This window comes from Gobius niger (assembly GCF_951799975.1).
Source record: "Gobius niger genome assembly, chromosome: 22".
NCBI lineage: Eukaryota > Metazoa > Chordata > Actinopteri > Gobiiformes > Gobiidae > Gobius > Gobius niger.
The window spans coordinates 4214511-4286380 of NC_136873.1; the positions used below are offsets into that span (position 1 = coordinate 4214511).

Here is a 71870-nt window from a genome sequence, read left to right on the forward strand (position 1 = left end):
ACAAAAAGAAAATGTCAAAAATGTGACAAAAACGTGATAAAAATGTGACAAAAATGTGACCAAAAAATTATAAAAAATATGACAAAAATGTGATCAAAATTTTACAAAAAAATTACAAATTACAAAAATGTGACAAAATGTGACTAAAAAATTACAAAAATGTGATAAAAATTTGATGAAAAATGACAAAAATGTGACAAAAAAATGACCAAAATGTAACATAAAAATGGCAAAAATGTGACAAAAAATGACAAAAAAAATGACAAAAATGTGACAAAATGTGACAAACAAATGACAAAAATGTGATAAAAAATTGATGAAAAAATGGCAAAAATGTGACCAAAATGTGACAAAAAAATGACAAAAATGTGATGAAAAATGACAAAAAAAATGACAAAAATGTGACAAAATGTGACAAAAAAATGACAAAAATGTGATAAAAAATTGATGAAAAAATGGCAAAAATGTGACAAAAATGTGATACATTTTTTACAAAAAAATTACAAAAAAATTACAAAAAATGTGACCAAAATCTGACTAAAAAATCACAAAAGTGTGACAAAAACGTGATAAAAAATTTACAAAAAAATGACAAAAATGTGACCAAAAAAAGGGGCTCTCGACTTTCCCCTGATCAGATGAGCCAGGATTGACGACGGATGAACCAATCAGATGTGGAGGTTTACGTGAGTCCAAAAGAATAATAAAATTGGCACCCGGAATCGTTGACAGACGTTTTAAAGTTGATCTGCTAGAAAATAGTCCCTCAAAATTCGATCATTCATGTGATGCAGGTCAGTTATATTCCAAACATTATTCTATGGACACAGACATTTATATGGTGAGTCTGGTGTTTTAAGTGATTTGCCTCAGGTGCTCTGTGGAGCGGGTCACACTGTTTTTAATGCAGGCTAGCTGGTACCATAAATGTACAAAAAAATGACAAAAAACGAGAAAAATTTGACGAAAAATGTAGGAAAAAATGGAAGAAAAAGTGACAAAATATGGACAAAAAAGTGACAGAAAAATGGACCAAAAAAAATCGAAAAAGTGATGAAAAAAAATCGGATGATGTGAGGAAAAAGATCAATTCCGTTTTGTAGGTCTTAGCTTATTCATTCACAAATACTGACACGTTTGGTATCCACGTGTAGCAGGAAAGGCTGTAATCCAAATATGGTCACTTCCTTTTCTTTCTTATCCCCCCATTTCGGAAACCCAATGTTTATTCAAGTAGTAAAAGGTGCTCTGTAATAAATCTAAAGTACCGGTACACTCAGGTATGTACTTGAATAACTGAAGTACTACCCTCTGTCTCTGTACTTGTAATAAATACTCCAAGTGAAAGTCTCTGGCGACGTCCCTTGAAAAGTCTTATTTCAGATCGATGATTGCGGCTAATTCTCGGACAAAAGCCTCCTCCTTAAGCTCCTCAGACCCATGAGCGTCCTGCTGCTGCGCTAATGTAGATTTCCTGCCCGCAGAGGCGCATTAGCACATGAAGAGGGCGCATGGGGGGTCCGAGGGGGGTCCGAGGGGGGGATGGGGGGAACGAAACTCCAGCCGTGATCAGCCAGAAACTCTCCAAGCCTCCTCTCAGTCTTGTGAACCGGGATTTCAACCTTAGCTTCAGGACACACAGAGGTTCTATTATTATACAATCAAGTTATAAAATGTATGCTCAGGTTCTTTATACATCAGAATTTTCACTTTCCAAACCAGTTTAACCCACCTGAAGCGAGCACCCTTTTCTCCAGTTTGGCTTTACCCCAGTCCAAAAGCTTCTGGAAAAAAGCTGTGAAAATAGCAACAAAACTGAGACGAAAACAAGGATGGAAATGTGACAAAAAAGTGAGAAAACATTGGCAAAAAAGTGACGAAAAATTGATGAAAAAGAGGTAAAAATGTTGCAAGAAATTGACAAAGATTTACCAAAAAAAATGACAAAAATGTTACAAAATGTGACAAAAAAATTACAAAAAATATGACAAAAATGTGATTAAAAAGATTGGCAAAAAATGACAAAAATGTGACAAAGAAATAACAAAAAAATGATTAAAAATTGACGAAAAAATTACAAAAACATTACAAAAATGTGACAAAATGTAACAAAAAATGACCAAAATTTGATGAAAAATTGATGAAAAAATTACAAAAAATTGATGAAAATTTGACCAAAAATTTACAAAAAATGTACTAAAAAATTACAAAAAAATTACAAAAAATGGACTAAAATTGACCAAAATGTAACCAAAAAAATGACACAAATTTGATGAAAAATTGACGAAAAATGTGACAAAAAATGTCAAAAAAAAATGTCAAAAATGTGACAAAAAATAACAAAAATGTGACAAAAAATGACAAAAAAAATGTCAAAAATGTGACAAAAAATAACAAAAAATTTATAAAAAATTGACAAAAAATTACAATAAATTGACAAAAAATGAACAAAAAATGACTAAAAATGACTAAAAAATGACAAAAAAGTTACAAAAATGAGTTGAATACCCAACAAAAAAATGATGGAAAAAAAATCGGACGACGTGAGGAAAAAGATCCTCTCGGTTCAGACGGGAGTTAAGAGGTTAAAGGGTATTAATACTGAATTCGAAGTGGCCTTTGCTCAACTATTTCCCCCGTTCTTTGAAAATGAAAAAAATATGGCCCGTGTTTGATGGAGTGTTTGCAAACCTCAAAGGAACAGGCACAGATTTTTGCGTCGGCAACGAATTGAATGTTTTATGTAGTGAAGATAATTCGATGTGTAACCCCTTGACTCCCACCTGAACATGTTTTCTCCTGTTCTCCAAATTCTCCAAATCTAAAAGCTTCTTCAAAATAGCAACAAAAAACGAGAAGAAAATGAGGATGTAAATTGACAAAAATGACAAAAATCCAGCAAAAAAAAGACAAAAATTAAGCAAAAAAAAGACAAAAATCCAGCAAAAAAAAGACAAAAATCCAGCAAAAAAGTGACAAAAATCCAACTACAAAGTGACAAAAATTTAGCAAAAAAATGACAAAAATCCAGCAAAAAAAGACAAAAATACAGCAAAAAAAAGACAAAAATCCAGCAAAAAAGTCACAAAAATCCAGCAAAAAAGTCACAAAAATCCAACAAAAAAGTCACAAAAATCCAGCAAAAAAGTCACAAAAATCCAGCAAAAAAGTGACAAAAATCCAGCAAAAAATGACAAAAATCCAGCAAAAAAGTCACAAAAATCCAGCAAAAAAGTCACAAAAATCCAACAAAGAAGTGACAAAAATTCTGCCAAAAAAATGACAAAAATCCAGCAAAAAATGACAAAAATCCAGCAAAAAAAATGACATTTTCTTTTTTTTTTTACATTGAAGGAAATAATACAAAGAAAGAACCATGCACAGATTTGTTAAAAACTCTTAATATTCAAATTTTTCGAAAATTCCATGCTATAAACAAATAGGATATTTTACGCATAGATTTTACGTCGGATGCAGACACGTGACCGGGAGTAGGTGTGACTGTTGAGCTGGGGTTCTGAGGCTCCACCCCCTCCCCCTCCCTCCACTCCTCTATGCTCCTCACCTGAAACCAGCGGCGTCAGTGCGTCAGAGCCTCAGCGCAAGCGTTCACTCTCAGGACGTTCCCTCTCACAGCGCGCGCCTTCAGGGACCGTTCCGTGGACTTTTTTTTTGGAAACTTCCTCTTCGTGGATAAAGCTGGTGGTTCGAGATGCTCAGGTGAGTGTGTCGGCTCGTGGTGATGTGTGTCGGCTCGTGGTGATGTGTGTCGGCTCGTGGTGATGTGTGTCGGCTCGTGGTGATGTGCGTGACCCGGTTGAACGTGCCTCTGACCCGCTTCGGTCTCCACAGATGGTGCGTAACCCCCGTGCTGCTCCTGCTGCTGCTGGTCCTGCGGCCCCGCGCCTCCGCCGCCCCTCCGGCCCCAGGTGGGTGACTGACGATGCTTTCTCTTATTTTCTCAATATTATTTTATTTTTCTTCATTTCGTCCGTAAGTAGCGTCAAGTAGCCTGTTTATATCTAGACTTTTTTGCGATGCGTAATTGTAGCATTTAAAAGTCTCGCGTGATGTTCTGTGATAAAACAGTCTTAAAAGTAAAATCCCCTCTGAAAAAATGAGTGAAAGAGGCATTCTCAGCAGTGTGTGTTCTCCCTTATTTATTTTTTGTAGATAAGAACCTTTGTTTGTCCTGCGTGGGGAGCCTTACCTAAAGAGCGTGTGATAGCCCGATATGGGTTTAGGACAAAGATCGCATTTTAAAGGAAGAAAAGTGGGTGAAAAGGGAAAAAAAAACTGTAGGAAAGACGTTTATGAAGGGAAATTGCGTATACATTGAGGGACAAATTGTATTGTCTGTGTAAAATAACTATGAAATTATGTCTTGTTTTTGGGATTCTTTTGAAAAAATCCCTCAATTTACTACAGAGCCGTGGGCAGATGTTTTAGTTAGGGGGCGCTGAGGGACCAAATTTACCCCCAAAATACTTTTTCTGTGCGTAAATCCTATTTATCAACCTCTTAACTCCCGCCTGAACCGAGAGCATTTTCTCCAGTTCAGCTTTACCCAAATCCTGTAGGCCAGTGTAAGAAAGACCTACAAAACTAAATGGATCTTTTTCCTCACGTCAGATTTTTTTTCATCACTTTTTTTGTTGGGCAGTCGACTCAGTTTTGTCAAATTTTCGTGGCTTTTTTGTCACTTTTTCGTCAAATTATTTGCATTTTTTTTTGTCATTCTTATCACTTTTTCGTCCATTTTTTCTCACTTTTAGTGATTTTTTGTAAATTTTTTGTCACTTTTTCGTCAATGTTTTCTCACTTTTTTCACATTTTCATCCTTGTTTTCGTCTCAGTTTTGTTGCTATTTTCACTGCTTTTTTTTTTGTTAAATTCTAATCACTTTTTCGTCCATTTTTTCTCCCATTTTTGTCAAATTTTTGTCAGTTTTTTGTACATTTTTTGTCACTTTTTCGTCAAATTTTTGTCATTTTATGTAAAAGAAATTGTCACTTTTTCGTCAATGTTTTCTCACTTTTTTCACATTTTCATCATTGTTTTCGTCTCAGTTTTGTTGCTATTTTCACACCTTTTTTCCAGAAGCTTTTGGATTGGGGTAAAGCTGGAGAAAATGTGCTCGGTTCAGGCGGGAGTTAAGGGGTTAATATTGCCTGCAGTTCACAAACTATCCACCAGGAGGTGCTACAGCGCCCTCAGCACCCTGGGTTCCCACGGCCTTGATTTACTATTAAAAGACTAGTGTGTGAAAGAAGTCACTCGTTCATGTTACGTTACATCACATCGTTAAAAGCCGTTTTTCCCCCCACATTTATGTCAGTGATCGACAGCAACAGTTTCAAATTGATATCTGTAAATTTAAACTTTTTCCCTATTCACCTGCAGTGTCTCGCCTTAAATCTGACAGAATTTCGGCATTTTTTGCAATTTTTCTGCATAAAACATATATTTATTCCTCATTTTTATGCCGTTAAACTACAGGAAAAGCTTCAAATTTTTTTCTCTGCTTTTATTTTCCTCCCACATTTGAGTCTCTCTTAACGTGTGTGTGTTTCCAGATTGTAGCGGAGGCACATGTGCTCTCACAGCGGCTCCCGGGGGCCCCGCCTCCCTGCGCGGTCCGGCAGTGGGCCCGTCGGCGTCCCAGCAGCAGGTCCCGGGCGGAGAGCACAGACGCCGGGACGCCGGCGCCGCACTCCCGTTCATCGGACTCACCTCCAGTAAGTGTCTCACACAGGGGCGGACTGGCCATGTGTCCTTTCTGGAAGAGCACAGGAGGGCCAATGACTCCAGGGCCACCGGTCTGGCCCCTCACTTTACCTCACCCTTACCCCCGGGCGTGACCGAGCTTTACCCAAATCTAAAAGCTTAACCTCTTAACTCCCGCCTGAACCGAGAGGATCTTTTTCCTCACGTCATCAGATTTTTTTTCCATCATTTTGTTGTTGGGTATTCAACTCATTTTTGTAACTTTTTTAGTCATTTTTTAGTCATTTTTTGGTCAAATTTTTATCAAAGTTTTGAATTTTTTTGGTACCTTTTTTGTAATTTTTTTTGTCACATTTTTGTCATTTTTTGTAATTTGTTCGTCATTTTTTCATCACATTTTTGTCATTTTTTTGTTACATTTTGGTCACATTTTTTGTCATTTTTTTGTAATTTTTTGTCACATTTTCGTCATTTTTTGCCACATTTTTTTGTCCATTTTTCATCAAGTTTTTGTCATTTTTTGTCACATTTTGGTCACATCTTTTGTAATTTTTTTGTCAACTTTTTATCAAATTTTTATCACATTTTTGTCATTTTTTTCGTCATTTTTTGTCACATTTTTTCGTCAATTTTTCATCATTTTCTCATCAAGTTTTTGTCACATTTTGGTCACATTTTTTGTCAAATTTTTATCACATTTTTTCGGCATTTTATGTCACATTTTTGCCTCTTTTCCATCAATTTTTCGTCACTTTTTCGTCTATGTTTTCGTCACTTTTTTCTCACATTTCCATCATCGTTTTCGTCAGCTTTGTCACCATTTTCACACCTTTTTTCCAGAAGCTTTTGGACTGGGGTAAAGCCAAAGTGGAGGAAATGTGCTCGGTTCAGGTGGGAGTTAAGGGATTAAAAGAAAAGCATCCAAAAACAAAAATGCGCTGGAAAAGCAACAAAAAAGTGACAAAATGTGACGAAAATGTGACGGCAAAGCAATGAAAAAAGCGATGAAAAAACAACAATAACATGAAAATAAACCCGAAAAACAAGAGACGAAAACACAACGAAAAAGTGACAAATGCAGCGACAACGTGACAAAAAGTTCCCATCACTTTTCTAGATTTGAGCTTTCAAATGAGGCGTTACAGTGTTGCTCTCCAGTCAAGAAGCTTTTCGATTTGGGCAAAGCTGAACTGGAGAAAATGCTCGGAGCCTCACTGGGGGAATGAGCTCAGATATTGAACCACATGTACAATCTCGAGTGCTCTGAGGATAACTTTCTCCTGAGCCTGTTCTGAAGTGGCTCCGGGCGGGAGGAGGGGGCTCCAGGCCGACCCCCGGGTCAGAGCAGACCGTCGCTCCGCTGATAAAAGTGTCAGGGCACTGTGAAGATAAACAGACTCCGCTCTCGACAAACTGAGGGCCACGAGACTAAAACACCCCTCACCACCATATGTGATTAGGGCTGGATATTTTTTTTCTTTTTTCTCAATACCAGTGCTTTAACGATACTTTTTCCCAATACCTATACTAAAATTATTCTCCATCTAGAACCAGAAAACAGAAAAATAATGGAAGTGGAAGTGCAGATTTACAATATCGGGTTCTTGTTAGGGCTGGGCAGTACACTACAAAAAGTAAATATCAAGCATTGTCTTAAATGACTTGAATTGAGGAAATGTTTCTTGTTTTGAGCGGTTTTCACTCGTTTAGACACTTTTCCTGATGGGACCAAGTTTACTTTGCTTGTTTGAGGACATTTCAGACCAGTTCTAGGGTAAATCTCGCTTGAAATAAGAAAGTCAAATTGCCAATGAGACAAGAACAATTATCATTTTTTAAATCAATTTTTTGTCATTTTTTTGTCACATTTATTGTCACTTTTTGTCATTTTTTTGGTCATTTTTTGTAATTTTTTTTTAATCATTTTTTTGTCACATTTATTGTCACTTTTTGTCATTTTTTGTTCTTTTTTTGGTCATTTTTTGTTATTTTTTTAAATCAATTTTTTGTCATTTTTTTGTCACATTTATTGTCACTTTTTGTAATTTTTTGTTATATTTTTTGTCATTTTTGTTTTAATTTTTTAAATCAATTTTTTGTCATGTTTTTGTCACATTTATTGTCACTTTTTGTAATTTTTTGTTATATTTTTTGTCATTTTTGTTTTAATTTTTTAAATCAATTTTTTGTCATGTTTTTGTCACATTTATTGTCACTTTTTGTAATTTTTTGTTATTTTTTTGGTCATTTTTTTGTAATTTTTTTAAATCAATTTTTTGTCATGTTTTTGTCACATTTATTGTCACTTTTTGTCCTTTTTTGTTATTTTTTTGGTCATTTTTTAAATCAATTTTTTGTCATTTTTTGTCATTTTTTTGTCACATTTATTGTCACATTTATTGTCACTTTTTGTCATTTTTTGTTATTTTTTTGGTCATTTTTTTTTTAATTTTTTTAATCAATTTTTTGTCATTTTTTTGTCACCTTTATTGTCACTTTTTGTAATTTTTTGTTATTTTTTTGGTCATTTTTTTGTAATTTTTTTAAATCAATTTTTTGTCATGTTTTTGTCACATTTATTGTCACTTTTTGTAATTTTTTGTTATTTTTTTGTAATTTTTTAAAATCAATTTTTCGTCATTTTTTTGTCACATTTATTGTCACTTTTTGTCATTTTTTGTTCTTTTTTTGGTCATTTTTTGTAATTTTTTAAAATCAATTTTTTGTCACATTGCAAAGAAAATGACCTGAAATAAGGACGAAATGTATCGAAACGAGTCAGAAACATCTCAGAACAAGTGAAATAATCCAGGACAAATGCCCAACAACTTCTTAACTAGTCAAAACAACTCAAATTTGGATTATTATGCTCAAATTGAGATGTTTATCTGATCTAGTTATTTACTTTTTGCAGTGTATATCGATATTTTTTAGTGAAATGTGAAATTAGACCTTGATGCATATATCGATATAGTAAAATAGTAAAAATAGCCAATAAAATAAGTATCACAGCGCAAATTTTAAGATGTTTTTTTTTATTTAAAGGGACAATATGGAGTTTAGAAATGTTAAAATTCTGTATTTTCATCCTTCTACATCAGGGGAATCAAAAGTGCACGAGCTTAATATAGAAGCTGCAGTTACGCGTAAGACCTGAGGTGGCAGTAGTGAGTATAAAATGACCAACTTTGATCTAATCCCTTTAAATGTCCACATTACTGAGCTTTGTTATACAGTGCGTTTACATTATATAGTGAGTTTTCAACAAAACGACTCGTGTTTAGCTTTTAGTCCAGCCTTAGTTCATCTCCAATGTCCAGAAATGTGTGAAAAATGGGGAAATTGGGGCAAAAATAAGGAGAAATTGTGTATAAATAAATAAATAAACTAAAAAGTGGAGTAAATTGCGTAATGGGGGAGGAATTGTTTCTTTTTTGACCTGAAGCAACCAAGTCACTTCCTTTAATACTGCCCCAAGATCAGCAGCATCAAAGCTTGGGTCTAAAGATACACTTTTTTTTCGACTTTTAGTTAGTTCGATACCAGTAGTACTCACACTTTTTTTCTGAGACCATACTGGCATCGTTTAAAGGTACCCAGCCCTATATGTGATCATGTTTCTCATGCACAAAGCTCCTAACTGCTCCTCTATCCTGCCTTTCTCACGGGTTTTCCATCACAGAGCGGCAACAGGATTGGGTTTATTGAAAGTGACGTGTCTCCATAGTAACGCAGGACAGTCAGCGCCATAGCGGGGGATCGCAGGCGGCTTTCCATGGACTTAAAGTCAGCAGAAACTGAACTGAGAGTGTGGAAGTGCTTCTAGATCAAAAAGACAATGACTAGGGATGTCAAGATTCAAAATGGCCCCGGTATAGTCAACATAGGGAAGGGCGTGGCCTCTGTTTTCCTGTCAAAGATGGCGCCGGCGTCAGTGAACGTTTCCCTGTGTGCAGGTTCGGAGCAGAGCCGGAGCTGCTGCCTGAACGGAGGCACCTGTATCCTGGGCAGCTTCTGTGCATGTCCACAGTTCTTCACCGGGAGGAGCTGCGAGTACGACCAGCGTGTCCGGTAAGAGCCCACAACCTGTGTTTTATAACCCAGTTTTGGTTGAAATTGAACCATTCATTTTTTGCTCCAAAGTTTCCCGTTGCACTGAATATGTTTCTGAATATAAGCGTTCAGTTTGCGGTAGGGCTGCTCGATTATTGAAAATATAATGATCACGATTATTTTGGTCATAATTGAAATCACGATAATTCAAACGATTATTTGTTGCCTTTGAAAAAATCCAGCAAAAAAGAGACAAAAATCCAAAAAAAGACAAAACACATTTAAAAATTGACAAAAAACATCAAAAAAGTTACAAAAATCCAAAAAAAATGACAAAAAAACATCAAAAAAGTTACAAAAATCCCCAAAAGTGACAAAAATACATTTAAAAAAATGACAAAATAACATCAAAAAAATGTCAAGAATCCATCAAAAAAAGACAAAAAAACATCAAAAAAAGACTAAAATCCATCAAAAAAAGACAAAAATCCATCAAAAAAGTGACGAAAATCTATCAGAAAAATGACAAAAAACCATCAAAAAAAGACAGAAATCCAGCAAAAAAGTGACAAAAATCCAGCAAAAAAGTGACAAAAATTAAAAATTAGAAAAAAAACGTGAAAAAAAAATTGAAATTTTTAAACAGACAAAAAATAAAAATAAATAAAAATTATAATCGATTTTTTGCGATTATGCTAATTTTGTAATCGTTTATTGTTGTAATCGAAATCGTAATCGAATTTCGATTAAATGCACAGCCCTATTTTGCGGCCTGTGTAAATAACAGCAGTCAGATGCGATCGGTCCTAAACTGCCGCCAGGGAGGGTGTGTTTGTGGAGTGGAGTTTCCGTCAGGGGCAGCAGACCTCTCTGATACTCAGTCGGAGGTTTTCTGATGTAAAACAGAGCCGTCCTGCACATGAATGAGCCGCCGTTAGCATAGCACTCAGCCCCACCTGTCCTCTGCACAGAGAAAAGTGGACTTAAAGTCAAGCATGGGCGCTACTTAGGAGAGTCGTTACTTTAATGGGACGATGCTTTTTCAACCGTTGTTTTGAAGATATGCTCTTGATTTTCATCCTCTTCCAAGATATGTACTGGGAAAAAATGTGATTCAGTGTTTTATTTTATTTAGTAAAGCTAAAAAGAATTAGTACCATGTTTTTTTTCCCCCACACACTATCGTGAACCATATCAGCAGCTTTTCTATGGGGCATTAATAATTATGCCATAATTAAGGCCTTAAATGTCATTCATTTGGATTCAGACTGACATTAAATTCACATTTCTTGGACGATAATGACGTTGCTTAAAGGGATTATACAGAGTTTAAAAATGTTAAAGTTATGTATTTTTCTACTATTTTTCTAATGTGTAGAATGAGCTCAGACCTGTTCACCACAACTGCCTCTAAAATCCTGCACTGTCACTCAGAAAGGTGTCCATTCGGGTCCGAAGTGCCGTCATGCACGAGCTTAATATAGAAGCTGCAGTTACGAGTAAGACCTGAGGTGGCAGTAGTGAGCATAAAATGACGAACTTGCATCTAGCCCCTTTAAGAAGAACACAAAGGATGATCTAAATCACATTGACGTCTCTTTCATTCCTTTGTTTGATGGAATTTTTGCTAATGTTATTGAAAATGTTGTACCTTTTGTATTTAGCACTCACTGTCTTCTTTGGCAAAGGAACATTGCTCAACTTTCTTTTTTTTTTAATCCCACAACAACATTGTTAACCCCTTAACTCCCACCTGAACCGAGCACATTTTCTCCAGTTTGGTTTGACCCCAGTCCAAAAGCTTCTGGAAAAAAGCAACAAAACTGAGACGAAAACAATGATGGAAATGTGACAACAAAGTGAGAAAACATTGACAAAAAAGTGATGAAAAATTTATGAAAAAGTGGCAAAAATGTAACAAGAAATTGACAAAAATCGACAAAAATGTGATAAAAATTAGACTAAAAAATATCCAAAAATTGACAAAAAAGTCCAAAAAATTGACAAAAAAAATTCAAAAAATTGACAAAAAAGTTACAAGATGTGACAAAAAAAATTACAAAAATGTGATAAAAAATTGACAAAAATGTGATAAAAATTTGCCCAAAGAATGACAAAAATTTGACCAAAAAATTACAAAAAATGCGACAAAAATGTGATTTAAAAAAATTGACGAAAATTGGACAAAAAATGACAATAAAATGACAGTTTTTGGTGGTTGAATACCCACCAAAAAAATGATGGAAAAAAAATCTGATGCCGTGAGGAAAAAGCTCCTCTTGGTTCAGGCGGGAGTTAAGAGGTTAAAATACAAATATTTGGTCCAAAATTACAAAACACATTCATTTGCAGGTTTTGAAGAAAGTTTCTGTAAAATTTCACACACATTTTGTTCAAATGTTTTTACTGGGATGGGTGCTAATCTTCAGAGATGATCGCTACATAGATATTTCTCTGATTTGTTGCATTAAAACTCTAGCTTGTTTTAAAAGTCAGACCTGATTGTGTTTGTGTTTGTGTTTGTGTCCTGACATGTGACCTGTGCTCGTCCTCAGGAGCTGTGGGCCGGTGCCTCACGGGGAGTGGGTGCAGAAGGGCTGCTCGTACTGCCGCTGTGGCTACGGAGTGCTGCACTGCTTCCCTCACGTCTTCCATAACGACTGTGGTAAGCACTCACTCACACCTACATGACGCACAAAAGTTCTATCTTGCCTCGGGCGCAAATTGGCTACAGGTACATTTACGGTAAAGTTATAGAGTTTCCTAGTAGTAACGTTGCTTTGTTACTACTATTACTAGACTGGCCTCTTTTTGCATTTGCCTTTGAACTCTCTGTGGATTTTTAGCCTACAGCATAGGGCTGCTCGATTATAGAAAAAATAATAATCACGATTATTTTAGTCATAATTGAAATCACGATTATTCAAACGATTATTTGTTGCCTTTAAAAAAATCCATCAAAAAAATGACAAAAAAATATCAAAAAATGACAAAAATCCATCAAAAAAAATGACAAAAAAACATCAAAAAAGTGACAAAAATCCAGCAAAAAAAGACAAAAATCCATCAAAAAAATGACAAAAATCCAGCTAAAAAAATGACAAAAAAACATCAAAAAAGTGACAAAAATCCAGCAAAAAAAATGACAAAAAAACATCAAAAAAGTGACAAAAATCCAGCAAAAAAAGACAAAAATCCAGCAAAAAAATGACAAAAATCCAGCAATAAAAGTGACAAAAATCCATCAAAAAAAATGACAAAAATCCATCAAAAAAAGACAAAAATCCAGCAAAAAAGTGACGAAAATCTATAAAAAAAAAGACAAAAATCCAGCAAAAAATGACAAAAATCCATAAAAAAAAGTGACAAAATTCCATCAAAAAAATGACAAAAATCCATCAAAAAAATGACAAAAATCCATCACAAAAGTGACAAAAATCCATCAAAAAAGTGACAAAATTCCATCAAAAAAATGACAAAAATCCATCAAAAAAATGACAAAAATCCATCAAAAAAGTGAAAAAAATCCAGCAGAAAAAAAGACAAAAATCCATCAAAAAAGTGACAAAAATCCATCAAAAAAGTGACAAAAATCCATCAAAAAAGTGACAAAAATCCATCAAAAAAGTGACAAAAATCCATCAAAAAAGTGACAAAAATCCATCAAAAAAGTGACAAAAATCCAGCAGAAAAAAGACAAAAATCCAGCAGAAAAAGAGACAAAAATCCATCAAAAAAGTGACAAAATTCCATCAAAAAAGTGACAAAAATCCAGCAGAAAAAAATACAAAAAACCATCAAAAAAATGACAAAAATCCATCAAAAAAGTGAAAAAAATCCAGCAGAAAAAAAGACAAAAATCCATCAAAAAAGTGACAAAAATCCATCAAAAAAGTGACAAAAATCCATCAAAAAAGTGACAAAAATCCATCAAAAAAGTGACAAAATTCCATCAAAAAAATTACAAAAATCCATCCAAAAAGTGAAAAAAATCCAGCAGAAAAAAAGACAAAAATCCATCAAAAAAGTGACAAAACTCCATCAAAAAAGTGACAAAAATCCATCAAAAAAGTGACAAAAATCCATCAAAAAAGTGACAAAAATCCATCAAAAAAGTGACAAAAATCCAGCAGAAAAAAGACAAAAATCCAGCAGAAAAAGAGACAAAAATCCATCAAAAAAGTGACAAAATTCCATCAAAAAAGTGACAAAAATCCAGCAGAAAAAAAAATACAAAAAACCATCAAAAAAATGACAAAAATCCATCAAAAAAGTGACAAAATTCCATCAAAAAAATTACAAAAATCCATCCAAAAAGTGAAAAAAATCCAGCAGAAAAAAAGACAAAAATCCATCAAAAAAGTGACAAAAATCCATCAAAAAAGTGACAAAAATCCATCAAAAAAGTGACAAAAATCCAGCAGAAAAAAGACAAAAATCCAGCAGAAAAAGAGACAAAAATCCATCAAAAAAGTGACAAAATTCCATCAAAAAAGTGACAAAAATCCAGCAGAAAAAAATACAAAAAACCATCAAAAAAATGACAAAAATCCATCAAAAAAGTGACAAAATTCCATCAAAAAAATTACAAAAATCCATCCAAAAAGTGAAAAAAATCCAGCAGAAAAAAAGACAAAAATCCATCAAAAAAGTGACAAAAATCCATCAAAAAAGTGACAAAAATCCATCAAAAAAGTGACAAAAATCCATCAAAAAAGTGACAAAATTCCATCAAAAAAATTACAAAAATCCATCCAAAAAGTGAAAAAAATCCAGCAGAAAAAAAGACAAAAATCCATCAAAAAAGTGACAAAAATCCATCAAAAAAGTGACAAAAATCCATCAAAAAAGTGACAAAAATCCATCAAAAAAGTGACAAAAATCCATCAAAAAAGTGACAAAAATCCAGCAGAAAAAAGACAAAAATCCAGCAGAAAAAGAGACAAAAATCCATCAAAAAAGTGACAAAATTCCATCAAAAAAGTGACAAAAATCCAGCAGAAAAAAAAATACAAAAAACCATCAAAAAAAGGACAAAAATCCATCAAAAAAGTGACAAAATTCCATCAAAAAAATTACAAAAATCCATCCAAAAAGTGAAAAAAATCCAGCAGAAAAAAAGACAAAAATCCATCAAAAAAGTGACAAAAATCCATCAAAAAAGTGACAAAAATCCATCAAAAAAGTGACAAAAATCCATCAAAAAAGTGACAAAAATCCATCAAAAAAGTGACAAAATTCCATCAAAAAAATTACAAAAATCCATCCAAAAAGTGAAAAAAATCCAGCAGAAAAAAAGACAAAAATCCATCAAAAAAGTGACAAAAATCCATCAAAAAAGTGACAAAAATCCATCAAAAAAGTGACAAAAATCCATCAAAAAAGTGACAAAAATCCATCAAAAAAGTGACAAAAATCCAGCAGAAAAAAGACAAAAATCCAGCAGAAAAAGAGACAAAAATCCATCAAAAAAGTGACAAAATTCCATCAAAAAAGTGACAAAAATCCAGCAGAAAAAAATACAAAAAACCATCAAAAAAATGACAAAAATCCATCAAAAAAGTGACAAAATTCCATCAAAAAAATTACAAAAATCCATCCAAAAAGTGAAAAAAATCCAGCAGAAAAAAAGACAAAAATCCATCAAAAAAGTGACAAAAATCCATCAAAAAAGTGACAAAAATCCATCAAAAAAGTGACAAAAATCCATCAAAAAAGTGACAAAATTCCATCAAAAAAATTACAAAAATCCATCCAAAAAGTGAAAAAAATCCAGCAGAAAAAAAGACAAAAATCCAGCAAAAAAGTGACAAAAATCCAAAAATTAGAAGAAAAAAAATTAGAAAAAAAAAAAAAAAAAAAAAAAAATTGAATCGATTTTTTGCGATTATGCTAATTTTGTAATCGTTTACTGTTGTAATCGAAATCGTAATCGAATTTCGACTAATTGCACAGCCCTAATGATTGATGGCTAATGCTAACCGCTATAGGAAAACTGCATTGTGCATTAGATTGTTGTTGTTTGCACGTGTGTTTTCTAAGTCATCGCTCTGTGTGGCAGATGATTCAGACGAGGTGCGATGGTTCCGATCTTCATCCGGGACCGCGAGACTGCACTGGGTCGCATTCACGCTGCTTCCTCTGCTTTGGATTCTGTGACCCGCCCCCCTCCCCAGAGCAGCACCCATGGACTCCATACGGGACGGGAGCTGATATCCCCTCACCCCACAGCAGAACCACGGACTCCATTTGTGAGGAGGACACTTTGACTCTGCGAAAAGTCCCGGAACGTAGCGGGAACAGACGGATTAAGTCGAGACAACATGGTGTAGATCCTTCACGTTTGAGGTTTTTGTCTAGAACATCCCAAACTGTCCCTTCACGATGTTTATTTGATGGCGTTTTGTCAAAGTGGGATTCTGTCTTTAGTCTTTAGTACCTTCTACGGACTCCAAACTACACAGGCTTGGACTTAACTGCTTGATATCATGAGCTTTGAACCGCAAAAAACAAGCAAGAATTTGAAGATCCAAGATTTTTGTGACTAAAACACACAATGAAACCATGAATTTAAATCCACTCGATCCATTATTTAGAATTTGTTGCCAAACTATGCACAATTTTGGCCATTTTTTGCACATAAACTGCCCTGTCTAATGGAAACTTACTGATATAACTGAACTTCAAAAGAGATAATAAAATGCTGTGCAGTTCAGCCAATGCCCACACTGGTCATACCCACGAGGAGAGAAGAGCCCACTCCCTCGGCTGCTGCCAAAGAGCCTTATGGGTAATGTAGTGAAAGCTTCTGCTTGAAGAGTTGGAGAAACACGACTGTCTTTTTTTTTTTATTGTGTCTTTTGCTGTTTGCACTAACTGTAAATGAACTTTTATCGTGGGATTAAATGTTTTGGAGATGAAAGCCCTGAAAGTTTGGAAGATTATTAATGATGTGTCCTTTACCTGGTTGTATTGAAATGTTGTGATCTGTGGCTGAGGGTTAACACCTTATCAGTCAGTTTGGTCAAGAAAGGTTTGAGAATTTGGAATAATTTGGGGGGAAAAAATAGGAAAATTGTGAGAAATTAGCAAAAAATAAGAACAATTGTGTTAACCTTTTAACCCCCGCCTGAACCGAGCACATTTTCTCCAGTTTGACTTTAACCAAATCTTCAAAGACGAGTAAATGAGGACGAGAAATTAGAATCTCTTAGCTTTCAAATGAGGCGTTACGCTGGTCTATGAGCCGTGAGCTCCAGTCTGAGATTTGGGTAAAGCTGAACTGGCAACAATGTGCTCAGTTAAGGCTGGGCTTAAGGGGTTAACCTCTTAACTCCCGCCTGAACCGAAAGGATCTTTTTCTCACGTCGTCAGATTTTTTTTGTTGGGTGTTCAACTCATTTTTTGTCACATTTTTGTCATTTTTTCTTCAATTTTTTCATCAATTTTTTGTTGTTTTCTTGTCAAATTTTTATCAAATTTTTGTCATATTTTTGTCATTTTTTGTCACATTTTTGTCACATTTTTGTCATTTTTTTCTTCAACTTTTTTATCAATTTGTCATTTTTTTGTCCATTTTTTATCAATTTTTTGTCATTTTTTGTCATAATTTCTTCATTTTTAAAAAAAAAAAAAAAATGACAAAAAAATGACAAAAAAATTGGTCATTTTTTCGTCAATTTCTTGTGACATTTTTGGCACTTTTTTGTCAATGTTTTCTCACTTTTGTCACATTTTCCATCAATTTTTGTCATGTTTTTTGTCAAATTTTAATCAAATTTTTGTCATTTGTTTTGGTCATTTTTTGTCACATTTTTGTCATTTTTTTGGTCATTTTTTCATCAATTTTTTGTCATTTTTTTGTCATTTTTTGTCACATTTTTGCCACTTTTTTATCCATTTTTCGTCACTTTTTTGTCAATGTTTTCTAATTTTTTTGTGACATTTCCATCATTGTTTTCGTCTCAGTTTTGTTGCTATTTTCACAGCTTTTTCCAGAAGCTTTTGGACTGGGGTAAAGCCAAACTGGAGAAAATGTGCTCGGTTCAGGCCTGGGTTAAGGAGTTAAAAAATGTTGAAAAATGGGGGGAAATGGTGAAAATATTAGTAATAAACAATTGTAAAAAATAATAAAAAAAGTAATGAAAAAAATTGGAAAAAAATAAATGGTGCAAACATTCAGGGAAAAAAAAAAAAAAAAAATGAGCTGAAACAATAAAGTCACTTCCTTTAATGTTGTCCCTGGACCAACAGCAGCATTGTTTTCAGCATTTGCTTTCGATCATGGAGACCTGTAGGAAGATACTGAGGAACCACTGCAGATTCAGGGGCGGGTGGTGGACTCAGCTGTGGTTTGGCACGTGGAATGTGTCGGTGATCTGTGATTGGACGCAGGACAGGAAGCGCGCTATCAGCGGACCTTATCTGAGCCCGGTGTGACGTGGAGCAGCTGCCCCCCCCCCCCGCGCAGTGCAAATGTTTCAACTCCTCTCAAAGCCACACGGCCAAACGTTCCAGGTCATACTGTGTTGTTTCCACTTCACACGAGATCATTTACACAGCGGGTCTCAAAGAAAAACTGTCTTCCACCTCAGGACATGACACTGCCTGACCAGGAAATAAAAAGTCGGTCCATGTAAAGGTCACACGCTCTAATATATAGTAGATCTTTGACCTCTTAACTCCCACCTGAACATGTTTTCTCCTGTTCTTCAAAATAGCGACAAAAAACGAGAAGAAAATGAGGATGTAAATTGAGAAAAATCCAGCCAAAAAATGACAAAAATCCAGCAAAAAAGTGACAAAAATCCAGCAAAAAAGTGACAAAAATCCAGCAAAAAAGTGACAAAAATCCAGCAAAAAAGTGACAAAAATCCAGCAAAAAAGTGACAAAAATCCAGCCAAAAAAATGACAAAAATCCAGCAAAAAGGGACAAAAATCCAGCAAAAAAAGGGACAAAAATCCAGCAAAAAAATAGAAAAATCCAGCAAAAAAGTGACAAAAATCCAGCAAAAAAATAAAAAAATCCAGCAAAAAAGTGACAAAAATCCAGCAAAAAAGTGACGAAAATCCAACAAAAAAGTGACAAAAATCCAGCAAAAAATGACAAAAATTCAGCAAAAAGTGACAAAAATCCAGCAAAAAAAGTGACAAAAATCCAGCAAAAAGTGACAAAAATCCAGCAAAAAAATAGAAAAATCCAGCAAAAAAGTGACAAAAATCCAGCAAAAAAGTGACAAAAATCCAGCAAAAAAGTGACAAAAATCCATCAAAAAATGACATAAATCCAGCAAAAAAAAGACAAAAATCAAGCAAAAAAGTGACAAAAATCCAGCAAAAAAATGACAAAAATCCAGCAAAAAAATGACAAAAATCCAGCAAAAAAGTTACAAAAATCCAGCAAAAAAATGACAAAAATCCAGCAAAAAAGTGACAAAAATCCAGCAAAAAAATGACAAAAATCCAGCAAAAAAATGACAAAAATCCAGCAAAAAAATGACAAAAATCCAGCAAAAAAGTGACAAAAATCCAGCAAAAAATGACATAAATCCAGCAAAAAAAAGACAAAAATCAAGCAAAAAAATGACAAAAATCCAGCAAAAAAATGACAAAAATCCATCAAAAAATGACAAAAATCCAGCAAAAAAATGACAAAAATCCATCAAAAAATGACAAAAATCCAGCAAAAAAGTGACAAAAATCCATCAAAAAATGACATAAATCCAGCAAAAAAAAAGACAAAAATCAAGCAAAAAAGTGACAAAAATCCAGCAAAAAAGTGGCAAAAATCCAGCAAAAAAAAGACAAAAATCCAGCTAAAAAGTAACAAAAGTGCCATAAAGAAAGTGACAAAAACACATAAGGGAAATAAAAAGTGGCACAGGCCAATCACAAGATGTCCGCCACATTCTTTGTCGGCATCTTTGATAATGGCACCGTTGGCTTTGGCGTTGTTTCACTAAGCTTCAAAAGATCCAGTGTTGCATACATTAATTTCAGTTATTCCAAGATCTTGCAGGATTACTGAAACAAGCAAAAAAACGTTGGCTTTTTAAAGAGCAATAAGACTAGAACATGGCTCAAATAAAGTCAGTTTGCAAAGTGCTAATGGATGATAAAGACAGTTCGGAAATGTACACCTAACGCAATGTTTTTCAAAGTTCTAACTTAACTAGCTCCTTAATAAGGCTTTAGAAATGCAAATGGGGAATTCTGAAGCAGGAAGAGTATCTCTGAGTACCCTGTTAATCCCACAGTCGTTTCCGTGCTCCCCTGACAGAGACGCCCGTCAGAGGCTTTGACATGTAAACAACACACTTGTATGCAAAAGGACGGGCACATTGGGAACTGTGAGGCTCATCAGCACGACAGGGCGGACCGACCTGCAAGGTGCTCAGAGGAAATGGTGCTGAGGTAATGAGAGGTCACTATTAAGTCAACTTTAATGTTTGATTTCAATAGTTTTGCATTATCAAGCATCAAGGATCCAGATGTTTTCAGCTGTTGTCAACTCAATAACCACATTAGGTCTAAGCCTGGTTAGAAATCTTTGAATGTGCAGACCTTTTGAGATGATACTTTGCCTCTGAGCTTATGGCTAGCTTGCAGAGCTTCCCTACTTCCCTAAAAAGACCTTTCACCTTGACCTAAAGGATTTTTTTTTTTTTATCAAAGATGGCAGTTGTTTTATAAATCTGTCCTTAATCGTCCCTCTTTACCTGAATTCAGCCCACCTATATTTGGTAGAAAATATAACCATAATTCAGCATTTGCTAAAGTAGTGATGGGAGAGTAGGTGAGTCTGTACCTTTAACCTCTTAACTCCCGCCTGAACCGAGAGGATCTTTCTCCTCACGTCATCAGATTTTTTTTCCATGGGTATTCAACTCACTTTTGTAACGTTTTTGTTATTTTTTTGTCATTTTTTGTCACATTTTTGTAATTTTTTCGTCTATTTTTATCACATTTTTGTCATTTTTTTGTCAAGTTTTGTAATTTTTTTGGTCAAATTTTTATCACATTTTTGTAATTTTTTTGTAATTTTTTTTCACATTTTTGTCATTTTTTTGTCCATTTTTTGTCAATATTTTGTAATTTTTTTGGTCAAATTTTATCACGTTTTTGTCAATTTTTATCACATTTTTTGTCATTTTTTGTATTTTTTTTTGTCAAATTTTTATCAAATTTTTGTCATTATTTTGTCACATTTTGTCCCTTTTTTTGGTATTTTTTTGTCACATTTTTGTCGTTTTTTCGTCAATTTTTTTTTAATCATTTTTTGTCACATTTTTGTCATTTTTTTGTCCATTTTTTGTCCATTTTTGGTCATTTTTTTGGTCAATTTTTTATCAAATTTTTGTCATTTTTTGTCAATTTTTTGTCATTTTTTTGTAATTTTTTGATCAATTTTATGCACCACTACCTCCCCGCTGCTGTAGAGGCGCTGTGGAGCCGTATGTTCAGTCAACACAACAACACACGTGACGAGATCATATGACCGCTCACGTGACTGTCAGGAGCCGACGCGAGCGAGGACAACAGGAAACGAAAACTGTCTGTTTCGAGGCTGGATTGTGTGGATTTGAGACGCGCGCCTCGGTTTTCTGAAAGGTAGGCCCCTTTGCAAGACAGTTTGATGCACAATTTTACGTAAATCAACAAGAATCGACGCGTTAATCACACATTCTGCACCGCCTTCCCCCGTGGTTCTCAAACTTCTCAGCCAGTAAAGTACCACCTCATGAAGTATTTGACCTCCTAAGTAGCTAAATCAATCTGGAAGAAAGTGTCCATCTTACGTATATTCAGCAGTATTACATTAGTGTATTTTAAGAGTCTGTGTTTTCCATAATCTAGGTCTGTTCTGTTTAATGCAGCTTTGTGTCAGACTAATTAAATTCAGTTGTTGTGGCGACGTGTAAACAAGCAGCAACATCCCTCTGTCTTGGTACAGTGGCGTCTGTTCTGTTTAACCTCTTAACTCCCGCCTGAACCGAGAGGATCTTTTTCCTCATGTTATCAGATTTTTTTTCCATCATTTTTTTGTTGGATGTTCACTCATTTTTGTAACTTTATTTGTCTTTTTTTTTTTATCACATTTTGGTCACATTTTTTGTAATTTTTTTGTCACATTTTTGTCACATTTTTGTCCTTTTTTTTTCTTCAATTTTTATGACATTTTTGTCATATTTTTGTAATTTTTGTGTCGCATTTTGTAACCTTTTTGTCATTGTTTCGTCCATTTTTTATCACATTTTGGTCACATTTTTTGTCATTTTTTGTCACATTTTTGTCATTTTTTTGTAAATTTTTCATCAAATTTTTGTCATTTTTTTTGTTACATTTTTGTCATATTTTTGTAATTTTTGTGTCACATTTTGTCACATTTTTGTAATTTTTTTGTAATTTTTTATCACATTTTTGTCATTCTTTTGGTCATTTTTTTTCAGTTTCTTGTGACATTTTTGTGATATTTTTGCCTCTTTTTCATCAATTTTTCATCAATTTTTCGTCACTTTTTTGTCAATGTTTTCTCACTTTTTTGTCACATTTCCATCATTGTTTTCGTCTCAGTTCTGTCGCTATTTTCACAGCTTTTTTCCAGAAGCTTTTGGATTGGGGTAAAGCCAAACTGGAGAAAAAGGTGCTCGGTTCAGGTGGGAGGTCAGGGGTTAAAGCAGCTCTGTGTCAGACTAATTAAATTCCGTTGTTGTGGCGACGTGTAAACAAGCAGCAACATCCCTCTCTCTTGGTACAGTGGCGTTTTTTTGTCATTTTCTGCAATTGTTGTGTTCCACATTGTTTTACCTGATACTTTCGTACATCTGTGCTGTGTTTTAGTCGGGTTCCGTAGATTTTTTTCCGTACTAGCCATGAATGACCCATATTTTTTAAAGTAAACAAACAGCTAGCCTCTGAGCTAAAGACACATGAGACTTACAAATGTCTTCTTTTGAAACACTGAAGAGGCATCAAGAGCCCCACACACCTGCAGCACAGTGGAGGCGTCGCAAGAGGTGCCGCAGGAAACGGCGAAGGGACAAATGGTGAAAGATTGTGGTCAGCAGGAGGAGCTGACCAGTGCAGGGCACCACGCTCTGAAACAGGGACAAATTAGAGGAGCACAAAAGGCAGCCAGTAGCGTTGTGCCGATGGACGATATCATCATCCATCGTGATGGATGAGCAACATCGCGTTGGAGAGCCACCATCGTGATGCCACGCCCCCTCCTGTCAGAAACAGGAAACCAGTTTTATGATGTCTGAAGGGTCCAGGAATAGCTGATCTGGGCGAAATCAGGCCTCTCAGAGCTCTTGCGTGCTCCTTGCTTAAAATATACAATATCAAGTGTCCTCACTTTTTGGTTCAGATTTATTTAATGGTGCAGCTCAACCTCTTGACTCCCGCCTGAACCGAGAGGATCTTTCTCCTCATGTCATCAGATTTTTTTTCCATCGTTTTTTAGTTGGGTATTCAACTCATTTTTGTAACTTTTTTGTCATTTTTTTGTCACATTTTTGTCATTTTTTCTTAAATTTTTTATCACATTTTTGTCATTTTTTGTCAATTTTTTTGTCAATTTTTTTGTCATTTTTTTGTCAAATTTGTATCAAATTTTGATCATTTTTTGTCACATTTTTGTCCTTTTTTTGGTCAAATTTTTATCACATTTTGTCACTTTTTGTCATTTTTTCGTACATTTTTTATATCACATTTTTGTCATTTTTTGTCCATTTTCTGTAATTTTTTTGTCATTTCTTTGGTCAAATTTTTTATCACATTTTTGTACATTTTTATCACATTTTTTGTAAATTTTTGGCAATTTTTTGGTCAAATTTATATCACATTTTTGTCATTTTTCCCCCCACATTTTGTCACATTTTTGTCATTTTTTCGTAAATTTTTTATCACATTTTTGTCATTTTTTGTCCATTTTTTGTCATTTCTTTGTCATTTTTTTAGTCACATTTTTATCACATTTTTGTCATTTTTCTGTCATTTTTTGTCACATTTTGTCATTTTTTTGGTCAATTTTTTATCACATTTTTGTCATTTTTTGTCACATGAAAACAGACATGTATGTATTACCGCCGGTCATGCACCACTACCTCCCCGCTGCTGCAGAGGCGCTGTGGAGCCGTATGTTCAGCCTCAGCCCTGAATATGACATCAACACAAAGAAATAAAAAAGATATCAGATGTCCTCACTTTTTGGTTCAGCTTTATTTAATGGTGCAGCTCAACTCATCACATCTTTGCTTCTTTTCCAGGTGGTCCCCGCTGGTTTGGCGTGGAGGATGGCGTCCGCAGTGGAGCGCACCGACGAGCTGGTCCGAGAGTACCTCATCTACCGCGGCTTCAGCAACGCCCTGAAGCAGCTGGACGCCGACATCAAGGCCGACAAAGACAAAGGCTTCCGGGTGAGTTGGACCTCACCTCTCCGGGAGCGCTGAGGGTGACCTGACCTCCTGTGTCTCGCCCCTCGCTCAGGTGGACCGGATCCTGGAGCAGCTGCAGCAGCTGGTGCAGAACTTCGACCTGGCCGGGCTGCGGGAGTACTGGGCCTACCTGGAGAAGCGGCTCTTCAGTCGACTGGAGGACGTGTACCGCGCCACCGTGCACAAGCTGCGCACCAGCCTGTACCGCTACTACGTCGTCAGCACCATACTGGGTTCCTCCCACTCAATGGCACGTTAGCACAAATATTGCATTCAAATGAACCGCCTCTCTTTAAGACAAGACACTGCAGGTTAATGCTAGAGTAAAAAGAAGATCAAGCTTTATGTTAACTTAATAGCTTCTTAAAATATCTTAAAATATCTTAAATATCGATATATCACCCAGCCCTATTACAGTACAATTCATACACAGGATTATAGACATTTTTATAAATTTGTCCAATAATATCAGCGGTGCATATCGCCATCGGCCTTAGACAAACCCACATCGGTCGACCTTTATTAGATATATCTTTATATATTTCTACAATTGAAACTGTAGAGTAGAGCTGAGCCTACTGAAAATCCATGATCTTGTTGATCTAAATACATTAGTAATAGTGCACAAAGCATTTAACAATCTTCTCCCTCCTCCCATCCAGGAGCTTTTTGAACACAGGAAAAGTCAGTATAACCTCTGAGGAACTGCTATTTTCAAAAAAGCAAAAGCTAAAAAGAATAAAAACAGTGGATGTGTTTCTGTAAGAGGAGTTCATCTGTGGAACGACCTGGAAGATCAGTTAAAACTGTCCCAAACAGTCAAAGCTTTCAAAAAGTTGTTTAAAGCTACTAAAATTCAAGAATATATAAGCTTAGGATGAATAAAGAAAAATAAATAAAAAATAATAATGATGACATGATTTAGTTTCAACTAAATTAACTTAAAACAAATGTATGTATACATATTTGTTGGAATATTGAAATTGATGTTACTAACTTCAGATACATGCTTATTTCTCTTCTGTTTAACACTTATAATTGTTCATTATTAATGTTTGTGTTTTGTTTTTGTTTTTCTCTCGTGGAAGTCTGTAAACTGGGTTAGGCGTTATAAGTTTTCACTTCAGCCTAAACCCTTTCGGTCGTGTTGTTCACAAAGAATTGGAAAAAAATTTTTTTTACGTTTAAAGGAATGAATGAACTGATCGAATAAACTACTACTACTACTACTAAAAACATTTACTATGACAATACATGTTGAATTACCGTAAATTCTCTAATACTGGCCTGTATTCCATTAGAGGCCGGGTCTCTGACAGGGGCCGGGTCTCTGACAGAGGCCGGGTTCGCGGCTGGCGGAGGCAAATTAAAGCCGGTCTCTAAAACAGGCCGGGGCTTTTATTAGAAACTATAGCGGTAGAAATATTCCCCATGTTAGGAATTTGTCTCATACTCGTGTAAATGAAAACTCACGGGCAGGAAGTAACAAACGGGAACCCGGGCCGAGGGGGGGACGCTGTGGAGGAGCTGATCCGAGCGTAACTTTGACACAGATTTAGACACTTTTCAAACCTCCTGTGACTGTATTTGGAAACAGGGAAAGTAACAAATGTGTGACCCTCCAGGGTTTTAATAAAGTCTCCATCGCGTCTTCAAAGCACGTCCAGCTGCTCCGTGTGCAGGTCAGTCCCACGCCTCAAAATAACTCCTCCCATCAGCGCGAGCGTCTCGTCTTCTCTCGGGTCAGTCTCATGATCGATCACAAACACAAACGCTCCGTCTAAACTCGCCTTTTACACAAGATAACAACAAATAATCTGGTCCACGGTAAAAACGAAACAGAAACCTGCAGTGACACTGATGTCAAAGCTCCGCTAACAGCAACGAAACACTTCCTGTTGTCCCGACAAAATAAAAGGCGTCAATGTTCCAGCCCCTGGGAGAGGGTTTGAAATGTTAATATATATAGAAGGTGCAGCTACACGTATGACCTGAGGTGGCAGTAGTGTATATAAAGTAGTGAGTAGTGAGTATAAAATGGCGAACTTGCATCTAGCCTTTAGCAAGCTCAAACGGGAGATCGATCCAAATCCACATTTTTGTGTCTTTATTGGTTTATGCATGACTGTGTTTCAGAAGGGGAGCCTGGAGAAGACCCAGGAGTTCTTCTTGAAGCTGGGGCCGGAGCTGCAAGGTCAGCCCGAGTGGCGCGACTGGTTTGTGCTGCCGTTCCTGCAAGCCCCCGAGCAGAACCCGCTCTTCGCCACGTACTTCACGCGCCAATGGGCCGACACCTTCCTGGTTTCCCTGCACAACTTCCTGTCGGTGCTCTTCCAGTGCATGCATATCCTTCACCGCGGTCCATAAGTAGTTGCGATCATGGTAGTTCTGTGATATATTTGAGGAGCCCTGATTATCGCACGTAAGTTGCTATTTGCTAGTCCCAGGGGCGGACTGGCCATATGTCCGTTCTGGAAGAGCACAGAAGGGCCACTGGCTCGAGGGCCACCAGTCCCGCCTCACCCGAGCTTTACCCAAATCTAAAAGCTAAAAAGAAAAGCATCAAAATAGCAAGAAAAAGAGGATGAAAAGTCAACAAAAATGTGAGAAAAACACAACAAAAAATGATAGAAAAACTCATTAATAAAACAACAAAAATATGACAAAAATGTGGCGGAAAAAAAAAATTTCCGTCACTTTTGTAGGTCTTAGCTTTCAAATGAGGCGTTACATCAGGGGTAGGCAAGTTTGTGTCATGGAGGGCCGATCTTCATTTCCAAAACACCAAGGGCCCAAAGTAAAGCACTTTTTCTCTACAAATATAAGTTTTGCCACTGATATATGACCTAATGGGGTGTTTTGCTGGGAAATGTGAAAATATTGACAGTATTTTCCACATTTTAGAGTCCTTTTCATGTATTTGGTCTCTGATTTATGGATGAATGTTTCTTCAAAATTCTCTTGGGGGCCAAAGGTTTTTTTGCTGGAGGGCTGAATTTGGCCCCCGGGCCTGTCGTTGCCTACCCCTGCGTTACATTGTTGCTCTCCAATCGAGAAGCTTTTAGATTTGGGTAAAGCTCAGTATAAAAAAACATGAATCTAAAAGGAATTCCGTGGTGTATGGCGTACCACAAGGTTCAATTTTGGGACCAGTATTATTTATATGAATGATTTTGCTTCTGTTTCTACGACCACCTTTCCAGTTCTTTTTGCTGAAGATACCGATCAAAAAAATAATAATAAAAAGTCGAACTGGGGAAAATGCACTCGTTAATGTTAAGGCGGGGGGTAAGAGGTTAAAATATGTATTTGTGGAAGTGCACGATTACGCTAATTTGGGCCAGGCTGGTCAGAGTCCAGGGCTGTTTCAGGTTTTTCAGTCCCAGTCCGCCCCTGGCTAGTCCCGTGTTGTGTCTTTAACCCAGTCCCACCTCAGCCCGTTCTGCTGAGCTTCGACGCCGAGGTGCAGAGGATGACCATTGTCTCTGAGGAGAACGAGCAGCTGCGTCAGATGGTGAGTGACCACACAGACTGACCGTGAAGCTGAAATATTCTGCTAGTACTGTACTTCAGTAGTGAGTAGAGCTTGGTATCATTGATTTTTTTTTTTTTTCGATAGCAGTACTTTCGGTATGGATACCCGAACGATACTTTTTGAACCTGAACCGATACCTATACTAAAATATTTGTTATCTAGAGCCAGAACACAGAACAATAATGTGTGGAAGATCTGGAAATGGACAATATCAGGTTTGTCTCCAATGTCAGGAAATGTATGAAAACTGGGAAGTAATTTGGGGGGAAATTGCGGCAAAAATAAGGAAAAAAAAAACATTAAAAAAAAAAAAAAAGAATGGGGCAAAAATTTTTAGAAAATGGGAAATAAATTGTGGGAAAATGGGAAGAGTATTTAAAGAAAAAATGGGAAAAACAATTAATTATTTGAGCTGAAACAACCATGTCCTTTCCCTTAATGCTGCCCCTGGACCAACTGAAAAAAAACTTGGATCTTAAGATATAAGATTTTTTTTTGGTGCTTGTTTTCGATACTTTCATTTTTCCGATACCAGTTGTACCTACAATTTTTTCCGAGACCTTACGGCATCGTTTAATGGTACCCACCACTTATGATGTAATACGGCCCCAGAGGCCAACAAATACAATCACAATATGAATCCTTTAAAGCCACACCATGTACTATTTCACCCAATGAACAGAATCCAATGCAAGCGTTTATTCTATCACAAATATTTGTATTGTTGAAAAATACCTAAAACATGACCAAATAAACAAACTGTTAAGCTTTTAAATAGGGAAAAGTCCACAACGTCTTTCAACTTGACATTACAATAATATTACACATTATTATAAGGAGTTTAATAATCACAGTGGAAGAGTTCATGTTCTGCGCTGCCTTCGCTTAGTCTTTAGAGTGAACTTTGTAATTACCATGTGCTCTCGGGTTTAGCGTGACATCCTGACGACATCTGTATCCGACTGATATCAGAAAATGCTGGACCAGAGTTAGTCCTGACGGCCGGTGTTGTGTTGCAGCTGTTCGCTCTGCAGATGGACTGTCGGGATCAGCAGGAGCAGAGCCTGGTGCACCACAAACTGCCCGCGTACGTCCAGAACACTGACCGCCTGGGGGACACCGAGCTGTAAGACCTCCTACTGTCTTTGTGCAAATAGACATGGAATATATGTCCCCTGTCCTTAGACCAAGGGTGCCCAAAGTGGGGCTTTTGCGCTGCGTGTGGTTAAAACTAACTCTTCCATTCACTCTCAATGGTAAATATGGATGCAGTACACTTTTTGACCACCAGCGTCAAATTGGGGGCGCTGTTTCACTCCTTTCACAAAGTTAAGGAAACACTGTTGTGGTGTCTTGGTATTTATCAATTACAGAGCGTTGTAGCATCGACTTTCACAGTTTTTCAACTTTTATTGCAAAGGTTGTTGACGTCAACAACTGTATACCGGTATGTTAAAAAATTTACTTTAATTGATGCTGAACTGACACTTTCAAAATAATCTAATGTGGCATTTTCTTTGAGTTAACGAATGAAGTAAAGTTACTGTCGGTGCTGTAGATACAGTTTGGGTTTTTTTTGCACTAAATTGCTACAATTGTTGATTTTGTTTTACTAAAACTAGGCTTTTGCCATAGTTACCATTTGTTTTAACCCTTTAACTCCCACCTGAACCGAACACATTTTCTCCAGTTTGGCTTTACCCCAGTCCAAAAGCTTCTGGAAAAAAGGTGTGAAAATAGCGACAAAACTGAGACGAAAACAAGGATGGAAATGTGAGAAAAATGTCACAAGAAATTGACAAAAATGTGACGAAAAAGTGACAAAAATGTGACAAAAAAATGACCAAAATGTGACAAAATGTGTTAAAAAATTGACAAAAAATTGACCAAAAAATGACAAAAATGTGACAAAAATGTGATAAAAAATTGACAAAAAATTGACAAAAAAATGACAAAAAAAAATGACAAAAAAGTTAAAAAAAATGAGTTGAATACCCAACAAAAAAATGATGTTTTTTATTCAGCACATAACATAACATTTTACATTTCCATGGTTACAAGGCAAAAAATGAGCGAAGTAAAAACACTGAAGCATGAATGAGCCTAACTTTCTGCCTGACCGTCTCATTCTCAGTGACCTGGTGTGGGGTCAGCGAGCTGCAAGCGCCGCCACGCCTCCTTCCAGAAACTTCCTGTCCACGCTCCTCCCCCAGAACCGCAAGACCTCCCCGCGGCCCCCCCAGGGCTCCGCCACAGCGGCCTCCCCCAGCCAGGCCACACTGGGCCGCAAGGAGCCACTCAGCAGCCAGGTGAGCGTGAGGCAGGCTGTGGGAACTGCTCATTCAAATAATACACCCATTTTTAATATTGACTCAATGAAATCTGGTGTCACCGACCATTTGGACCAATCACGTGGCAGCGTGACAAACAACAACAATAGTGACAATAGTTTATAGATAGTGAACAACACGGCGACATCCAGGGGCGGACTGGCCATATGTCCGTTCTGGAAGAGCACAGAAGGGCCACTGGCTCTAGGGCCACCAGTCCCGCCTCAACCGAGCTTTACCCCAATCTAAAAGCTAGAAAGAAAAGCTTCAAAATAGCGGGAAAAAGAGGCTGAAAAGTCAACAAAAACATGAGAAAAACAGGGGGGAAAAAACTACTACAAAAACGTGAGAAAAACACAACAAAAAATGATAGAAAAAATGATTAACACCTTTACTCCCACCTGAACCGAGCACATTTTCTCCAGTTTGGCTTTGCCCCAATCCAAAAGCTTCTGGGAAAAAGGTGTGAAAGTAAAACTGAGACGAAAACAATGATGGAAATGTGACAAAAAAGTGAGAAAACATTGACAAAAAAGTGACGAAAAATTGATGAAAAAGTGGCAAAGATGTCACAAAAATGTCAATGATGAAAATGTGACAAAAAATGACAAAAAATTGATAAAAAATTTACAAAAAATGAAAAAAAAAGTGACAAAAAATGGAAAAAAATGTGACAAAAAAAATGAAAAAAATGCGCTAAATATTTGACAAAAAAATTACAAAAATTTGACAAAAAATGTGATAAAAAATTGACAAAAAAATGCCGAAAAAGTTACAAAAATGAGTTGAACACCCAACAAAAAAAATGATGAAAAAAAAATCTGATGACGTGAGGAAAAAGATCCTCTCGGTTCAGGCGGGAGTTAAGAGGTTAAAAAAAAAAAAAAATATGACAAAAATGTGACGACGTGACTTGGCTTTCAAATGAGGCGTTACATTGCCGCTCTCCAGTCGAGAAGCTTTTAGATTTGTTTTAAATTCCGTGGTGTATGGTGTACCACAAGGTTCAATTTTGGGACCATTATTATTTGTTATTTAATACCAGGAGACACAACAGACATATCGAGTCGGGCACAGAGCAATCACAAATTTGAGTATCAAATGGACTCAAATGTTCACTGCCTTCACAAATTCATGACATATGGCCTCCTGTGTGTAGAAGTCAAAAGAGGGTGGCCCAGTCAAAGAGGCGAGGCCGCTGTCCGCAACAGAGGGATCCTGTGCTCAGCCTCCCGCTCAGGGCCCAGGCACCATCAGCCAGCCCGCATCCCAGCCCGGCGCCCCGCCCGGCCCGCCGAGGCACCGGCGCATCCAGGAGCATGAGAAGGAGCGGAAGGAGCTGTTCACCAAAGCCACACCGCAGGTAAGAACACGCATCCAGCTCAGAGACTTTGGTAGCAGCTCAGAGACTTCGGGTAGCAGCTCAGAGACTTCGGGTAGCAGCTCAGAGACTTTGGTAGCAGCTCATAGACTTTGGGTTAGCAGCTCAGAGACTTTGGTAGCAGCTCAGAGACTTTGGGTAGCAGCTCAGAGGCTTTGGGTAGCAGCTCAGAGGCTTTGGGTAGCAGCTCAGAGACTTTGGTAGCAGCTCAGAGGCTTTGGGTAGCAGCTCAGAGGCTTTGGTAGCAGCTCAGAGGCTTTGGTAGCAGCTCAGAGGCTTTGGTAGCAGCTCAGAGACTTCGGGTAGCAGCTCAGAGACTTTGGGTAGCAGCTCAGAGACTTTGGTAGCAGCTCAGAGACTTTGGTAGCAGCTCAGAGACTTTGGTAGCAGCTCAGAGGCTTTGGTAGCAGCTCAGAGACTTTTGGTAGCAGCTCCTAGACTTTGGGTAGCAGCTCAGAGACTTTGTGTAGCAGCTCAGAGACTTTGGTAGCAGCTCAGAGACTTTGGGTAGCAGCTCAGGGGCTTTGGTAGCAGCTCAGAGACTTTGGGGTAGCAGCTCAGAGACTTTGGTAGCAGCTCAGAGACTTTGTGTAGCAGCTCAGAGACTTTGTGTAGCAGCTCAGAGACTTTGGTAGCAGCTCAGAGACTTTTGGTAGCAGCTCCTAGACTTTGGGTAGCAGCTCAGAGACTTTGTGTAGCAGCTCAGAGACTTTGGTAGCAGCTCAGAGACTTTGTGTAGCAGCTCAGAGACTTTGGGTAGCAGCTCAGAGACTTTGGTAGCAGCTCAGAGACTTTTGGTAGCAGCTCCTAGACTTTGGGTAGCAGCTCAGAGACTTTGGGTAGCAGCTCAGGGGCTTTGTGTAGCAGCTCAGAGACTTTGGGTAGCAGCTCAGAGACTTTGGTAGCAGCTCAGAGACTTTTGGTAGCAGCTCCTAGACTTTGGGTAGCAGCTCAGAGACTTTGTGTAGCAGCTCAGAGACTTTGGTAGCAGCTCAGAGACTTTGGGTAGCAGCTCAGGGGCTTTGGGTAGCAGCTCAGAGACTTTGGGTAGCAGCTCAGAGACTTTGGGTAGCAGCTCAGGGGCTTTGGGTAGCAGCTCAGAGACTTTGGTAGCAGCTCAGGGGCTTTGGTAGCAGCTCAGAGACTTTGTGTAGCAGCTCAGAGACTTTGGGTAGCAGCTCAGAGACTTTGTTAGCAGCTCAGAGACTTTGTGTAGCAGCTCAGAGACTTTGGGTAGCAGCTCAGAGACTTTGGGTAGCAGCTCAGAGACTGGGTAGCAGCTCAGAGACTTTGTGTAGCAGCTCAGAGACTTTGGTAGCAGCTCAGAGACTTTGTGTAGCAGCTCAGAGACTTTGGGTAGCAGCTCAGAGACTTTGTGTAGCAGCTCAGAGACTTTGGGTAGCAGCTCAGAGACTTTTGGTAGCAGCTCCTAGACTTTGGGTAGCAGCTCAGAGGCTTTGGTAGCAGCTCAGAGACTTTGGTAGCAGCTCAGAGACTTTTGGTAGCAGCTCCTAGACTTTGGGTAGCAGCTCAGAGACTTTGAGTAGCAGTTCAGAGACTGGGTAGCAGCTCAGAGACTTTGAGTAGCAGCTCACGGTTTGAAAACTACAGACAGAGATGGATGACTGTGTGGTCTCTTGCTCTCATATGTGCAGACCCCAGAGAAGAAAGGGGACAGTGAGGTGGACAGCCCCCCTCTGGAGCCCAGCAGCAGGGCCGCAGCCACAGCGCAGGGAGGGGTTCCGTCCCTGGAACAGCCCTTCATCAAACTGAGCCAAGAGGAGTACGGAGAGCACCACTCCTCCATCATGCACTGCAGGTAAGCCCCACAGACCCGGACACACTCGGGTTCATGCAGAGAATGGGACAGATATCAAATGGTAGAAGCCCAAATGATATTAAGGCGAGACACTGCAGGTGAATAGGGAAAAAATGTATATTTATAGATATCAATATGAAACGTTTGCTGTCGATCACTGGCATAAATGTGAGAAAAATGACCCAAAATTCCCATCTTTTCGGCGACGAAATCTGAATAACGGATAGAGCTACATTCAAATTTATTGTTTCATTTTATTGATGAATGAGTTACCAAGACTTTTTCAGAGGGGATTTAGGATTTCTTGTTTAGTTTTAAAATGTTGTTTTTTTAGTGGAAAAATGTGTAAAAAAAATAATTTTCGCCTTATTTTTTGACATTCAAAACTCAATAAATGGGGCTTAGGGATTAAATAATAAAAAATCCCTCTGAAAAAATCTTCCAAATATTGTTCAGTCCAAGGCTGGAAAATGTGAAGTCTTTAGGTCCGACTGACGTGGACATAGTGTCGCCACAATGACAGAAAAATGTGTTTTGAGAAAAAGGCCCATGTAATTGCATTCTCCCATATAAGTCTATGGGGGAACATTGAATCAGTGCAATATTTAAACATGTCATTGTGAAGATTAGGCATATTTTCTGTTTCCGGGTGAAAGCTTATATGTTCAGTGACCAATCTGGCCCAAAACCTGAAAACTGAAAAAATTGAGTTTTGCCTGTAGTGTCTCCCCTTAACACTAGATTCTGTTTAAAAGCTTGGCAGAGGCTAATCAGTGACCAAGGTGCAATATATATTTAAGTAAAATACAACCTTAACGTTTTGGTTAATACAGTTTGAGATGAATATAGAAACAACTGATAAGCTTCATAAGCATGCTGGAAATGCGCTATCTGAACCAGATGCTCCTCACTGAGAACAAGTGAAGCTGAACTTCCTCCCAAAATTTAATAAATCCACTAGAGCAGGGGTCCTCAAAGTGTTTTCTCTGGGGGCCACATTATCGTTCCTGACTGCCTGCCTCATTGTGAAGTAGAGATTACTCGCCTGGCACAGTCGTCCCCACTACTATATCCACACGATCAACTCTTGATTCCAGGCACATATTTGTTTAGCTGTAATGGTTTCCAAAAATAGTAATCAAGTCTTCGCACTGTGTTTTAATTTGAAATACCACAGATATTCCATTTATTTTTACTTCCAAATAAACATAATTGCGTAATGTGACCAAAGTAATAACCGCTTACGCTTGTATTGCGCTTTACAAGCCTGTGTCACAAGTTTCTCAAAGTGCGCTGTAGTCATTATTCACTCACTCCACACTCTGTTCGTGTAAGCTTCACTGATCACGTGGCTATAATGTGTTGTTTATATCCTGATCTCTTATGTCAGTGGCCCTGCTGGACACGTGTGGAATTCTTTTTTTTATTTAAGTTTCTCATAAGGAATGAGAATACTGGTTATTTAGTTAAAAATAAATCATAACTCTGCACTGGAATGGGCAAGAGACTTACTTTTTTTTTCACTTTTAATTATTTTTATTAGCATACATTTCACACAGGCAGGATTTGAGGACAGTATATTGGTCTGGAAAAAAAATAAGAAATAAGAAATAAAAAAAATTATATTATTATATTATAAAAAATGTCCCCACCACTCAGGTGGGGACATATCCTGTCTCTAACCCATTCTCTAAACCCTTTCCCCCCCTCCCACCTCCCACCCCCCCCCCCCATCTGCTAGGAGCCTGAAAGAAAGGAAAGCCCGTAAGGCAAGAGTCAAGAGAAAAGGAAGAATGAGAAGAAGCAGTTGAACATAAGTTTAGAAAGAAACAGATTGGAAGAAAAAAGAAAAGAGAAGTAGAAGAGAAAAGAGTAGAAGAGAAAAGAGTAGAAGAGAAAAGAGTAGAAGAGAAAAGAGTAAAGGAACAAAATAAAGGAATGAGCAAAAAAAGATATAGTAGAGTTAAAAACAACAGAAATGCACTCACACATGCATACCGTGAAGAAGGGAGGGAAAGAAGGAGGGGAAAAGATAATAATGATAAAAAAAATAATAATTAAATGTAAAAAAGAAAAGAAAAGAAAGGATAAAAAAAAGAGGGGGAAGTAAAAAAGCAGGGAAGGGAAAAGTAAGACAGTTAATTGTGGTAAATATATTCGTGGATTAAATGTATTCTTAGAAGTTATGTTTCATTTTCTCTTGTCGACTTACTGTTTTTTTTGACATACTCAGGGATTTGTGCTCTACAAGTCAGGGGCCGGGTTAAATCATCCCGCGGGCCGGATTTGGCCCACATGCCGTAGTTTGAGGACCCCTGCACTACAGCATGCTGAAATGTGTGCAAATGTCAGGTGTTTCAGTGTGGTCTTCCCTGTCGTCTCCCTGTCCCTCATGGAAAATCCCATTGAAGCTCTCTTTGTGGCAAAACAGCCTCTGATTGGCCAACTCTTCATTGTTGTGAAGCTCGATTTCAAAACGGGCCGATGTATAGTTTCACCAATGGGCATCTATTACAGGCTTTTCTATAAACATGCAAGACGTTTTGAATTTAGCTTTGAATTTGAATGAGAAGGTAGTGTTGGATTGGCTGCCTCCACAAAAGGGGGCTTTGTGTCTGTGAGAGCAGCATTAGCATTAGCATTGCCTGCTAAGGAAACTGAAGCTTTTGAGACCAACATGACAAGGATGAACTTTATTTTTATTGGACATGTTTAATGAAAGCTTTCAAAAGAATGTACTTTTTTTGGAGAAACGCCTTCTGTGGAGAGTAAAAGTGTTTTTTGGTGCTCCTCCTACTTTAGCCGCTATTAGCCACATACAGCTACATTATGACACAAACACAACAGCTCAGAGCTAGCCCAAATGTGGACCTGGTTTCTTTATTTAGTCCTAGTTTGGTTCTGGTTTAGACCCATGTGGCTCGGATGTTCATGTAGTTCCCAGTCAGCTCCAGGCAGTGAAAGAGTCGATATGATTTTAAAAAAGAAGTCTCATTTGTTTCAGGGTGGACTCGTCTGGGCGCAGAGTGGCCAGCTTAGATGTGGACGGAGTTGTGAAGGTAAACATTGGATTTCTGTACCCGTTGATTGGTGAGAAAGTAGAAAATGCTCAGTGTTGTTTTGTGGTGTCAGGTGTGGTCCTTTAACCCCATGATGCAGACCAAAGCCACCATCATGTCCAAGTCCCCGCTGCTGTCCCTGGAGTGGGCCACCAAACCCGACCGCCTGGTACCACCCTCGTCACACAGACAGTCGCACACACCAAACATGCAAATCATAGTTTTCAGTCTCTTTTTTACTGAATATTGGTCTTCTGAATGTTATTTTACGTTTTGACTGAAATAAACCAAATTAATTCATTGATTGCCAATAGGGAGGCACCGATACCGCTTTTTCGAAAACCGATACGAGTACTTGGATTTAAGTACTCGCCGATACCGAATACCGATACGAGTACAAGGCATTTTCTTCAACATTCTTACTTTTTTCACAGCAGATTGGTTTGTAATTAATCTACTCATGTATATTTCCTTAAGTAAAGTCGGCGACACATTTAAGAGCAGTTATATTAGAATTGTGCTGATGCCATTTATTTATTTATTTTATTTTCATTTAATATAATTTTTCATTTTTATTGCACTGTCCATCATAGACAGAAAAGCCCATGTCCTAAAGCTCCCAATGCCTGAGCTTTATTCATTTATGTGTTTTTATCTAACAATAGTATTGAGATGTTACTTAAATGGTCTCTTTTCTTCTTTACTTCAGCTCTTGTAGATTTTCTCGTGTGTTTGTAGTAACTTAGCGAGAAGCTACAGCGTTTTCATTGTTCTGCTGCAGCTCATTTTCCCTCAATATAAACATGCTGTATGTCTTTAATTTGGATTTTCTGAGGACTTTTTAGTCGCTGGGTTAGTTTTTCAGATGAATAAACCCCTGGGCTTAAAACGGCGTCAGAATGACCTAAACTGCGCTAGCCGCGAGTTAGCATCGTTAGCCTGTATGTTGTAAGCACTGCAGACGCTGCAGCACTAACAACATTAAGCTCTGGTTAAATCCAGCACATACTCTGGTTTAGAGAGCGCAGTCTGTAATAAAGTCAGCTCTATGTGGATTATTGTGTTTACACTAAACTATTCTCCAGTTTGTTGGTTCTTCTCTCCTCAGCTGAGAGCTGCGCCTCGTAGCTGCGCCTCGTAGGTGCGCTGGCCGCACGTCAAATGGTATCGGTTTCTGGTATCGGGAGCTCATGAATGAGTACGAGTATGAGTACAAGCCTGTGGTATCGGCCCGATACCCAATACTGGTATCGGTGCATCCATAATTGCCAATGACGTGTATAGACGTCAATTGAAACGTTGACTGTCTACGGACGATTACTAAAGAATGGAAAGAGGTACAAACAAACTTTTTTTTAGATGAAAGAAGAGAGTCTAATCTTTATTTTGGTGGGTTTCGTGTTGACATAGACCTAGACCTAAATTTTCTGTGGGTCTTGAAAAAACAGTCAAAATCTGCGAGTTTTTGAAAATGGCTGGCAGTCAATGAGCTAAGAGCTAAACCAATGACAGTGCAACTTGTATCGTGCTTTTCAATCAATCAATCAAACTTTATTTATACTATTAAATCACTACATTAGGTGCACTACATTGGCAATAGACATACTTTACGGCATGGAGCCGCTCACCCACTCACACTGTGTGCTGGAGTTGAACAGGCAGCACCTGGACCTGTCCCGTTTCCTGTGTTGTAGCTGCTGCTGGGCAGTGGAGTCGGGACGGTGCGGCTGTACGACACCGACGCCAAGAAGAACCTGTACGAGATGAACATCGACGAGGCCCATCCACGGTCAGACATCTTCTACATTTTGGATGTTGTTTAGTTTTTAAATAAGGTCGATATCAATGCCTACACTTTGTGGATTTGACCTTGTTACTCCCCTCCCCTGCATGTCGTCTTTGTCCTTCTGTACCCGGCGTTCTCCCCTCTCTCATGTCCCGTTGTCCCCGTTGTGCTCCAGGATCCTGTCCCTGGCATGTAGCCCCAGCGGCTCGTCGTTTATCTGCTCTGCGGCCGCCCTTTCTCGCGGCGGGACAGGAGAGGCGCGTCGTGTCCCTCTGTCTGTGCCGGTGTCGGGACAGCTGCTGCTCTGGGACACCAAGACGGTCAAACAGCAGGTGAGCCGCTCTCTGGAAGCCGGGGCGAAGGTTCATTTCTCAGTGGGTTTGTCATCTATGGAGGGTGAATGAATGAACAGTTTCGCCCCCATGCCCCGCTCAAAAATGAAGCCAAAAAATTCGAGAGCCCGAAATACAAAATGGCCGCCATCAACAATTCTAGAAACAATCTTTACCATGGTTTTCGACATGCAGTATGTGAACTCTGCAACTTTTTGGATTGAGAAGTTCATTTTTGATATCAGATCTTTTGACTTTCAAATTCAAAATGGCAGCCATGTTGAGATGAATTACTATTTTTGTCAAAAGTACGACAAAATATGTGGTGGATCAAGGCAAGGCAAGTTTATTTGTAGAGCACAATTCATACACAAGGCAATTCAGAGTGGGTTTGGGTAAAATTGAGGATGTTTCGCTTCTGTGGCTCGAAGTGGATGGATGAATGAGAGCCTTCACAAACATTTATATAAAGAGTCATATTTATCTTTCACGTGGAGTGGAGAAAAAGTGATATACCATTGCTCACTATGCCGGTGCGTTTCAGCTGAGGTTCTCTCTGGAGCCGGAGCCGGTGGCCATAAACTGCACCGCGTTCAACCACAACGGGAACCTGCTGGTGACGGGCGCGGCCGACGGCGTCATCCGCCTCTTCGGTGAGCATCGCCTCTGTCCAAACACCTGCAGCCCCACTTTACTGGGACACAGCGCCCTGTGTGCGGGGTGAAAAGAAGCGAGGAGGTTTTAAAGAGCAGCTATTACACTTTTTGCAGGTTTTTGATGAGCTAGGGGAGGGGCGGGGTGGGAGGGGCTTAGAGTGAGATTGCTTGAATTAAGTGAAACTAGTGGATGTTTTGTTTTTAGACATTTTAGATCAATATCTAAACCAACCAAGTGTGATAAAGATGTGTTTGACATTATTACCAAATACCTGCAAGACACATAGTACCCTCTTATTAAGGAGAGATGCTGCAGGTCAAAACATTGTTTTTTCAAGCATTGGTCAATGTTGAGATTTTTTGTTTTTCTGTTTTGTTTTTCTTTTTTGCTAGCAAGAGAGATTGAAAGGAAATAACAATTGTGTCACACTGGCCTTTTCCCTATGCTTATTAATTCACTAATCCTGACCTGTTATCCACGTGTAGCACGAAAGACTGTGACTGACTTGACGCTGTAATCCAAATAAGGTCATTTCCTTTAGTGGGAGACAGCAGCGGCCAATGAAGTTTTCATTAGACTTTTGCAACATCTCCATTTAGTAGCTCCTACAGACCACACTTTACAGCAGGGCTATTCAAGTACATTTTATACTGGGCCAGGTCATTGGCCGCTGGGCAGGTCATTTGGCGAGCCTCCTACCACCACCAAAAATGTTTGGGCTTGGGATAAATATAGATGAGAATTTCATTTTCATCATTGCTCAAATAGAAAGAGGGCTTTGCTAGGCTTAAACGTTTTCTTTATATTGCAGAATTGGTTAAAAAACACCAAAGCAGCAGCAGATTAATTCAATATAATTAATATTAATAAAGTAGAACTACTGAGAACTTTGACTAAGCCAGGACAGAACTGGCAATATCAGGGCTAAAGCAGGACTAAACCACATCTAAACCAGGCCAAAAGCCTAATACAGAATAAAACAGTGTCATGTGAGAACCAACTGAACTAAGACCAGTGCATCTCAAACCAGAGACTCTGCTCAGTGCACCTCCGTACAGCTGAGGGGACAGAGGGCTGACCAGGCACCTGTGGAGCCGCTGTTCTTATGTCCAGACCTGGCGCTTTGTAATAAAACTCAGTGAATTAAGCGCTGTTTTGACATGGCTCATGTTCGCATCTTCATTTATACATCCTCAGTTTCTTTTACTCGTTAACTACCATCTTTCTTTGTAATGATGAAGACAGGGAAACATGCTGTCCTTTTGCCACGGACTTAGTTAGAAATCAGTTTGATAGAGCCGTGTTTTCATTTGAGCTCGCTCTGGCAGGTTATGGGTCCTGAAGCGTCAGATACACTGTTACGCAAAGAGAATGCACTGTGGAAGCGCAACAAAAGTGCCGCAAATAATGCCAAAAAAAATCTAGAATTTTATGGAAAATGAGGCACAGGCCAGATTTTATCGTTTGGCGGGCCAGAGCTGGCCCTCGGGCCTCCTATCAAATAGGCCCGCTTTACAGGCTTGGATTCAACAACTTTTGGAAGAGGGATTTTTTGATATCCAATTCCTGCCTGATTTATTGAGCTTTGAACCCAAAAAACGAGGCACAATTCTTACAGATTTTTTCATTAGTAAAAATCTTTAACTAATACGTCCACAAAATAAATCATACATTTAAACTTGTCTCTTTCCATCATTTAGATTTCGTTGCTGAAAATATACCTTTGTCTATTTGTATACATAAAAATTTATATAATATATAAGTTATATCATATAATATAATAAGTTTCAAATGGATAACTCTTCATTATTTTTTTTTACGTATTCACCTGTAGCGTCTCACCATAAACATAAAAGTTTTTGGACTTCAGAGTAGACCTAAAAGAAAACTTGATCTTGACTACTGATCCATGGGGAAATTGCCTTTTCACCTTGCCTCAACAAAATCTTATAACCTTATAAATTTTAACTGTAAGGTTAAAATGAAAGGATAATGAATAGGTCTGAATATGCCTGTCGGGTTTAACGCCTGGTCGTGTGTGCAGACATGCAGAGATACGACTGTGCCATGAGCTGGAGGGCTCACGACGGGGAGGTGTACAGTGTGGAGTTCAGCTACGACGAGAACACCGTGTACAGCATCGGCGAGGACGGGAAGGTAACAACACTATAGGCTCTGCATGAGACACGGTGACCCACTGGTTTGTTATGTAGCAAATCAGTCCCGGGTTCAATTCCTGGACTGTGTGGCCCTTTGATGAGTTAGCTTAAATGTGCGGAAATGTGTTTCTTCATGTTCAAAGTGTCCTCCTCCTGTGTGCAGTTCATCCAATGGAACATCCATCGCTGCGGGGTCCGGCAGTCAGAGCAGGCCCTGCCCCAGGAGGCCACGGGCCCCTTCGTCCTGTCGGGGTACAGCGGGTACAAGCAGGTATGGAGCACAGATGGGTATAGAGCTGTGTGCGGACGGCCTGAATGGTGCTTCTGTATATGGACAGTTTTTAGTTGTTGTTGTATGAAAACAGGTCTTCATCACACTCAGATGTGATGTTTTGTGCTGATGGTCAGATAATATGCTGATGGTAATGTCATATACTGATATCACTAGATATTTTGGGCCCTATAGCAGGAAAAAAATCTGTTTTTTTAAATAATGCATTAAAAATCACCTATATACCTTAAACGGCTCATTTAAATGTACATTTACTTACAGTAACTTACACTAAGGGGTCGGGGTGGTGCTCCTCTAGAATTTTTTACCTGAACAGACTGCATTTGTGCAGTGCCCAGCAGGTTAGTATGGTTCGAATTGTGTATTTTAATTTTGATATAGTGCTGTTGTTTGACTACACATATATAAATATTCACCTTATTCCGCCCCGCCCACTTTTGCCACTTTTTGCTTTGTCTCGGCACTTCCGTTGTGCAGACACTTCCGGTCGAGCGCGAAGCCCGTTTATTTAAACGGAGAACGAGGTAAAATATTCTCCACTCAAATCTGATGTTTAGTCGATTGATTTGTGTAAAATGTTCGATGTTCATTTGCACCAACATGTCGACACTGCACCGTTTCTCTGCGCGGCCTGAAAACGGCTTTGTTTTCGTGTAGTGACTGATATTATGTGGACTTCCCAGTCCCATGTAAATGAACAAAGAAAGAAAGAATGTCCTGTACTGATGGTGATGTCTTGTGCAGGTGCAGACTCCTCGCGGTCGGCTCTTTGCCTTTGACTCAGAGGGACAACACGTTCTGACCTGCTCCAGCTCCGGCGGCGTCATCCATCGGGTCAGTACCCCTGCTAATATGGAAGTCCACAGTCTTCCTGGTGTCAGAGTAAAAACTACATTGATAATCTCCACAGACTTTCTGGAGGAAAAAATATATGTCCAAAACCTGTTCACAATGTACGAACAACATAACTATTTAGTGTATATAGAGCTTAAAATTGCAAGTTAGTCATAAAAAGATGCTTTTCTGCTAGTTGCTAATCATGAGCTAACAGGGTTGATAATGGCTGATGCCGTGCATTTGAAAGGGGAGGGGGCATGGGACTTCCTGTCACCAGTGTTGCCACAGTTACTTTGAAAAAGTGACCCGATTATGATCACTCCTTTAATGACTTAATTACTTTACTGATTACTTAATATTAAAAGTACATAATATGATTTGAAGATAAGATGATGGATTTAGCTGCTCTACGCAGAGCTGTTAAGGTCATGTAAAGGCGTCCAAAAGTGAAGACAATATTCAAAATGATGTGCTTGATGTTGGTCAGAAGAAAGGACTTTGAGTCATAAGATGAATGTGTCTGTCCACAGGCTTATTGTGTACAGATTTTTAATGTGATTTCCCCCTGTCACCATTAAGGAGGCGTAACTTAATAATAACAATTCATTTTGAAGTGAGTCTCCTCTCTAATGTGAACACGCCTGCTCTGTTGCAGCTGAGCGGTGGAGAGTCGGGGGCCCTGGACCCCGTGCTGTCTCTGGGGGGACACAGAGCGCCGGTGGTCACCGTGGACTGGTGCTCGGCGGTGGACTGCGGCACCTGCCTCACCGGCTCCATGGACGGCAAGATCAAACTGAGCACGCTCCTGGCGAGCAAATCCTAACCTCCACCGCCTCCCGGGGGTCACGTGACCAGGCCCTGAAGGGGACACAGGTGGCATGTTTGGTGGAGGACTCGAGGATGGCCTTTATTGATCTCACAATGGAGACGTTTTCAGACTGCATTTTTGGAGTTACCCATATATGGTCATGTTCAAAGCAGCCAGAGCGGGAAGACAAAGGAGGGAGAAAACTGAACGTTGACCCATTTCCCCACCTTTACATTCACCAATGCTTAATTATGAATATATTCTTAAGTGTTTAACCTCTTAACCCCCACCTGAACCAAGCACATTTGCTCCAGTTTGGCTTTACCCAAATCTGAAAGCTTCTTGGAAAAAAGCGTCAAAATGAGACGAAAATTAGGAGGAAAACGCAACACAAGGGCGACAAAAATGTGACGAAAAATTCACAGAAAAGTTTAGAAAATGTGAGAAATATTTGCTGAAAATGTGGCAGAACAGTAGAAGAAAAACGAGAAACAAAAAATTGACAAAAAGCGATGGAAAAGCGCCACAAAAATGCAAAAAAACACAATGAAAAGAAAGGTCAAAAAAGTGAGTACAACGTGGCAACAACACAAGAAAAAAGATCAGATTAGCTGAGGTATTCCACTGGCCTATAGGCTGTAACCTTTTAGATTTAGGTAAAGCTGAACTGGAGAAAATGCACTTAGTTAAGGCGGGGGGTTAAGAGGTTAATGGCTGTTGGTTCTACAGCCATTAAATACAAAAAAAAAAAAGGTCAAAGCTAACTACCTTAGCTTCATGGTAACAGGGGTGGACTGGGACTTAAAAAACAGCCCTGGACTCTGACCAGCCTGGCCCAAATTAGCGTAATTGTGACGCTTCCACAAATACATATTTTAACCTCTTACCCCCCGCCTTAACATTAACAAGTGCATTTTCCCCAGTTAGGCTTTTTATTATAATTTTTTTGATCGGTATCATCAGCAAAAAGAACGGGAAAGGTGGAAACAGAAGCAAAATCATTCATATAAATGATAAATAATACTGGTCCCAAAACTGAACCTTGTGGTGCACCATACTCCACGGAATTCCTTTTAGATTCATGTGTTTTTTATACTGGGCTTTACCCAAATCTAAAAGCTTCTCGACTGGAGATCAACAATGTAACGCCTCATTTGAAAGCTAAGACCTACAAAAGTGATGGAAAGTTTTCGTCACGTCGCCACATTTTTGTTGTTTTTTTAATTATTTTTTCAATCATTTTTTGTTTTGTTTTTCTCACTTTTTTGTTGACTTTCTTTTTAGCTTTTAGATTTGGGTAAAACTCGGTTGAGGCGGGACTGGTGGCCCTTCTGTGCTTCTCCAGAATGGACATATGGCCAGTCCGCCCCTGATGGTATATATGCTAACATTAGCAACGAGGGCTTGACTTTAGTTGTGTGTGATTAATATGTTTAGAGTCCGCCTGAAAACGGCTCAAATAGTGAAAACATTTGATTCCAAGAGAGGCTGTCTTCTCCCTTGGCTCGGCCACGCCCATTTGTCTGACTGTCTATATCTATACCCCCGCAGCTTCCTGTCCGTCTCCTGCGTGATCGTGCTCCGTCAAATGCTTTGTTTATAGAGCTCCACAGTCCGGAACGAAGTAGTACATGAGCTTCACCACCGGGGACCTACTGCACACAGGTGAAGCAGAAGCTAAACTTCTAAAAAGGGGTCTGAACCTTTTTGCAAACAAACCGCCATGTATTACCTCATTTTCTATGCTACATCTCCCGTTTGGATACATCGCCCTCTAGTGGTACCTTTTGATGACACATGTTGGACATTATAAACATGTAGAATGACAAAGGCAGTGACAGTATTTACGCTTGGAACGCATGGATCTATTTATGTGCAAAAGGGGAGACAATCCATGAGTGAAATGAGATCTCGTGTCCCTGAGCCACCAGTTCTCAGTTTGAATCCCGGCTTTGTCATCTTGGAATACGCCCGTGCCATCAGGAAAGGAAAGAAAAAAGACGTTGATGGAATAACCTGGTCATCCTGGATGTTCAGCTCGTCAGCAGATCTCCTTCTTTGGTTGTAATGTTACAGAACCTAGACCTACATGTGTTCAACTGCAGGTGGATGAGATCAAACTTGTAATGAATCATATGCGGTGTCAAAAGTAGAAAAAAGTGTTACTAATTTCAATAAATCAATGAATTTTTTCCAGGTTTTAGTTGTGGTTTTGATGTTTTCTTGTTTTTATTATAAAACTTGAATTTATTTCAGTTACATAAAGTCATTCTGATCAAAAACATTGCAATGATAAGGTAAAAAAAAACACATTAGGCTTTTTTATCATTATTATCTTTTCCCCTCCTTCTTTCCCTCCCTTATTCACGGTATGTATGTGTGAGTGCATTTCTGTTGTTTTTCACTCTATCTTTTTTTGCTCATTCCTTTATTATATTCCTTTACTCTTTTCTCTTCTACTGTCCTTTTCTTTTTTCTTCCAATCTTTTTCTTTATAAACTTATGTGCTACTGCTTCTTCTCTTCTCTCCTAGCAGATGGGGGGGAGGGATCATGGGTGGGAAGGGAGGTGGGAAAGGGTTTAGAGAATGGATTAGAGACAGGATAGGAGACCTGAGTGGTGGGGACATTTTTTATTATTATTATTGTTTTTTTTTTTTTTTCAGACCAATATTCTGTCCTCAAATCCTGCCTGTGTGATTTTTTGTTTGTTTTTTAATGCTAATAAAAATAACACATTAAAGAGACTAGATGCAAGTTGGTCATTTTATGCTCACTGCTGCCACCTCAGGTCTTTCTCGTAACTGCACCTTCTATATTAAGCTCGTGCATGACGGCACTTCAGACCCAAATTAACTCCTTTCTGAGTGACAGTGCAGGATTTTAGAGGCAGTTGTGGTGAACAGGTCTGAGCTCATTCTACACATTAGGATATGGCTGGAACATGTAGGGGGATGTATAGTCCAAACATGTAAAATAAAAGTGCCTAAGACAGAAGAGCCACCTGCATCAGATATGCTACTTTAAAAAAAAAAAAAAGTTGTCTTATTGGTGTTGACCTATGCATGTCCGAAATAAAGGTATTAAATGAATGGTGCAAAAATGTAAGCCTTAAAGCTGGGGTGCCTGACTTCTTGTTGTAGGGTAAATGTATTTTTTCCATCCCCTGTTTGGCATCATAGTATGTTGTAAACACAGACCTTGTTGTCTTCACCTAAAGTTTTATTGAGCAATGGAATACAGAAGTAGAATGTAAATCTAAATGTATTTTGGGGGGTGGTCTCCCCTGCTTCACTTGTACACAGGGGTGGACTGGGACTGAAAAACAGCCCTGGACTCTGACCAGCCAGGCCCAAATTTGCATAAATACGTACTTCTAAAATAACATATTTTAACCTCTTACCCCCCACCTTAACAAAGTGCATTTTCTCCAGTTCGGCTTTTCCCAAATCCAAAAGCCTCTAGACTGGAGAGCCTCATTTGAAGGCTCTCCGTGCGTTTTTGTCACTTTTTTGTGTTTTTTTTGTTTTTCATTGTTGGGTTTTCATGTCACTGTTTGAACAGGAAAAATCGGATAACCCAGCTTTAAAAGTATTGAATTTTATTTTAAAAATGTTGTAAAATGAAGACAATGCTCACCTTTTTTACGCATGAGTTAACCTCTTACCACCCGCCTAAACCAAATGCATTCTGTCCTCTTTTGGCTGTGTAACACCTCATTTGAAAGCTAAGACCCACACATTATTTTTTTTCATTTTTGTCACATTTTTGTTGTGTTTTTGTTGAATTTTTGTCACTTTTTGTTGAATTTTTGTCATTTTTGTGTGGAGTTTTTGTCACATTTTGTTGAGTTTTTGTCACTTTTTGGTTGAGTTTTTGTCATTTTTTTGTTGAATTTTTGTAAAATTTTTGTCATTTTTTTGTTGAATTTTTGTCACTTTTAGTTGAGTTTTTGTCACATTTTGTTGAATTTTTGTCATTTTTTTGTTGAATTTTTGTAAAATTTTTGTCATTTTTTTGTTGAATTTTTGTCACTTTTAGTTGAATTTTTGTCACATTTTTGTTGAATTTTCGTCACTTTTTGGTTGAATTTTTGTCACTTTTTGTTGAATTTTTGTCACTTTTTGGTTGAATTTTTGTCACATTTTTGTTGAATTTTCGTCACTTTTTGTTGAATTTTTGTTGAATTTTTGTCACATTTTTGTAGAATTTTTGTCACATTTTTGTAGAATTTTTGTTGAATTTTTGTTGAATTTTTGTTGATTTTTTGTCACTTTTTGTTGAATTTTTGTCACTTTTTTTGTTGAATTTTTGTTGAATTTTTGTTGAATTTTTGTCATTTTTTGGTTGAATTTTTGTCACTTTTTTTGTTGAATTTTTGTCACATTTTTGTTGAATTTTTGTTGAATTTTTTGTCACTTTTTGTTGAATTTTTGTCATTTTTTGTTGAATTTTTGTCCTTTTTTTGTTGAATTTTTGTTGAATTTTTTGTCACTTTTTGTTGAATTTTTGTCATTTTTTGTTGAATTTTTGTCCCTTTTTTGGTAGAATTTTTGTCACTTTTTGTTGAATTTTTGTCACTTTTTGTTGAATTTTTGTCTTTTTTTTGTTGAATTTTTGTCACTTTTTGTTGAATTTTTGTCACTTTTTTGTCACATTTTTGTCTTTTTTTTGTTGAATTTTTGTCACATTTTTTATTGTTGAATTTTTATTGAATTTTTGTTGAATTTTTTGTGTTAGACTGATAGTCTGAAACACATTCAACTGCAGTTCTACATAAAAAGACGCGAGCCGGCGCACCACCAGAGGGCGCCCTTTGCGTCCGCTCAGACGCGTCACCAGCGCAGAAGGAGAGCGCGCGCACAATAACAAGGCTAACCCCCTAGCATAGCGCCGCGCATCCTCCACGGGCTGCTGCGAACACCTCCAGAAAAACCACCCCAAATGCTCGCAATGTGACGATTCCGGGGGGGGGACGCTCGCGCAGCAGAGGTTTTTACGCATCACATGTTTTAGGACGACGGCGGGAGGAGGCACGGGGGCATCTTCTTCGTGTGCGTCAGAGCGCCGCGAACCTTTCTGAAGCGCGAGAGGTTCCATGTCGTAGTCGTGAAATCAAAACTCCCCCACCTCGGACCCCCTGTCAGTTGTGTAAGCGTGCACGCGGGAGAGCCTGCCTTCAGCCATGGAGAGCCTCTACAAGCGCAAAATGTTCGCGTCTATGCGCAAGACCAAAGTGGCGGCCAAGCGGCAGATCGGGCTGCCCGCCTCCATCCTGGACGACAGCGACGAGGGCTCGTTCTCCTCGTCCTCGTCGGGCTCCGAGTCCGAGTACCGCAGGTCAGTGGGGCTGCTCCGGGGCCTCTGTCTGCAGGGGGGGAGGGAGGGGGGGGGGGTTAACCTCCTGTCCCACCTACAGTGTCCCCCCTTTAGCCAGTGCGCGCGCATTACAGGCTCTGCAGGTGAATGGAGAGGGCGCGGGTAGACACTGGAAACTTGTACTGTGTATTATTGACGTAGGCTATGAGAAAAGTATGCATATTACAGGAAGTTTTTAGTTCATTTTTAAGTGGGTTTAAATGTAAGGACACATCATTTTTTGTTAATTTTTTTTATCACATTTTAGTCAATTTTTGTCATTTTTTGGTCAATTTTTTATCACATTTTTGTCATTTTTTTGTCATTTTTTGTCCATTTTTTAGTCACATTTTTGTCAGTTTTTTTTGTCTTTTTTTGTCATTTTTTGTCATTTTTTTGCCACATTTTTGTCCATTTTTTATCACATTTTTGTCCATTTTTTGTCAATTTTTAGTCGCATTTTTGTCAATTTTTTGTCTTTTTTTGTCAATTTTTTTGTCTTTTATTGTCAATTTTTTATCACATTTTTTTCGTCACATTTCTGACATTTTTTGGTCAATTTTGTATCACATTTTTGTCATTTTTTCGTCATTTTTTTGTCATTTTTTTCGTCACATTTCTGACATTTTTTGGTCATTTTTTGGTCTATTTTTTATCACATTTTTGTCACATTTTTGTTAATTTTTTATCACATTTTAATCATTTTTTTGGTCATTTTTGTCAATTTTTTTGTCATTTTTTTGTCAATTTTTTGTAATTTTTTTATCACATTTCTGTCATTTTTTCGTCACATTTTTGACAATTTTTTTGTCTTTTTTTGTAATTTTTTGTACATTTTTTATCACATTTCTGACATTTCTTTGTCATTTTTTTGTCAAATTTGTATCAATTTTTTGTCACATTTTTGTAATTTTTGTAATTTTTTTGTCTTTTTTTTTGTCCATTTTTTGTCCATTTTTTATCACATTTTTGTCCATTTTTTTTGTCTTTTTTTGTTGTGTGATATAGACTGGTGCTATATGACTGAAAAAAGCATAATACCCCCTCTTTAATAAAGAAGCTGCAGTTACACATGTGACCTGAGGTGGCAGTAGTGAGTATAAAATGGCTAACTTGCATCTAGCCCCTTTAAGAATGAGGGGGGAAAAAAGTGGAAATATTGGGGAAGTTATTTATGTTTTTAAAGAAAAATGGTGCAAAATTGTAAAAAGTGACTCCTGCTCTTTTACTTCCCACAACCTTTGAACGCCTCATATACATACACTTGTGTGGTTTTGTTGAATTTTTGTCACTTTTTGTTGAATTTTTGTCATTTTTTGTTGAATTTTTGTCACTTTTTGGTGGAGTTTTTGTCGTTTTTTTGTTGAATTTTTGTCACATTTTGTTGAATTTTTGTCACATTTTTGTAGAATTTTTGTCACAGTTTTGTAGAATTTTTGTCACATTTTTGTAGAATTTTTGTCACTTTTTGTTGAATTTTTGTCACATTTTTGTAGAATTTTTGTCACATTTTTGTAGAATTTTTGTCACTTTTTGTTGAATTTTTGTCACATTTTTTTTGAAAGAATCAGGTTTAATTTTAGTTTTTTGAACGCCTCATATACATACACTTGTGTGTTTTTGTTGAATATTTTTCACTTTTTGTTGAACTTTTGTCACTTTTTTTTTAATTTTTGTCACTTTTTGGTTGAGTTTTTGTTATTTTTTTGTTGAATTTTTGTCTCATTTTTGTAGAATTTTTGTCACATTTTTGTTTAATTTTTGTCTCATTTTTGTAGAATTTTTGTCACATTTTTGTAGAATTTTTTTCACTTTTTGGTTGAGTTTTTGTTGATTTTTTGTCATTTTTTTGTTGAATTTTTGTCACATTTTTGTTGAATTTTTTTCACTTTTTGTTGAATTTTTGTCACATTTTTGTTGAATTTTTGTCTCATTTTTGTAGAATTTTTTTCACTTTTTGTTGAATTTTTGTCACTTTTTGTTGATTTTTTTGTCTCATTTTTGTTGAATTTTTGTCACATTTTGTTGATTTTTTGTCACATTTTTTGGAAAGAATCAGGTTTAATTTTAGTTTTTTGAACGCCTCATATACATACACTTGTGTGTTCTTCATGAAAATTAAAAAAGACCTGGGGGCTCCCTGTATATTGGATTATTAAACAAACGACATGGTCATTTCATGAGGATTTCAGCTGCATCAGAACAAGTCGCTCAGATGTTTCTTTTGTAAATTTCTGTCATAATGCCAAAGTCTGACTGTGTAGAGATATTCATTCATCATGGACCAATGAATAAATGAATGTGTGCAGCTCTCAGGAGGAGGACAGCGACTCCGCGGCCAGCTCCAGCGACCACAGCCGCTCGGTGACCCGGAAGAAGCGCTCCTTCCTGGCCCGGGACAGCACGTCCTCGTCGTCCAGCTCGGAGGAGTCGGAGGAGGAGGACGCGCCCAAACGCTCGGCCCGCTCGGCCAAGCGGAGCCGCGTGCAGAGGAACCACGAGTCCGACTCCGACGCCGCCGACAACCCCAGGGAGGAGGCGCCGGAGAAGGCCAAGCGGCGCCAGAGACACAACAAGCTGCTGGCCCTGTCCCGCAGGATCAAGGCGGGCGTGCCCCGGCGCAGGAGCCGCCTCAAGCAGGTACATCGTCAAGGGACTCACCGGGCTCGAGACTTTAGATAGTAGTGCTTCAAAATGGGTTGAAAAAGTATCTGTACACCTTAAACACACACACAATCGTCAAGTGAAGTAGAAATCTGAAGTGGGGTGTGCTAAAGTATCTACAGTAAGTACACTCTTTCATTTTAGTGCAACCAACTGCCTGAGGATTTCTGAATGATCACATGTTGACCCCAATGACTAAATAGAGTCGACCTGTGTGTAATCTAATGTCAGTTCAAATACAGCTGATCTGTGGTGGTCTCAGAGGTCAGTTAACCTCTTAACTCCCGCCTGAACCGAGAGATCTTTTTCCTCACGTCATCAGATTTTTTTTCATCATGTTTTTGTTGGGTGTTCAACTCATTTTTGTAGCTTTTTTGTGGGGTTTTTTTGTCATTTTTTGGTCCATTTTTAGCCAATTTTTTATCACATTTTTGTCACATTTTTGTCATTTTTTGGTCCATTTTTTGCCAATTTTTTGTCACATTTTTGTCACATTTTTGTCATTTTTGGGTGAATTTTTTGTCCATTTTTTATCACATTTTTGTCATTTTTTCGTCACATTTTTTTGTCAATTTTTTGCCAATTTTTTTGTCACATTTTTTGTCATTTTTCTGTCATTTTTTGTCATATTTTTGTCATTTTTTGTCATTTTTTTGGTAATTTTTTTGCCAATTTTTTGTCAAATTTTTGTCATTTTTTTGTCCATTTTTTGCCAATTTTTTATCACATTTTTGTTATTTTTTCGTCACATTTTTTTGTCAATTTTTTGTCCTTTTTTGGTCCATTTTTTGTCCATTTTTTGTCACATTTTTGTCATTTTTTGGTCATTTTTTGGTCGATTTTTTAATCAAATTTTTGGTATTTTTTCGTCAAATCTTTGTCCATTTCTTGTGACATTTCCATCATTGTTTTTGTCTCAGTTTTGTTGCTATTTTCACACCTTTTTTCCAGAAGCTTTTGGACTGGGGTAAAGCTGGAGAAAATGTGCTCGGTTCAGGTGGGAGTTAAGGGGTTAAGAGACTATCGTGCATGATCGTGCTCTGTGGAGCGGGTCACACTGTTGTTAATGCAGGCTAGCTGATACCATAGACATGCGCTAGCCTTGCCATTAGCAACACTCTGGATATCCAGCAAATGAGGCCCTATGTCAAAAATCCTAAAATATCCCTTTAGCTCGGGGGAGGTAGAGATACTTTTGTACTCCCCACTAGGGCTGCTCGATTATTGAAAAAATAATAATCACGATTATTTTTGTCATAATTGAAATCACGATTATTCAAACGATTATTTGTTGCCTTTAAAAAAATCCATCAAAAAAGTGACAAAAATCCATCAAAAAAGTGACAAAAATCCATCAAAAAAGTGACAAAAATCCAGCAAAAAAAGGACAAAAATCCATCAAAAAAGGACAAAAATCCATCAAAAAAGGACAAAAATCCAGCAAAAAAAAGACAAAAATCCATCAAAAAAGGACAAAAATCCAGCAAAAAAAAGACAAAAATCCATCAAAAAAGGACAAAAATCCATCAAAAAAATGACAAAAATCCATCAAGAAAAGGACAAAAATCCATCAAAAAGGACAAAAATCCATCAAAAAAAGGACAAAAATCCATCAAGAAAAGGACAAAAATCCATCAAAAAAGGACAAAAATCCATCAAAAAAAGGACAAAAATCCAGCAAAAAAAAGACAAAAATCCAGCAAAAAAAAAGACAAAAATCCAGCAAAAAAAATTACAAAAATTCATCAAAAAAAGGACAAAAAAAGAAAAAAATCCAGCAAAAAATGGACAAAAATCCAGCAAAAAAATGACAAAAATTCATCAAAAAAAGGACAAAAAAAGACAAAAATCCATCAAAAAATGGACAAAAATCCATCAAAAAAAGGACAAAAATCCATCAAAAAAGGACAAAAATCCATCAAAAAAAGGACAAAAATCCATCAAAAAAGTGACAAAAATCCATCAAAAAAGTGACAAAAATCCATCAAAAAAGTGACAAAAATCCATCAAAAAAGTGACAAAAATCCATCAAAAAAGTGACAAAAATCCATCAAAAAGTGATAAAAATCCATCAAAAAAAGGACAAAAATCCATCAAAAAAAGGACAAAATTCCATCAAAAAAGTGACAAAAATCCAGCAAAAAAAGTGACAAAAATCCATCAAAAAAGTGACAAAAATCCAGCAAAAAAAGACAAAAATCCAGCAAAAAAAAGACAAAAATCCATCAAAAAAGACAAAAATCCAGCAAAAAAAGTGACAAAAATCCAGCAAAAAAGTGACAAAAATCCATCAAAAAAATTGCAAAAATCCATGAAAAAAATGACAAAAATCCATCAAAAAAATGGCAAAAATCCATCAAAAAAAGGACAAAAATTAAAAATTAGAAAAAAAATGTAAAAAATAAAATAAATTTTTTTTTAAAAATTGAAAAATAAAATTATAATCGTTTTTTTGCGATTATGCTAATTTTGTAATCGTTTACTGTTGTAATCGAAATCGTAATCGAATTTCGATTAATTGCACAGCCCTACTCTCCACTTTTCAGTTCAAGTTCAAAATCATGTATACATTTCATATCTTTGACTACATTTACCCGGCACTGAAGTTCACACTAACATCTCTTTCAGGACACGGATGAAGACCAAGAGTCCCGAGAAGAAGTCAAAGAAGACGGCGTCAAGAAGGCGAGAGGAAGAGACAAGGAGACGAGAGGAGGAGACGAGGAGACGAGAGGAGACGAGGAGACGAGCGACGAAGACAAGGAGGCAAGTGGAGACGAGGAGGCAAGTGGAGACGAGAAGGCGAGCGGAGACGAGAAGGCGAGGGGAGGAGACCCGGAGGAAACGAGGAAAGGTAACGGGGAGACGGAGGAGCCCACAAAGGAGGAAGACAATGAGGCGGCGGCGGGAGACCACGAGGAGGAGACGGTGTGAACTGTCAGGCCTCAGACTGTGCTCGGATCGGCTCCCGACGAGGTCTTCGTAGGACGCCATGATTTTCTTTTTTTCAGCAGTTGTTTTGTAAAAGCAACACGTCGATCGAATCCCTCCAGTGTTTCACGAAATACGGCTTTCATTTCGAATCCTTTTTGTCTGTTGCAAATGGACTCTAAATATCTAACAATTACAATAGTGATACCTGTAACCGTAGGCAACCCTTTTTTTTTATTTCCCCGCGGAAACGGCACAAAGATGGATGGATGGATGGATGGGCTCCCACGTCGAACAGTTCTAATCAGGTAATCTCAATGTAAAGGGTTCAAATCGTGACTTTTTCCTGTTATCGGCGCCTTTTCAAAGACATTTCACCGTTCAAGAGACAAAATATTCTTGTTTTGAATTCTTAAGGCGAGACACTGCAGGTGAATAGGTAAAAAATGTATATTTACAGATATTAATTTGAAACTTTTGCTGTCGATCACTGGCATAAATGTGAGAATAAAATACATGGCAAGTTTTCTGATATTTTATCTTTTCATATAAGAACAAGGTGTTTTATGCCTAAAAATGCCCCAAATTTTCCATCTTTTCGGCTACATTCAAATTTATGGTTTAATTTTATTGATAAATGAGTTGCCAAGACTTTCTCAGAGGGGATTTTGGATTTCTTGTTTAGTTTTAAAATAAGCTGTTTTTTTAGTGGAAAAAATTGTAAAAAATGTAATTTTCGCCTCATTTTTTGACATTCAAAACTCAATAAATGGGGGTTAGGGATTAAATAATAAAAAAAATCCCTCTGACAAAATGTGACAAAAAAATTACAAAAATGTGACAAAAAATGACAAAAAATTGACAACAAAATTGGCAAAAAAGTGACGAAAAATGGATGAAAATGTGGCAAAAATGTCACAAGAAATTGACAAAAAATGGCCGAAAAAATGACAAAAATGTGACCAAAAAATGACAAAAAAAATTGATAAAAAATTACAAAAATGTGACAAAAAAATTGGCAGAAAAATGGATGAAAATGTGGCAAAAATGTCACAAAAATGTCACAAGAAATTGACAAAAAATGGACGAAAAAATGACAAAAATGTGACAAAAAACTGACACTGAAACTGAATATTGTAAATATTGTAAAAAAAAACCTGAAAAAATTGAGTTTTGCCTGCAGTGTCTCCCCTTAAATGCCATGGCAACAGTCCCCACAAGGGCTAGGTACTGGGTACTTTAACGATAATTGGTTTTCTGATGCCTACACTAAAATATTTGTCATCTAGAACTAGAAAGCGGATCAATAATGTGGGGACGTGCACATTTACAATATTGTCAAGAAATGTGTGAGAAATGGGGAATAATTTGTGAGAAATTACGAAAAATACGGGAAACAAATTAGGAAAACAAGCAAAATGGAGGGGAAAATCTGTTGTTTGAGCTGAAACAACAAAGTCTCTTCCTTCGATTCTGTCCCTGGACAATCTCGGATCTGAAGATGGAAGATTTTTTTGAATTTTTTCCATACTGGTCGTATCTAAACTTTTTTTTTCCGAAACTGTGCAGTATCTGTGAGAGACGAAGAGCCGAAATGTTCAACCTTGACCCTGTGAAGAGCCGCAAAGGCACCGCCCATCCGCGAGACCCAGGGGCGGGTAGTTTATTGTGATTAAATCTAATGTAATTATTATATTTAAATCACAATGAACTAAAATGTATGCCCGCCCTTTTTCTTTTCAATAATTGTATTCGATTTAATGCGTTTACTCCTCACCAAGATTCAATTTATATGAAATAAACTGACATTTTCTGCTGTTCTGCTCTGACTGGGACAACATTTGATTTATTTATTAACACCATTATTATTTTGTTCTTTTTCCTTCAATGCTGGAGTATGTTTGTGTGTGGGGGGGCCCTGCCCACTGAGCCCCCTCCTCTGATTCACCCCTGGCCCGTGCACTCAGTGCCTGCAGCTCGGTCCTGACTCGAACTTTAATCAGGAGCCTCTGGAGATCCTGGTTTATGTTGCATTTACGGTCACACATGTGGAAGGAAAGTCAGTGAAGCATCTTAAGCTTCTTTAGAGCTCATCTTTTTTTATTTACTCACTGATTTTGATCTGTTTCTGTGAATGTGAGGCCAAATTTCATCAATAAAGAGTGGTCGGAAACTTGAGAAGCACAGAAGCTGATCCCAGTGCCACGACGAAAACAATGATGGAAATGTGACAAAAAAGTGGCAAAAATGTCACAAAAAAGTCACAAGAAATTGACAAAAAATGGAAGAAAAAGGGACAAAAATGTGACAAAAAAGGGAGAAAACATTGACAGAAATGTGACGAAAAATTGATGAAAAAGTGGCAAAAATGTCACAAAAAAGTCACAAGAAATTGACAAAAAATGGAAGAAAAAGGGACAAAAATGTGACAAAAAAATTACTAAAATGTGACAAAATCTCAACCAAAAAGTGACAGAAATTTGACAAAAATTTGACAAAAAATCAAGAAAAACTTGACAAAAATTTGACAAAAATGTGACAAAAATTCAACAAAAAATTGACAAAAAATTGACAAAAATTCAAGAAAAATTCGACAAAAATTCGACAAAAAATGTGACCAAAAAAATGACAAAATTTTGATTAAAAAATGGACAAAAAAATGACAAAAATGTTACAAAAAATTACAAAAAGTGATTAAAAAATTACAAAAATGTGACAAAATCTCAACCAAAAAGTGACAAAAATTCAACAAAAATGTGACAAAAATTCAACAAAAACTCGACAAAAATTCAACAAAAATGTGACAAAAATTCTAGAAAAACTCGACAAAAATTCTACAAAAAATGTGACAAAAAAATTGACAAAAATTTGATTAAAAAATTGACAAAAAATGACAAAAATGTGACAACAAATTACAAAAAATGTGATTAAAAAATTTACAAAAATGTGCTACAAATTTGACCAAAAAAAATTGACAAAAATGTGACAAAAGATGACCAAAAAGTTACAAAAATGAGTTGAACACCCCCAGTGCCACGACCTGCCTGACTGTCGTTTAACCTGCGTTTGAGTGAGCTTTTACACACCGCCTCGAAAAGGAGAGTGAAACGGACTCTCATTCATGCGTGTAGAGATGGGAAACAGGGTCTGTAGGATGTTTGGTCAATGTTCTTAAAGACTGTTACAGTTTATGGGAAATATGTACCAATTCTTATGCAAAGAGCTGCATTGTGTTAACCCCTTAACTCCCACCTGAACCGAGCACATTCTCTCCAGTTTGGTTTTACCCCAGTCCTAAAGCTTCTGGAAAAAAGCTGTGAAAATAGCAACAAAAGTGAGACGAAAACAATGATGGAAATGTGACAAAAAAGTGAGAAAACATTGACAAAAAAGTGACGAAAAATTGATGAAAAAGTGGCAAAAATGTCACAAGAAATTGACAAAAAATTGAAGAAAAAGTGACAAAAATGTGACAAAAAATTACAAAATGTGATTAAAAATATAACCAAAAAGTGACAAAAATTCAGCAAAAATGTGACAAAAATTAAAGAAAAACTCAACAAAAAAGTGACAAAAATGTGACAAAAATGTGCCAAAAATTCAACAAAAAAGTGACAAAAATGTGACAAAAATTCAACAAAAAAGTGACAAAAATGTGACGATAATTCAACAAAAATGTGACAAAAATTCAACAAAAAAGTGACAAAAATGTGACAAAAATTAAAGAAAAACTCAACCAAAAAGTGACAAAAATTCAACAAAAATGTGACAAAAATAAAATAAAACATATAAAAGGTTACACAACACAGCAAAAAAATGACAAAATGTGATTTTTTTTAAAAATGACAAAAAATGTGACCAAAAAATTGATTAAAAAAATGACAAAAATTTGACAAAAAATTACAAAAAATGCGGTAAAAAAATTACAAATTGTGCTAAAGAAATTGACAAAAAAGTGACAAAAATGTGACAAAAAGTGACAAAAAGTGACAAAAAAGTTACAAAAAAGAGTTGAATACCCAACAAAAAAATGCTGGGAAAAAAATCTGATGACGTGAGGAAAAAGCTCCTCTCGGTCCAGGCGGGAGTTACGAGGTTAAACACACCCATCATGCAAAGAGCTGCGTGTTCACCGCCCCTTCACACTGGTATCGTTCTTGGTATCGCCCAGCCCGAGTCTCCACATGTCTTCACACATGTATGTCTGCTTCTGTTTGTGTGTGCCAGAACATGTGCAGATCAAGAGGAAACTCAGACTAGACTTTTCTCCACTAGGGGGCAGGCGTGACCCAGAATCTATGAAGGACTCAAAACTGGAGCCTCAACAATCCCTCTCGTGGAAACTGAAATCCAAACATGCCTCTCAATTCTGTTGACTTGTTTTCATCTTTTGGATGAAGGGATAAGGCGGCGCAAGTGCTTTTGTGGTTCTTTCTAGCAAGGAGTACTAACCACAGGAAGGAATTTAGAAACGTGATGCTAACTTCCAAGGAGCTAAACTGTTTCCTGTCCTTATTTTATTCCTATGGGGGTTTAGCCATGTCCCTTTGAAATAAATGTAAATAGGCGTCTTTCAAACGAGGCAGTAGGACACGGGTCAGTGGTGTGGAGACATTCAGGTCCTCACGGGGACAATAAGTATTTATTTTACAGCTGTTGAACCCCTTAACTCCCACCTGAACTGAGCACATTTTCTCCAGTTTGGCTTTACCCCAGTTCAAAAGCTTCTGGGAAAAAGCTGTGGAAATAGCAACAAAACTGAGACGAAAACAATGATGGAAATGTGACAAAAAAGTGAGAAAACATTGATGAAAAAGTGATGAAAAAGTGGCAAAAATGTCACAAGAAATTGACAAAAAATAGAAGAAAAAGTGACAAAAATGACAAAAGACAAAATGTGATGAAAAAAAATTACAAAGATGTGACAAAAACATGACAAAAAATTGCTAAAAAATGACAAAAATTTGATTAAAATTTGACAAAAAAATTTTACAAAAATTTGACCAAAAAATGACAAAAATGACCAAAAAAGTAAAAAAAAAATGAGTTGAACAACCAACAAAAAAAATGATGGAAAAAAATTAATTATTATAACGAAAACAATGATGGAAATGTGACAAAAAAGTGAGAAAACATTGACAAAAAAGTGACAAAAAATGGAAGAAAAAGTGACAAAAATGTGACCAAAAAATGACAAAAAAATGCTACAAAAATTGATTTAAAAAAATGACAAAAATGTGAGAAAAAATGACAAAAAAATGGCAAAAAAGTTACAAAAATGAGTTGAACAACCAACAAAAAATGATGGAAAAAAATGAATAATTATAACGAAAACAATGATGGAAATGTGACAAAAATGTGACAAAAAAATGACAAAATGTGATGAAAAAAAATTACAAAAATGTGACAAAATCTCAACCAAAAAGTGACAAAAATTCAAGAAAAATGTGACAAAAATTCAAGAAAAATGACTAAAATGTGACAAAAACATGACAAAAAATTGACAAATGTGATTAAAATTTGAAAAAAAAAAATATAAAAATTTGACCAAAAAATGACCAAAAAAGTTACAAAAATGAGTTGAACCAATAAAAAATGATGGAAAAAAATTAATAATTATAACGAAAACAATGATGGAAATGTGACAAAAAAGTGAAAAAACATTGACAAAAATGTCACAAGAAATTGACAAAAAATGGAAGAAAAACTGACAAAAATGTGACCAAAAAATGACCAAAATGTGACAAAAACATGACGAAAAATTGCTAAAAAATGGATGAAAAAATGACAAATGTGACCAAAAAAATGACAAAAATGTGATTAAAATTTGACAAAAAAATGTATAAAAATTTGACCAAAAATGACAAAATTGTGACAAAAACATGACAAAAAATTGCTAAAAAATGAATGAAAAAATGACAAAAATGTGATTAAAATTTGACCAAAAAAAAGACAAAAAAGTTACAAAAATGAGTTGAATACCCAACAAAAAAATGATGGAAAAAAATCTGATAACGTGAGGAAAAGGATCCTCTCGGTTCAGGCGGGGGTTAAGAGGTTAAAGCAATTTTTAACATAGTACTTTCAATTATTAGTCACTATTTTGGAGATCATGTGTCTGCTTCCTCTCAAAGTCACCCAATCCGTGCTCCTCCTATTGAAAGATGGCTATAGTTTCTCCCAATCAGTTAAATCATGTACAATGGATCCCTCCACATATTCTTCATGGCAATAGAAAACACATTGCTGTTTTGTATTACTCGGTCCTCTTCTGTTTGTTGAAGCCTTGGCTCCTTTAGTGGTTCATATTAAACATGTGCTGAAGTGGACGGTCACCTTCTGTTTGTGAGAGTGTAACTGGAGCAGATGAAACCGAGCCGTGTGGACAGTGGGCGGAGCAGACGGGCACTCATCGCTGTGAGGCCTCTGAGTCCACATAACTGATCAAGCACAGCCCTGAACCAGGACCCTGAACTGTGAACTCACTCCATAAGATCATTTTAAACACATTTAAACAGTTAAGTTTGAAGTATTAAAGCATCAAAAAGGTCTCGCCAGCGTGTTCGTTGATCCCAAGGTCCGAGGAGAAACCACCGGAATTCAGAAGCTTTAGTCAAAGAAGATTTATTCCCGATAACAATTACAATTTCTAAACACAGGTTGTCTGAATGCTAAAGTCCCGAACAATATACACACGGTGCTCGAGCGGGGCCGTCCCAGGAAACAAAATCTCAAACAAAAAGTGAAAAAAATTCAAAAAAATGTGACAAAAATTCAACCAAAAAGTGACAAAAATTCAACAAAAAATGTGACAAAAATTCAACAAAAATGTGACAAAAATTCAACAAAAAAGTGACAAAAATTCAAGAAAAATGACAAAAATGTGACAAAAACATGACAAAAAATTGCTAAAAAATGGACAAAAAAATGACAAAAATGTGATTAAAATTTGACCAAAAAAAATTACAAAAAATTGACAAAAAAATGACAAATGAGTTGAACAATCAACAAAAAAATGATGGGAAAAAAATATATAATTATAACAAAAACAATGATGGAAATATGACAAAAAAGTGAAAAAACATTGACCAAAATGTGACGAAAAATTGAAGAAAAAATGGCAAAAATGTCACAAGAAATTGACAAAAAATTGAAGAAATTAAAAATGAAGTGTCTTCCTGTTGCCTTATTTGGAGTTATTATTTCACAGCTCCGGTGAGGGCACCGGACGTCTCCACAGGTTTGAGCAAAAGAATGCAAGAGCAAGAAATGTGGTATTGTTACAGCGATGTGCGTGTGAAAAGATTGGTTTCAACTGAAACTTAAAGCACATAGATTAAACTAAAAAAAAAACATTCAATAGCATTATAAAATATAACATCAGCTAAAAATCATCAATTTCCCACAGTTCTTACAGTGGTAAATACTAGTAACAATAGTGGTACTTACCGGTACTTATGGTGGTACTTACAGTGGTAAATACTAGTAATATTAGTGGTACTTCTAGGTACTTATTGTGGTACTTACAGTGGTGCTTATGGTGGTACTTACAGTGGTAGTTCTTAAAGGATACTATAGTGAGAATTACAAGGTATGTACTAGAAACAGTGGTAACTCTTAGTAATGAAGGTTGTACTTATTGTTTTCTTCCCTAATTCTGTTTGTAGAAGTACCTCATTTACTACCTGCTGTAGTATCCTTGAATTACCAGTAAGTACCATAGTAAATAGAAGTACACCCTTCATTACTAAGAGTTACCCCTGTATCTCTTAGTAATGAGAGATACAGTGGTAACTCTGTGACTCCCTAACCCTAACCCCAGTTACTAGTAATTACCACTTTTAATGCCACAATAAGTACCACTGTCATTACTAGTAATTACCACTGTAAGTACCATGGACTTACCGGCCCCTAATGTAAAGTGTTTGTGTAATCAAAGCACAGTGTTCAGGTCAGGGTTTATACATATATGTCATAAGGGTGATTATATGAGGACAGCACTGCAGGCTCCATCCAAACACTTCAAACTAGTTACTACACCACATGTCAATGAGTGAAAATGTGACAAAAACTCGACAAAAATGTGACAAAAATGAAAAAAAAGAAAGAAAAAAACTTAAAGATGACACAACACAGCAACAACAACGCAAGGAAAAAGGTCAGTTTTGTGGGTCTTAGCTTTCAAATGAGGTCTTACACAGGCCTATATAATAGCCAAAGAGGACAGAATGCATTTGGTTTAGGCGGGTGGTAAGAGGTTAAATCCCATTGAAAAGCATTAAACCTCATATAACTGGCATTAGATAAACTATTGTTGCTGCATAAGCTTGACGGAATTATGGAATTTACTTTTGTGGTCCATTTTTTTTCTGAATGGAATGTAGGCATAAACATGGAGCCAAATCCGTCAGCAGAGGAAAACCAGAAACTGTGAAAACGATTGATCCTGGAGTCTACGCCACCGTGATAGAAAGTAAAGGCGCCATGCTGAGCACCCATGCAGCTGCTGGGTCACTGCGTCAAATTCGCACTAGTAACTTATTGTTCAGGATAAAAAGTTACATAATGCAGCTTTAACCCCTTAACTCCCACCTGAACCGAGCACATTTTCTCCAGTTTGGCTTTACCCCAATCCAAAAGCTTCTGGAAAAAAGGTGGGAAAATAGTGACAAAACTGAGACGAAAACAATGATGAAGACGTGACAACAAAGTGAGAAAACTTTGACAAAAAATGACAAAAAATCACAAAAAAATCACCAAAAAATCACCAAAAAAATGACAAAAATGTGACAAAAATAACAAAAAAAGACAAAAAATGACCAAAAAATTGACAAAATGTGACAAAAAATAACAAAAAAGGACCCAAAAAATGACAAAAAAGGACCCAAAAAATGACAAAAACGACCAAAAAAAATGACAAAAAAATTCATATAGTAAAAAAAAGTCAATTTTTTTTCTATATTAATGACAAAAAATGACAAAAAAAGACCAAAAAAAATGACAATTGTTTTACAAAAATGTGACAAAAAATAACAAAAAAATGACAAAAAAAAAAAGACAAAAAAATGGCTAAGAATTTGACAAAAAAATGACAAAAAATGATTAAAAAAACAAAAAAAATTACAAAATGAGTTGAATACCCCCAAAAAAAGATGGAAAAAAATGTGATGACGTGAGGAAAAAGATCCATTTAGATGAGTTTTGTAGATCTTGCTTTTGTAGAAAATGCTCTCAGTTCAGGCGGGAGTTAAGAGCTTAAATCCAGGAAACATATATTGTATTTGGGCATTTAAAAAAAACATTCTTTTAAATCCTTGATAGTTCTGGACTATATTATAAGTTTACCCTGCTTAACATGTACGTAAAATGCGATAACAACAAATGCCTCATGGGTCGGTCTAGTTGTCGGCCTCTGCAGGAAAAGCATGTCATTCCAGGTACCACCTCGCGGGGGCAGCACCTCTCCAACGCGCCGCCCGGGCCCAGCACCGCCGCCATGTTTGTTTGTGGCAGTGAAGCCTCGACCTGAGCGCTCCGAGGTGAGCGCCGGAGCGGGGCACCGACTGTACCCACAAAAAAGAGCCGCTGAGGAGGCGGGCAGCGGGACACGACCATGGTGCAAACGTGCTCTGCGTACGGCTGTAAAAACCGCTACCACAAAGACAAAGATATCTCATTTCACAAGTGAGTTCCAGCAGGCCGAGGCTAGTTAGCATTAGCATGGACCCTCACGCGCCGCGCAGCCCAAAAGTGGCGCACGTCAACACCGTATTCACCTGCGCGTGAATACATCCACCTGATGGAGCTTAACTTAATGTAAAATTACCTCTTTATGTGATGAGATGAAGATGCAAACATTACCTCATCATATAAAAGTGCATTGTATATGTATGTGTTACCTGTTACGTTAAAATTAAGTTTGATATGTATAATAGTATAGAAAAAATACATTCATAACAGTTAACCTGTTAACTCCCGCCTGAACCGAGAGCATTTTCTCCAGTTCAGCTTCACCCAAATCCTGTAGGCCAGTGTAACACGTCATTGAAAGCTAAGACCTACAAAACTAAATTAATCTTTTTCCTCACATCATGATTTTTTTTCATCACTTCTTTTGTTGGGCAGTCGTCTCATTTTTGTCAAATTTTCGTGACTTTTTTGTCACTTTTTTGTCAAATTATTCAGATTTTTTGTCAAATTCTTATAACTTTTTCGCCCATTTTTTCTCCATTTTTTGGTCAAATTTCTGTCCATTTTTTTTACTATATTAAAAATTGCTTTAACCTCTTAACTCCCGCCTGAACCGAGAGGATCTTTTTTCTCACGTTATCAGATTTTTTTCCATCATTTTTTTGTTGGGTATTTGTTGGGTATTCAACTCATTTTTGTAACTTTTTTGTCATTTTTTCTCACATTCTTGTCATTTTTTTTGGGTCATTTTTTGGTCACATTTTTGCCACTTTTTCATCCATTTTTCGGCACTTTTTTGCCAATTTTTTTGTCACATTTGTGTCATTTTTTTGTCAATTTTTTATCAAATTTTTGTCATTTTTTAATCACATTTTTTCATTTTTTTGTCCATTTTTTATCAATTTTTTGTCATTTTTTTGTCACATTTTTGTCATTTTTTTGTCATTTTTTATCCAATTTTTGTCATTTTTTCATCACATTTTGTCATTTTTTGTCACTTTTTCTTCTATTTTTTGTCAATTTCTTGTGACATTTTTGCCACTTTTTCATCAATTTTTCATCACTTTTTTGTCAATTTTTTATAAATTTTTTGTCATTTTTTTGTGACATTTTTGTAATTTTTTTGTCCATTTTTTAATCAATTTTTTGTCATTTTTTTGTCAAATTTTTATCACATTTTTGTCATTTTTTAATCACATTTTGTCATTTTTTCTTCCATTTTTTGTCAATTTCTTGTGACATTTTTGTGACATTTTTGCCACTTTTTTATCCATTTTTCGTCACTTTTTGTCAAATTTTCATCATTGTTTTCGTTGGGGTAAAGCTGGAGAAAATGTGCTCGGTTCAGGTGGGAGTTAAGAGGTTAAATGTAAAACCAGAATATTGACAAACATTAAAAATCTTTCCACAGTTTCTTCTGTTTTCATGGCACAAAAACACCTGTTTACATCTCTATCATTTTGAATTGAAAGTAATATTTAACAGGTAAATCTTGCGTAGAACGAGATGTCGCTGCACTGACCCGTGTTGTGCTGCTGTTTTAGGTTTCCTCTGGGCCGACCCGACATCTGCCTCAAATGGGTTTCAGCCATGAGGCGGGACAACTTCAGACCCACCAAGTACAGCAACCTGTGTTCCCAGCACTTCACCCAGGACTGCTTCAAGAGGCAGTGCAACAACCGCGTGCTGAAGGAGCATGCTGTGCCCTCCATGTTCTCCTCCAGCCTGCGCATAAAGGTACTCTCTCCAGTTGAGAATTATAGATACCCAAAGAGGTCCCACACTGCTGACTTCAGTCGTTTTTTTCGGCGGATGCAACTCTGGAGAAGAGCGTGCTCGTGCTGTGCAGTGCGAGAAATGTCAGTGGTAACCATGGCTTCGAAAATGCTTGCGGTTAACCTATCGCGTCCTTTTGTGATTGTGGTAATGGTGAAACCGGTTAATCTTGTCCTCCCTAATAGTCATAAGGTGAGGTTGTCAGTTATGCACTGCACAAAGTTTTTAACTAGATCAGTATAAACATCTCAATTTGAGCATAATAATCCAAATGTTAGTTGTTTTGATGAGTTAAGAAGTTGTTGGGCATTTGTCCTGGATTATTCCACTTGTTCTGAGATGTTTGTGACTCGTTTCGATACATTTCGTCCTTATTTCAGGTCATTTTCTTTGCCAATGTGACAAAAATGTGACAAAAAAAAAGACAAAAAAATTATTAAAAAAAAAAGAAATTACCAATAAAATGACCAAAAAGTGACCAAAAAAGTGATAAAAAATAACCAAAAAAATGACAAAAAAATGACAAAAAATGACCAAAAAAAATGACAAAAAAATTGACTAAAAATAACCAAAAAATGACAAAAAATAACCAAAAAATAACAGAAAATGACAAAAAGTGACAAAAAATGTGACAAAAATGTGACAAAAAAATAACAAAAAATTGATTTAAAAAAATTAAAACTGGTCTTATCTCATTGGCAATTTCACTTTCTTATTTCAAGCGAGATTTACCCTAGAACTGGTCTGAAATGTCCTCAAACAAGCAAAGTAAACTCGGTCCGATCAGGAAAAGTGTCTAAATGAGTGAAAACCGCTCAAAACAAGATACATTTAAGTCATTTAAGCCAATGCTTGATATTGACTTTTTGTAGTGTGCCACCCTCATGTTGGATCGTATAAGTGTCTCTCTTCTGAAATATCTGTGTTTATGTCCCCAGACCGAGTGCTTGGAGCCCTTCACGCCGGAGCTGCACTTCTGCCTCCCCCTGACCCCCGACCCCGTGGACCAGGAGGAGCCCGAGCCGCACGAGCAAACGGCCGCCGTGTCCTGCGACCACAACTACACGGCGGAGGACTCGGCGCGGCAGAAGAGGCGAGTGGAGCAGCTGGAGGAGCAGGTGGAGCGTCTGCGCAGGCGGCTGAAGAGCAGCCAGCAGCGGTGCAGGCGGCAGGAGCGGCAGCTGCTGCGGCTGCGCGCGGCGCTGGGGCTGAGGGCCGTCCGCCAGGGGGAGGGCCAGCACTGACACGCCCCCTTTTACCTCCTCTTTACCTCCACACAGAACTGTAGGGACGCACTCATTCTGAAACTGTATTAGAAACTGATGATGAACAATGGGTCACTAGAATTCAGGACTGTGATGTCATATCGCTAAGCATCATGGGATTAGCAGCAATAATGAGCTAATGGAGATTTTATAAGGTCAAATATTGTTCACATTGTTGTTGTTCACATTGTTACTGTTCTTGGGCATTTGTCCTGGATTATTTCACTTGTTCTGAGATGTTTCTGACTCGTTTCGATACATTTCGTCCTTATTTCAGGTCATTTTCTTTGCAATGTGACAAAAAAATGACAAAAAAGTGATTTAAAAAAAAGACAAAAAATTACCAAAAAAATTACCAAAAAATAACAAAAGATGAAGAAAATGTTACAAAAAATAACAAAAAAAATGACAAAAAGTGACAAAAAAAGGGACAAAAATGTGACAAAAAATGACAAAAAAATGATTTAAAAAAAAGACAAAAAAAGACAAAAAAAATGACCAAAAAATAACAAAAGATGAGAAAAAGTGACAAAAAAAGTGACAAAAATGTTACAAAAAATAACAAAAAAAGACAAAAAATGACAAAAAAAAATGACAAAAAAAATGATTTTAAAAAAAGACAAAAACTTACAAAAAAATAACAAAAGATGACAAAAAATGTGACAAAAATGTGACAAAAAAATGACAAAAAATTGATTTAAAAAAAATGAAAATTGGTCTTATCTCATTGGCAATTTGACTTTCTTATTTCAAGCGAGATTTACCCTCGAACTTTTGTTATTGTTCACATTGTTACTGTTCACATTAGCACAGTGTATTTACCAGTCGTGACCCAACTAGGGCTGCAACCAACGATTATTTTAGTTATCGAGTAATCGACCGATTATTTTTGCAGTTAATCGCTTGGCCGTGAATGGTGTATGATAATGTTCTTTTTTTTCTTTTTGTATTTTTTCTTTTTTATCACATAAAGCTAAAGCGGCGCTGCTTGAGGACATGTTCATGGAGTAAATATAAAGTGAGTCTTTTTGGAGGCTTTTAGTGCCATTTCTGATTGGATGAGGCACAGACAGTTGTGACAAAACACTACAGACCTTAAAGCAGCACTAAGTAACGTGTTTACCTTAATAAATCCTTCCCGTAGTCCCTGTGGGGGTAATACAAGTGTTTATGGGATGAGGGTCTTTCATCTCCCCCTGGTGTCTCTGGACAGAAAACCATGTTTGCTACTTGGCTGCCACCGGTCCGGAGTCACCAATACACACTAATGGAATCACGAAGAAGAAGCTAACAGGCTAACGGGCAAAGCTAACTGCGGGCGAACGTCACTTTAAACAGTATTTACAGCCAAGTTTGAGTGAAAAAAATTATTTCCATTGTATAATTGGATGCACAGTTACCCTCTCTCCCTTCACCTTTTCTGTCAGCGTAGTATTTACTCTCCAAGACAATAAGTTAAAAAATCTCAACTTGCTACGACACCTGCAGTTGCGCTTGTGGCCTCTAGGGGGAAGAGTTACTTAGTACTGCTTTAACTTGAAAAACAAATTAGGTTTCCATAAAAATAATAAATAAATAAAAAATCATGTCATCTTTGCTCTATTTAAGTCTGTGTTTACAAGAAAGCGATTAATCGATTACTAAAATAGTTGAAAACTATTTCAATAATCGATTAGTTGTCGATTAATCGATTAGTTGTTTCAGCCCTAAACCCAACAGCTAATGGAGTCGTTCCAAGGCTTTTTTCCAACACTTTTTCCACTATTTTTAGCTCATGTTAGTCTATGAAAAATGTTTGTGGCTAACGGTCACAAACATGGCGGATCTCCATGGTAACTGATTTTGTCTTGACTTCTCCAGTCCTATGTTTAACTGATAGGAGAAAAGAGTTGGGCACAATTCATGGCGGCGCCAACTCGAGTTTCTGGAATAAGGTGGAATAAGCTGTTGTGTTCATGTTCTAGAATTTGATGTCATAACCTCAGATGGGGGCGGGGCCAAAGAAACTGAGAAAATGTGTCATCATTATTTGGTTCTGATTGGATTCACAAACCCACCACGTTATATTTATGGCAGAAAGTCTTTTCTACTGGCCGACATCACACTCATATTTTAGAATATTGTCACCGTTTTTGGACGCCTTTCAGAGAAAACAACCGTCGTTTACATGTGGTGACAGAGAAGACTATGAATTTTGAGACCGTTTGTGGATTCTCCCAGTAAAGACAAAAACTTTTTCAGTTGGATAGTTACCATAGCTGCTACCATAGAGTTTTAACTCTTTAGAATGTTGTGATGTCACATGAACGTCACAACAAATATCCAATACTGAACCGATGTCAGCTAATGGAGGCTAAGACTGGATCACTGGGCAGCCATTCCCTCACTTCAGCGATCCAAAAATGTCAGTCACAGGCAAAATCGCCATAATAGTGATTGTTTTCCTCTACACATCCAGGAATCTCTAAAATTGGCTTTGTTTTCGTGTAGTAACTGATTTTATCTTCTCCAGTCCTAGGTTAACCCCTTAACTCACACCTGAACTGAGTTTGGCTTTACCCCAGTCCAAAAGCTTCTGGAAAGAAGCTGTGAAAATAGCAACAAAACTGAGACGAAAACAATGATGGAAATGTGACAAAAAAGTAACGAAAAATTGATGAAAAAGTGACAAAAAATTGATGAAAAAATGACAAAAATATGACAAAAATGTGATAAAAAATTGCAAAAATGTGACAAAAAACTGACCAAAATTTGATTAAAAAATGACGAAAAAATGACAAATGTGACAAAATGTGACAAAAAACTACAATAATGTGATTGAAATTTCACAAAAAAATGACAAAAAATTTGATCAAAAATGGACGAAAAAATGACAAAAAAATATGACAAAAAATGACAAAAATGTGACAAAAAAATGACAAAAATGTGACAAAAATATGATAAAAAATCTACGAAAAAAATGACAAAAATGTGACAAAAAATGACAAAAAAGTTACAAAAATGAGTTGAACACCCAACAAAAAAATGATGGAAAAAAAAATCTGATGACGTGAGGAAAAAGATCCTCTCGGTTCAGGCGGGAGTTAAGAGGTTAACTGATAGGAGAAAAGGGGCGGGCACAATTCATGGCGGCGCCCAAGCGAACTTCTGGAATAAGGTGAATAGTAAAAATACATTGATCAGGCTAACGGACTCTGAAAAGTTGCCTGGACTAGCTGACTTGCTAACTGTCCGCATATGAATTGCCTCTTTTCAAATATGTAACTTTTTGCACTTAGAAACCGCTGATCGAAGGTATTGAAATAATATTGGCCACTGTTGAAGTGTTTGTATGTTAGTTACAGAATTGTTTAAGAATGTCACGGAATTGCTGCACATTTGTAATGGACCAGTGTAATGTGTAATGATCTCTTTGTGTTGGATGTCATACATGAATGTAACCAGACTGTCTTGTAGCTAAAGATATTTGTTACGGGAAAAGTCCAGTGATCTTTATAATGACACAAAATTAAACAATGTGGATTTTCTAAGCGGATAAAAGGGGGGACTATATTGTAAGGCGTAATAATACCAGGAGAAGTTCGAAATCCGCGCAGTAATCTTCACTTTACTGTGCGGATGCCAAATTACTCCTGGTGTTATTACTGCCTTACAATATAGTCCCCCCTTTTATCCGCTTAGAAAATCCACATTGTTTAATTGTGTGTAATTATACTTTGTAGTGGAACACTTCACGTAACCATATTTAAATAGGGAAAACGTGGAAGAGCTTGGTAGCTTCTATCTTGACCTGTTTTGGAGCTATAGAGGAGAGAGGGAGAGGCTAAATGCTAACGCCGTCTGCGCTGTGTTTACGTGACTGAAGATCAGACAGGTCCTAAAGAACTCGTCAAAGCTAAGGTAAGAACATATCTCAGTATGTAAAAACGGTGGCCTGTTCCTTTAAAGGGGCTGGATGCAAGTTGGCCATTTTATACTCACTACTGCCACCTCAGGTTGTACGTGTAACTGCAGCCTCTATATTAAGCTTTTTGAGTGCAGGATTTTAGAGGCAGTTCTGGGCTAATTCCACTTCCTAGGGCAGGGCTGGAACATGTAGGGGGAGGAAAATACATAGTTTTAACATTTTAAAACTCTGTATAGTGGCTTTAAGCTATAAATTAGTGTTAAAAAGTGTCCTCTGAGCTAAATGCTAACGCAAAGTCAGCTAAGTTTATGCTTTTTGTGGGTCGGTCGGATATTGGCCCGTCACAGTTTCAAAATATAAAATGTGATGTATTGATGTAGGAAAGTATTGCAATAAACAATGTTATTGAAGACCTTCTAATGCCACAGAAACTCTAAAGCTTAAAAATTGCAAGATTGCAGATTAAAATAGAGGGGGAAAATCCCTCTTGAACATAAAAATATAATTAATTCTTACCACAGATGTTATCCATCATAGTAAGTCATATTTAGTTTTTATTCAAACCTGTCACTTTATTAAAGCTGCCAAAGAGCCCCTTTTAGCTTGGGACTTCAGCCTGTCCTGCCCAGTTTGCCCCACAGTGATCACGGACACCCACCCACCCTCGCCTCGTCTCAGAGACATTCCCCGGCAGCAGATAACGGGCAGACCCACCCTGGACACAGTAAACAAACACATGGGTTTACTCGGAGGAAACGCTCATTTTCTATCCACTAAACGCAGGAGTTTGTGAGCCGCCCAAAGCAGAGAGAGAAGAAGTAAGACCACAGACCTCATGACGGAGCATGTGGCCCTTCCAACAATAACAGCTTTTATAGTTGAGACGGTGCAGATGCAGACCGGAGCAGATGCAGGGCCGCAGATTTAAGACCCTTGTTTTTTCAATATGACAACCAGGGGCGGACTGGCCATATGTCCATTCTGGAAGAGCACAGAAGGGCCACTGGCTCTGGGGCCACTGGTCTGGACTCTCACTTTACCTTAGCCTTACCCCCGGGCGAAACCG

General features: G+C 37.3%; 3 protein-coding genes across 3 annotated transcripts; all 3 read left to right on the forward strand.

The window, feature by feature from the left end:
- The first annotated feature begins 24055 nt into the window (after positions 1 to 24055).
- On the forward strand, positions 24056 to 43300 carry wdr91 (WD repeat domain 91). The gene is made up of 17 exons (XM_079581307.1): positions 24056 to 24201; positions 24272 to 24469; positions 26356 to 26563; positions 27645 to 27733; positions 28774 to 28880; positions 29889 to 30063; positions 31244 to 31447; positions 33121 to 33284; positions 36289 to 36343; positions 36417 to 36512; positions 38038 to 38132; positions 38305 to 38461; positions 39006 to 39114; positions 41163 to 41275; positions 41441 to 41548; positions 42314 to 42403; positions 43062 to 43300. Exons 1-17 carry the CDS (start codon positions 24079 to 24081, stop codon positions 43227 to 43229), a joined length of 2259 nt encoding a protein of 752 aa, XP_079437433.1. The 5' UTR covers positions 24056 to 24078; the 3' UTR covers positions 43230 to 43300.
- Positions 43301 to 48377: 5077 nt separating this feature from the next.
- On the forward strand, positions 48378 to 54169 carry ccdc82 (coiled-coil domain containing 82; the record flags this gene model as incomplete). The annotated part of the gene is made up of 3 exons (XM_079581162.1): positions 48378 to 48553; positions 50881 to 51211; positions 53864 to 54169. The coding sequence occupies exons 1-3, from the start codon at positions 48399 to 48401 to the stop codon at positions 54167 to 54169; spliced, it is 792 nt and encodes a 263-aa protein (XP_079437288.1). The 5' UTR covers positions 48378 to 48398.
- A 9491-nt stretch (positions 54170 to 63660) lies between these two features.
- LOC306981731 (THAP domain-containing protein 1-like) lies at positions 63661 to 67002 on the forward strand. The gene is made up of 3 exons (XM_079581370.1): positions 63661 to 63850; positions 65401 to 65593; positions 66571 to 67002. The coding sequence occupies exons 1-3, from the start codon at positions 63780 to 63782 to the stop codon at positions 66874 to 66876; spliced, it is 570 nt and encodes a 189-aa protein (XP_079437496.1). The 5' UTR covers positions 63661 to 63779; the 3' UTR covers positions 66877 to 67002.
- Positions 67003 to 71870: the final 4868 nt, after the last annotated feature.

What these genes read in the sequence shown, in the direction of transcription:
- wdr91 (XM_079581307.1), top strand. Translation starts at nt 24,079, where the DNA reads ATGGCGTCCGCAGTGGAGCGCACCGACGAGCTGGTCCGAGAGTACCTC. An exon ending in CGCCTGGGGGACACCGAGCT is followed by an intron (nt 28,881 to 29,888) that starts GTAAGACCTCCT and finishes TCTCATTCTCAG; the next exon opens with TGACCTGGTGTGGGGTCAGC. An exon ending in GCATCGGCGAGGACGGGAAG is followed by an intron (nt 41,276 to 41,440) that starts GTAACAACACTA and finishes TCCTGTGTGCAG; the next exon opens with TTCATCCAATGGAACATCCA.
- LOC306981731 (XM_079581370.1), top strand. Translation starts at nt 63,780, where the DNA reads ATGGTGCAAACGTGCTCTGCGTACGGCTGTAAAAACCGCTACCACAAA. An exon ending in AAAGATATCTCATTTCACAA is followed by an intron (nt 63,851 to 65,400) that starts GTGAGTTCCAGC and finishes CTGCTGTTTTAG; the next exon opens with GTTTCCTCTGGGCCGACCCG. An exon ending in CCTCCAGCCTGCGCATAAAG is followed by an intron (nt 65,594 to 66,570) that starts GTACTCTCTCCA and finishes TTATGTCCCCAG; the next exon opens with ACCGAGTGCTTGGAGCCCTT.